This window comes from Electrophorus electricus, chromosome 11 (assembly GCF_041902795.1).
Source record: "Electrophorus electricus isolate QZ-2024a chromosome 11, ASM4190279v1, whole genome shotgun sequence".
NCBI classification, from domain to species: Eukaryota; Metazoa; Chordata; class Actinopteri; order Gymnotiformes; family Gymnotidae; genus Electrophorus; species Electrophorus electricus.
The window spans coordinates 4,352,207-4,423,525 of record NC_137507.1 but is presented as its reverse complement, the minus strand read 5'-3'; the positions used below and the strand labels follow the sequence as shown (position 1 = coordinate 4,423,525).

Here is a 71,319-nt window from a genome sequence, read left to right as displayed (position 1 = left end):
AGTCCCGAGAGGTGTTCGACCTGCCGGTTGTGAAGGTAAACATTAGTGATGTGTGGCGCCTTCTGCAATGTGTGTCACTGAATTTCACAAGCAAATCTCAAAGCTGGCAGCCCAGACATATGTATCTTAAGTGATGCTTTACCACATCGTCTTATCATTTGTATTTGTTTGTGTGTATGTGTAGCAATATCTGGAATCGTTTCATATATGTTTGTCTTTCAGCCCAGTTGGGTGATACTTTCTGTAAGATGTGGAGACTTGCTACCGTATCCTTCTTAAATTCCTACATTTGTTCATGGGAGAGAAAGCTGAACTGACAGATAAAGCTGTTCACATAGACAGATCCTTATCATTTATTGTAACCTTGACCAGTAGCAAACCAGAGTTACAGGTTTTTCACCGGAGTCGGGGCAGCTGTTCTTTGGTGTCCGAGCATGTTTACCTCACGTAAGCCATTACTCCCTAGTTGCTTATTGGCCTGGAGGCCGTCCTCTTTTTTCTATTGCATTTCCCTCACCTCTCTATTTCTTTTACAGCTGGCTGAAGATCTCAGTGCCCTCTGGGCGTTCGTTACATTTTACGGGGGCGACTGTCAGCTGAATTTCAACAAGAAGTGCACGCATCTTGTTGTTCCTGAACCGAAGGGGGTAAATAATCAGCCGTCTTACCTTTCTGTAGTGAAGCTTTCCCCATTTGCATTTAGATTTGGCCTGCGCTGGTGACATTGAATGTAAAACACAGGCCTTGGCCTGCCCGTTCTCTCTTGAAGCATTTTTTCAACCAGTTTGTGCGTTTACTGGTAGCATCGGCTGGGTTTAACAGCTAGTCATCTGGTGTCGTCTGCACCCTTTGTGCTAATGGCTGCTATGAGGAATAGACAGGGATTTGGCTGTTTGGCGGCAGTCTCAACGGTGGGGGTGTATTAGTCCTGCATTGGTACTTTTCTGTGGGCTGGCTTGGAGGAAGAGTTCATTTTATGGCGTCTCTTCTGATATTTCCTATATGCAGGGCCAGAACTTTATGGTCTGTTTATGGTTGTGCTGCAGTGTCACAGACAGTGTCACTTGGAACACCTAGAGTAAATGCAGCTTTTTTTCTGTCATGAAGTTAATTATGAACTGAATTGCTGTGCCACATCCAGATGGTCCCATGGCTATTCTCTGAATTCTGTTTTAAACTTTTATTTTTTTGGATCTCTTGAGTGGTATAATAGTATTGAAGAAGCAACGCAGGTGCGGGTTGTCACATTTATAACTTTTAGTTGTTTGTTTGCTTGTTTGTTTTACAGACAAAGTATGAATGTGCATTGAGACACAGTAGTATTAAGATAGTGACCCCTGAGTGGATCTTAGACTCTGTCAAAGAGAAAAACAGGAAAGATGAGGCTCTGTACCACCCACGACTTACCTATCACAAGGAAGAGGAGGAGGAGGAAGAGGGCAGCGAGGACGAGCGCAGCTCACGCTCCGAGGGCAGTTACAGCGACCGCCGCTCTCCTCGCAGCAGGCGATCTAGCCCCGCCTCCTCCCGAGAGACGTCGCCTGCCAGACGCCGCCGCTCGCCCTCCCCTAAGCCGGAGCGGAGACCTGAGCTTATGTTCGATGACTCGGACGACTCTTCCCCCGAGAAGGAGGAGCGGAACCTAAACTGGACTCCAGCCGACGTTCCCCAGCCCAGCACCGCCAAGCTCCGCCTGCAGCCGGCCAAAGACACTGGCCTCATCAACCTCTGCGCCAACGTACCGCCCGTGCCTGGTGGGGGGGGCCCTCCAGATGCCCGGCTGGGTGGAGGAGGCCCAGGTGCACCCCTGGGGGCGGAGCGACCAGAGATGATGGGTGGGTGGAACACGGTGGCCCGCCCACTGCGCAACATCACCAACAGCGGCGAGCCCCAGCAGGTCAACCGGCCACCCAACGTCACTCACGTAAGACAAACATGTAATGATAATTCCCACAAACATGCTGCCATTTTTATACTACCATTTAAAAGTTATTCTAGATACAAGGTATTAGCTAGGTAACATGGGTCAGAGGTCAGAAGAGACGTCCCTCAGCCCTAATTCAAATGGATAGTGGTCATTTCTGATAGCAATTACAGTACATTCTTTGTGGCGCATATGCTGTGTTTTTCCAATTTTGTGTCAGTCAGATATGTTAAGCAATCTGCTTTGATTTTGTTGCAATTGCATTTTATAGAGAGAAGGCAAATATTAAAAGTAATAATAAGTAAATGTAAAAGGTTTGTTAGTTATGAGGAAGCTGACCGATCCTTTGCTAACATGTGAAATAGTACATTTCTGATGTATGACAAAATACATTTCCTTCAAGATATGCCACAGATCGCTAAAATATTTTAATAATAATGATAGTAGTAGTAATAACATCATAATGAATCTTCATTTATAGCCATTATATTATAGCCATGTACCACTTTTAAAGCTATTCCTTCCTGGTAAGTATATGGCCTGCAGAGTTATGAACTAGCTGAAGTTTATTTAAAAGGACAGCAGCCAGCCAGCCACATGTATCAGTAGACTAATGTGGAGTTTGTGAAAACATGCAGTAGTTTCATTGCTTTTGCGTAGCTGTAGTTAAATCCAACTTATGGATTAGTAACTGCATTAAAAAAACGAAAACCCAACATGTTTGCAAATTACGTGTTCAAGAGGCCTTATACAGAGGTTGAGCAATGAGAGAACTAAACTGGAATCGGAGCATGGAATTATGTTGTGATTGTGTGCTGTGCCATTTCTCTCTGTACCTCAGATCCTGCACAGCCTGTCTACCCCTTCTAAAGGTGTGGAGCAGCCGGGTGCTCCGGCCCAGGCTGGCATGCCCAGCCAGCTTCTCTTCAACCCCGTGAAGCCTCCACAGCAGCAGCAGCAGCAGCAGCAGCAGCCGCAGCAGCCGCCGCAGCCGCTCTCTGCTGAAGCACAGCCACAGTTACTCCACCAGCAGCAGCAGCAGCAGCAAGCCCATCCGATCCCACCGCAACCGCCGCCGCAGCAGCAGCCGCCGCAGCAACAACACGCACCGCAGATGCTGCAGCAGCACCCCATGATGCACCTGCAGCCCCAGGGCATGCAAATGCACCATCAGCAGCAGCAGCAGCAGCAACAGCAAGGCTTCTCCCAAATGCCCCAGCAGTCGCATCAGTTCCTCTCTCAGCACATGCCCCAGCAAATGTACCCACAGCAGCCGCAGCAGCAGCAGCCACCGCCGCACCCGCCATTCCTGCAGCAGCCGCTGCGGCCGCAGCAGATCCTGCGGTCCCCACTGCAGCAGCATGCATTACAGCAGCAACTTCTGCAGCAGCACAGGTTGCAGCTGCAAATGCAGAATCAGCAGCAGCTCCACCAGCAACATTTGCAGCAACAGCAGCATTTCCTGCAGCAGCAGATGCAGGGCCAGCAGCACATGCAGCAGCTGCAGGTGCAGCAACAGCAGCCGCAGCAGATGCAGGGCCAGCAGCCACTGCAGCACCCGAATCCACAGCACCCGCCACAGACGCTCCTGCAGGCCCCAGTGCAGCCGCCACAGCTGCAGCAGCAGCAGCTGTTTGGCCACGAGCCGAGCCAGGAGAGTAAGTACAGCAGCTGGGCTGCGGTTTGTGGGCCGCAACACCGCTCAACCGGCCACAGCCAAGTCCGGCTTTTCCGCCAACACAGAAGATTCTGGTTGTGGGGGGCGGGAAGGGTATAGCTCCCGTACAATTCAAAAGTTTGGATGCACTTAACGGTGTATGTTTTTACATTGGTTTCCAAGACAAACAAGCATGTGTTTACATAGGGATTGTTGGTAGCCTTTATATGAATTTCCAAAAAACAAGTAAATAACATTTAAATAAGTTTTAAACATCCTCTCATGAAATAGTTTTCATTCACAATTTTCAGTAAAACTTCAGTAAAGGGAATACCAAGAACATGCAAAATCATTATCAAAATAAAGGGTGGCTACTTTGAAGAATCTTCTATCAATTTTTAACACAGTAAAATCATGTTTTCATTGTTTTAATAATGTCACTGTTTTTTAATACTGTTAATATGGTAAATATGAACATTTTAAAAGTAGGTGCATCCAGACCTTTGACTGGTACTGTATGATTTTGTTTGATTTAAAGTTAGGCAGTATTAAGAGATTGCTGCTGTTCCCTATCAGCTATTTCAAATCCTCTCCAGTTCAAACCCTCTCCAGTTTTTTTTATAGTATTATTTTCTGTGTTAATTATAGCTTTCTAACATGTTTTTTCCACATTACCTGCTATTATTTTGGACCATAGAGGGCAAAGGGATGTCTGTGATTGTTCATATTGTAATGTTCTCTATTCAGTACCAGACGATGGCTTTTTGGTTGGCTGTGTCTTCGCAATCGCCGACTATCCAGAACAAATGGCCGATAAGCAGTTACTGGCCACGTGGAAAAGGGTAAGTGTCCATGCAGATTGGAAAAGGTAAGAAGGCAGGCTTGACATAGACACGAATACGGTTCCTCGGAGAATCGGCGGGGAAGTTTCATCCCCGGACTGGAAGTGGGCTGCCCATGGCCGTGTCTTCGGGAAGTGTCATACCGCCTCCCTTTCTGGACGCGGCACCTTCTGATTGCCGTCTTTTTCCTCAGATCATTCAGACGTACGGAGGGTCAGTGGACTCAGCCTTGAATCGTTGCACTCACCTGCTCTGTGAGAGTCAAGTGAGCAGCATGTACCTGCAGGTGAACATGGCCTCTGCTTTTTGGGACTCCTCTCATTACTGTGGTGACATGTCATTATGCCCTCGGTAGCATGTTTTGAGGACATCTGGACATGGTGTAGTTTCATGTTGGGATCGGGTGATGTTGACCGTGTAACCCTGACCAGGGTTTGCCTAAAAAGAGAATGTAGTGTTGGGGAGAGGTGGGGTGGACTGGTGGGTTGCAGTGTGGTTGTATTTCACGACTTCTCAACCCCTGACCCACCGTGTCCCGATGCTCTCTGGTTTGGTGTGTCCCTCCAGGCCCTGAGAGAGGGAAAGCGCTGTGTTACGGCTCACTGGCTCAACACCGTCCTGAAGAAGAAGAAGATGGTCCCTCCGCACCGCACCCTTCACCTGCCGTTCAGCTTCCCGCCGGGAGCCAAGCCATGCTCGCAGCATGTACGGACTGCCCTGGTCTCCGCTAAGAGCCCCGTTTGCCTGCGGCCTTACTGGCCTCTTTCCCACTGTAGGGCTAAACAGTAACTAAGGCTATGTCAGGCTGTTCCACGCTGTTCGAGGCTCGTAAGAGCGGTTGTTTTCTTTCTCCAAAACTGTTGTGCTGGAAATCAGGGCCAGGATGTATTTCTGGTAGCGCTAGCGTCTCGTTCTGATTATGCGACAGCAGTTGTCACTAAACAACTCCGGTTGCTGTATGTGTTTGATGAAACCAACCAGCGATTCCCTGGTGGTTGTTAAGCACCTGAAAGATTCTACAGCTCTGGGCACGGCTAGCTAAGCATGCCGAGAAAACCGTGCCGAGCACAGTCGGTAAGAGCTCTGCGCCGACACTGAGACTATGGAAATGCGACTGGACCGGTTACTGTCCGTACTCAGAACTGCTCAGCCGTACAGTGTAAAAGAAGCTGTTGTCTACACTGTAGGCATGGTTTGCTGCTACATGCTGCTTGAGTTCCGTGATACGAAGATATTGTATCACACACAGCACCCTTAATGTGACATGATGAAGATTGGCTTGTGTTGGTGTGTCTTCAACCAAAATTTGTTGGCCTTAATTTTTTAGTTCACTCTTTTGGTGAGCACTGGAGATTGGTCAGGATGCTTACAGCAAGCCAACATTTTTTGACTTATTAAACAGCTCGGTTGCATTTACAGCCTTATGCGATCTTAACATTGCAAATGCCCGCATTAAAACACTTCACAGCATCGTGTGTTTTATTGGTTTGTTTTGTTGGTTTTGTTAATATATAAATGTTATGAATCAGGTAATCTCTTAACACCCTTGTGCACTACAGTTAATACCTCCTTTATGTTTTGTATGGGAGCATTGGTATTAATTGTGTGGGAATATCATTCAGATGTATGGCTGACAGGTGGATTTTGTATGTATTTTTATCTAATCCTCAGATTATTTCGGTGACGGGATTTTTGGACAGCGATCGAGACGACTTGAAGCTCATGGCCTATTTGGCAGGAGCTCGCTACACGGGCTACCTCTGCCGCAGCAACACTGTTCTCATCTGCAAAGAGTAAGCCTTCATTTATTCAACCCTCCTTTTTCATTTCTACGTTCCCACGTTAGTGACTAGTTTTGGTCTTGCCTTAACTGACCAGTTTCGTGTAGAGCAGCAGATGTGTTGGCCCTTTCTCTGCTCCATGGTGAGGTTTGATGAGAAATCAGCATTTAATGAGGAATCTTGTTCGTGGCCTGAGGGAGAATGCTAACATTTTTGTGAGCTTTCTAAACTCTTTAACTTAAGAAAATTACTTTCTTTACAAAAAAAAAAAAAGCAACCCACAAGAAGTTTAGTACTTTTTAAGTGACCTCTTTTTCCACTCCATTTTGGTTGCATTACAAGTGTACATTCCAAGTCATGTTAACACAAAGACAAGCAGAGTGAAGGATCCTGTACATACTGGACTCTGGTGGATTATACATCTTGGATAAAAGGTGGAAGAATCGGATAGGCAGTATAAATTGCGTATCGCTATAACTCCAAGCATGTGATATATTGGCCCACCGTCTTCGTTGGCCTTGTACTATGAAGCGGTGTTTGACAAAACCTGTGCAAGGACATGCAAGAATGAAACTGCGAGAGAGCGTGGAAATGCGCACGCGAGAGTGGAAATATGTACATGAGAGTGGAAGCGAGTGCGAGCGACTGGAAATGCACACGAGAGTGAGTGAAACTGCGTGCGAGCAAATGAAACTCTTGTATGCGAGAAGATGAATTTGAGGTAGGAGCTTTTTTATCTCTGCAAGTCTGCTGGTAATATGTGAAGATGGATGATGCATTTAAAAATACATTTACTTACTATATACAATCAGTTTTTATTTATTTGTACTTTTCTGGGTATACCTTATCATTGTCAAGTAATAATATCCTCTATTTTCTAATCTCTAATCTCCTGTTTTTATAGAAATTCCACTTTTTAATAGCTGCATAGAAACCTAGTGGCCACCACTGACCATCCCAGAACTCCCCTGAGCTTTTAAATCTTTTGCATGAAAGCCGAACAGCTGCTAATCAAACAACAGTGATATAGATGTTAGATGTTCCATGACCAGACAAACTTCACAGCCCTCAGTCATGGAGTTATAGTTTATCCTATCTTATTCTAGTTTAAATATTGCTGCCATTTTTCAACATGCGTTGTGATTAAACCAAGAGAACAAAGTGGTGACCAAAACAGTTTACTTTATTACCCACAAACACACTCAGATAAAAATCAGGCATGTCATCATTCTTACAAGACACGAATGAATGAATAACGGGTAAAGTTGGAAACCAGTTGGACAAGAACACTTGAGTTAAAGCTGTTGAACACAGTGCTTTCTTTTTGATTAGTATAAGATTTTTTTTAGTTTGTTAAAGGTTAAATAATGTGTGTGTGTGTGTGTTTCTCTAGCACCTGACTGGTGGATGATTTGGGTGCTAAAGTCTGGGTGCAACGTTTACAAAACTACTTTTTTTTTTATAGTGCATTAAAGGTTGAATCATTTGTGTGTGTGTGTGTGTTTGTCTATTGTCTGATAAAAGTAAACCTCGGGTGTTTAGCTCTCAAATATCTTCAGCACTGCAGTAAATTATATAAAAAACACTAATTGAGAAAAAGCCTAAAAAGTTTTGCATTTCCACATTGACAACAGTGTATACTGACAATGATTGACATGGAGCGCCTCCCTATGCCACACCCTCTCACACACAGTTTCACAGTTTCACTTGCTCGTGTGCAGTTTAATTCACTCGATTTCTAACTCTCCATCGCACAGTTTCACTCTTGCGTAGCTTTTGTCATAAACGGCGCCCCACACTGTCTGTTCCTGCTGCTGGCAGGCCGAGCGGGCTGAAGTTTGAGAAGGCGAAGGAGTGGAGGATACCATGCGTGAACGCCCAATGGCTGTGTGACATCCTGCTGGGCAACTTTGAGGCTCTGAGGCAGGTCCAGCACAGCCGATACTCCCAGTTCAACCTGACCGAACCTCTGGCACCAAACCCGCACCTCGTCCAGAACCTGCTACGTAAGATCCTTCGCAAGCATTCTTAGGATTCCTCAAGTTGCATAATTTCAGGTTGCCAGAGTAGTTGTCTTAATTTCATATCATCTAATTGGTTTTGCTAATCTATTTAATCTGCTATCTTGAGTAAATAGGGAAGCAGATGGTTGGCATAAAACTCTGTATAGTTCAGTTTTTTAAAGTTAAAACCCTTTGCCAGAGACCAGTTTGGTGATGAAATAGTATTCTGGAGTTTTGCGTGCCTGTTGCCCTGTGCTGCAGTTGCTGAAGGAGCTGTAGCAATTTGTCCTTTTGTCATTCCTCATTTGTTTGACTGAGGGGGTGTCTGTTTTCCTGGACAGTTGCCTGGCGGACTCCAGTGAAGGTCTCCCCGGAGGCGTTGGTGGTGAGGAACTGTGCTTTCTCCATCAAACTTTCTTATCGCTATAACGAGTCGCACAGGAGATTTGGTTTTGCTGTCCTGCGCAGGCCTTTCCTCTTAATTGGAATGGGATGCTCTAACAAGAATAAGTAGTGTGTTTGTGAGTGGCGAGTGTGTCTGAGTGCTGTCTCCCTGCGCAGAGCCTACGGCTGCAGCAGAAGCAGAAGCAGGCTGAGGGGGCCTCCCAGCCGCCTGCCAAGAAGCCCAAGTGAGTTGAGGCACATGCACAGGCCCCGTCCTCGTCATCCAGTCCTAGTGGACCCGTCCCGACCCCCCCACCCCCATCCCACCCCCGCGAGCGCCTCGGAATGCTACAGCCCCCCGGGGCATGTTGGGAACTGAAGTAGACCAAAACTGCCAAGTGGCTGGAGGTGTTTTGAGGGCAGCAGACAGCACGATGGCTCAGAACAGATCGGCAGTCTTGCCCTGATGTGTACAACGCTGTTCTTGGAGTAACACAAATCTCGCCGGCCCAAATCAAACCTGCAGTTTTCACTGCGTGCGCTGAAGGGGGTTTTTCCTCCCAGAACAGTGGTTTATCAACCAGTAATGCTTCTCACTAGCGCCTTTTCCAGCACTTGCAGATTTCACGAGCCGTCCTTTCAGCGTTCGAACACTGGGCTGATTAATTAAAGGATGCCCTAAAAACAGCCAGTTAATCGCTTCTGAAAAAGCAGTGCTGTTAGAACACAGATATACCAAATGTTCTAGTTGTCGTGGAAGCACGTTAAATGTAAAACTGTGTACCAAGGGCTTTGCACACTGCAGTTTAGACACCCCCCTTTGTGGTGTATGAAGGAGGCTTCAGGTGGAAGTCTCGCCGCACGCACCACGTGCAGCGGAGTCAAAGCTTTGGGACACCGCTGGCTCAGAACACGACCGTGTTCTCTGTTCCTCCTGCAGGACGGAGGAGCTTCCGCAGCCCACCAAAAAGCTGCCGGCGGAGTTGACGCCGTACGTGTTCTTCACGGGCTTTGAGCCCCTGCAGACCCAGCAGCACACAAAGGTGAGTGCAGCACGTCTTGTGACCTCACACCGTCGAGCCTCTAATCACTTCAGCTCCCCGCCCCTTCTCGAGTGCCCGAGAGGGTGGAACTGGCCGTTTGTTAGACAGCCGCGGCTCTTCCGCGTGGAAATGAACACGGTGAGGAGAGGATGAACACCCGTGGACTTCCTGTGGCTCAAGAGCTGAGGGAGATTGGTTTTTCATCTGAAATGACGCTTGAGCGAGCAGTCCCCATGAGCCTGCGTGCCTGGTTGGTTGTCTGGATTTAAATTTTTGATCTCTCTCTCCTTCCCACTGCTGCAGAAATTGTACGAGCTGGGTGGTGAAGTGGCGGACAGCGCCCAGAAGTGCACTCATCTTGTGGCTAGCAAAGTCACTCGCACGGTCAAGTTCCTCACGGCGATATCTGTGGTCAAGCACATCGTCACTCCCGAGTGGCTGCAGGAGAGCTGGAAGAGCCAGAAGTTTGTGGGTGAGCGGCGCTGCGGTCAGCGGGCAGGGAGGGCGCGCGCACTGGGTGCCTCTCCTCTGGAATGGAGGGAGGACAGGAGCGGAGCTCTAGTTCACACGGGGGGAAATGTCCAGATGACAAGTGAACTTTTGGTGAACTGGGGTAGAAAGTGCTGTTAAAAAAAGTGTGTGTGTTTGTGTGTGTGTAGATGAACAGAACTACATGCTGCATGATGCAGAGGCAGAGGTCCTGTTCGATTTCAGCCTGGAGGAATCGCTAAAGAGAGCCCACGCGACGCCGCTCTTCAAGGTGAGGAGCCTGGAGGAGATTCGCCCCGCCTCTCCCCTCTCTTCCCTCCCTTCTCAGCCCAGTCTTGGCTGAGTGCCGAGCTGTGGTCTCGTCTTCAGCCTTCCCTGCGTTCTACCACTGACATGCGGTTTAATTAGATGTCACGGAGAGCTCTCTCCAACAGAGACGTGTATATATATATTTAAAAGACATGCCTGTCTCCCTCTCCGCGCCTCTGCAGGGAAAGTACTTCTACATAACGCCGGGGATCTGTCCAGGCCTTGGCACCATGAAGGCCATCGTGGAGAGCGCTGGAGGGAAGCTACTGCCCAAACAGCCCTCCTTCCGCAAGATCATGGAGCACAAGCAAAACAAGGTAATACCCTCCTCTACCGTGCTCATACTCGGTGATAGAGGCCCAAAGCAGTCGCAGTGCCACGCTGGACGTAGGAAGCAGTGGTTCTGCATTGCTGCTGCTTTTTAGCTTGGCTGTGTGGACTGTAAGTATTTGTAATACTTGAAGTGTCTTGACACCGGTGCGCAGAAAAGCAGTCACTTATCAACTGTATAATTTGTAGACGGAAAACTAGGATTTGTTGCAAAAACCTAAACAAGCTCATTTTTTTTTCCATCTCGTTTCACTGGCTGATATGTTAGCTGGGCATTAGATGTGCATGTGGTGCTTGTTGCTGAGCGTGTTGGCTCTTCTCTGTAACAGAACCTACCGGAGATCGTCCTGATTTCATGCGACAACGACCTGCATCTCTGCCGTGAATACTTCCTGAAGAGCATCGGTAAGCACGCCCACGTGGCGAACCCCATGCCCCCACATTCCTTCTGTTGCTGGTTGCCAGCATAAACCTTACTGAGCAAAGGCATTTTTTTTGTTCGTTTGCTGGAACTTGCATTTGGTTTCAGTTCGGGACTGTTTTTGGATCTGTCTTCCTAATCCATGTCCTGCTTTCTTTGGCCCTTTACACGTTTAGATGTGCACAATGCCGAGTTCATTCTCACCGGAGTGCTCACTCAGACACTGGACTATGAATCATATCCTTTACACTGACCGGTAGCTAGAAGCACCACGTACCACTGTTGTCTGCTATATCACCATTCCTTGTACTGTGGATTTAAAATAATTTAAATGTTAAAAATGTTTTCCCCATCAGCTGCTGTCCTTAACAGTCACACATATAAATTCACATGAGTCGTGCCAACACCCTTTGAAGATGAGGTGAAGTTAACACTAAACTCTGACATTGCCTCTGCTGCGCTGGTGATGAAAGGATTTTTAAGTAATTGAAAGAAAAAAAAAAAAAGAATTTACAATATACAGGTATTTCTTTGCAACATTTTTTATGATGATTCAACAGTAATTTGACTTTTTTTGTAGACATTACTGATAAAGTGAACAAATGGCTGTTATTTTTAAATGATTGTTTAAATTATGGCATATCTTCTAGGTTGTTTTTACTGTGATGTTGTCTTTCGCTTTTGGAATAAAATTCTTGAATTGTGAAAATATTTGCATGTTTCTTCTGCAGTGAAAACATCCTCCACTATTACATAAACATATTTATGTAGGCTAGATTATGTCCAACAGTCTTTTAGGCACACAGTCAGGGCTAATTTCTGCAGGCTACATTTTTGCGACTGGCTTTTGATCATCTCCATCTCCTTGCCTTGATGGGGCTTCTGTTGATGATTGCTGTAGAGTGGGGGGGGGGGAGACTTCTCTTTAAAAGTGTTATTCCTGATAGACAGAATTCAATTAATTGTTAATGAAGTGTTACGGGTACTTACCGGTAGAATGCAATTGCGTGCTGTCAGCCAGTTAGCCTGGGGTGCTCCCCATGCCCCTGTACTGGGGTGTGGGGATGAGCCCCTGTTAGTGCCCTCCAAAAACAGAGAAATTAAAACTTGCCCAGCCAAGGTCATGGTCTAGAAATCCTATTGGGTAAGAGATCGTCTTAACGGGGGCATTAAGAGCGCGCCCTCTGAACATATACATAATGTCCTTTTGAGAGATGTGCAAGCTCTCCTTTGTTGGGGCATGATGTCTGTCCAGTTGTTTTCTTGGATAGTTTGATTCTTGTGAAGTAGTAGTAGCAGTAGCAGTAATTAAAAAATAGCACTGCCTTTTCTGTCAGGGATTTGGAAATGACATTCAAGTTCCAATGGATCCTACAGCAAAATTCATTTTGCACATAATAAAAAATTATATATATATATAATTACAATTTACAGTGTAGGTATTTATATTTAAGACTGCAGAGATATGCATATTTATGAGGCAGAGATATTCATATTTGTTGCTTTTGTTTTGATGTTTTGGAAACATGGAAGAAAGGGTTTTCCGTTGCTTGACAGTCACCTAATTGACACAGCTTAATTGCAATTAAAAATGCAAATTATGAACTAGATCTTTGATTAACATGCATAAGTTCCTTGTTGGTTTGTGGATGTCCTCAAAGATTTGTGCTGTTGATGGTCTTCTGCAATAAAACATCAGGAGACACCATAATTAAGCTTAAACACTAAAAGGGTATATATTTTAATTACCGCGTTTCCCCCTCCTCCTCGCTGTAGCATTGCAGCATTGGACTGTTCTTAGTGGTAAATGTATTATAATATACAAATTACATGCTAATTAGAAAAATGCTTTGGGATTCACTGATTCTTAAATTTGCATATGAGCTAATTAGCTTTCATTAAAGAGCCAGCTAATTAGTAATGTCAGGAAGACAAAACTGATAATGTCATAGCAGTGCTTTGTATGGACAGAGCTGAGTTGTTCTGTCTTATTTCATAAAGACCATGAGACAGTCAAAAACACTTAATAACTGTGATAGATAACTGCCAGCTTTGACAAGTACGTGGACGTATCCAGTAAATTAACATATATTGGGAAACAATCTTCAAAATCAGAATCTGACTTTTTATTTAGCCAAATAACAGTGACTAACATTGTTTTGTAATGCCGTGTATCTAAATGGCACTCAAACACAGTTTCTTCATGTAATTTATATCTTCAGAACATTTAGACCAATGATAAAGTATGCACATATGACCAATTAAATAAATTATGTAAAACTAAATTGAGCTTGTCAAAGGAAAAAAAGTAAAAGCTAACATGGGAAAATGAAAAATCCAAATTAATAGATGTGCCAATCATTTCTCTCAAAGGAATTTTGCTGTCCACATACATTTAAAAGGTATATGACTCTTACATCAATCAGATGATAATTGCTTTTGTGTCTCCTAAGATGAAGGGACTGCTAACGGGCATAGGCATATTTGTTAAACGGCTTTCCTAAACCCATTTTTAAAGACTTTTGCTTAAGACACTTATCAGAAGACACCGACTGCAGTGTATTTCTGATATCTCAATAAAGTTGCTCTGAATTGTTAGTTAAAATGTCTGAAAGGGGTAATGGGGCTCTTAGCAAGCCTCTGGCATATGGCAGCAATGGGGGGATAGCGCTTTGATGCTTTCCCAGGGTTAAATATGTGAATTTGTCACAGTATCTTAAAGCTGTGTGAGGAAGGTTTTGTATGTTAAACTAACAGTGGGCCATGTGGCAGCTGTTCACACACTCACTGAAATTGTCACAATATCCCAGTTTTTCCTAAGCCATGCGTTAAACCAAGAGCTGCTCCCATAATATATAGTTTGTCAAATTTATGAAGATAAAAGAAAGGTCAAACTGCCATGTTGTGATCCCAATAGTACCTACATGCCATTTGGATGTAATATTAGTATACTACACCTTTGGAATGTTACTCTTACTTCATTCAAATTCAGAGTTCAGAAAATTAGAAGCGCAAAATATTCATTTGGGTAAAAATCCCAGATATACAGACTGCATCATATTTTATTAAATCTAGTTTACCTATGAAGGTGGATTTTTACTATTCAGTCTGGGGGTGAATACCTTCATCTGCTCAAGTATTCACCGCAAGTCTTGTAGTCTGGTGCTGCCCTCTGTTGTACCGTTTTAGAATCTCGCTTGCCTTAATAGTTATTTACTGGAGCGGTACCAGACTTGGCAGGGAATATTTGTTCTCATACATCAGTTTGTTCACGATTGATATAATGTTCTGGAAGGTTCTCTGAGACACAGTGGACTTGTGCTCATTCCTCTGAGGAATTTATTAATTAAGCCTTTTCGTCTCCTACATCAAGTGTTTCAAAAGATGTTTTGCAATATAAATGCAAAAAATGCCACTTCCCAGATCAAAAGTCCTTAGCAGACAGCCCTTTATTCCACACACACCTTCCATAAGCTTTCCTCCACAGCTTTTATACATGTCATACAGTTGTACAAAAACAGACACAAATGTACATGATTTACTTGTGCAAACAATATTTCTATTTATGATGAGACATCTAATTGGCATGCATAGGTGTAAACTTTGGCCAGGTGAATCAAAACACGTTTTCTTTCAAACATGTAACTCTTCTTACACAAACAGTTTTAGGGATTTTGACAAGCTATCACAGACAATGTTTCAACACAACAGCTATTGGAGACACCTTATCATTATGTTGATCAAACATCACACACTCCCTCCATAGAATTGTTTCTGTTAAGTATAGTTTTCAATGAACAAAATCACTTTGGTATTATAGTGAAACATTGCTCAGGGCAACCTGTGTGTATGCGTTGTCAGTTAAAGCTGTGTACTGTGTACTTGGCAGTGTACAAAAACCAGACAAATCTAACCAGATTAAGCGCTGTTAACTTCTTTATAAACAAGCAGTTCATGTATTTTAAGTAATTTCTATGGTTGATATCTACTTGGCAAATGAAAACAAAACATGAAAAATATACTATATTCATATATTTTCCATTGTCAAAATATATATTTTGTACACATGTATACAGTCAATGTTTTTAAATGATATAACTTTCATACCACTAAGAAATATAGATCCAGTACTATAAATTTAGACTCACCTTAAATCAAAACTATTCAGAAGCACCATATCTACCACTAGACTTAGTCAAGGTATAGAATTACACCTTGTGATTAAGCTTTAAGCAATTCAATCCAAACTACTGCGTGGCAGCGGTATTTGTGTGTGCATAAATGTGACACAGATGGAGAGACCACAGCCCCGACACACTGTACTCAGAGATGGAGAGCGAGAGGGGGATGGAAGGCTCATGCCACGTTGCTTCCGGCCCGCGCTGGTGGGACGGTGGGTAGGCTGCTGGGGGGGTGGGGGGTGGGGGTTTGAACGCAGGGACAGGGAAGAGGAGGACGGCGAGGGACACGCTGAGGAAGGAGACAAATGAGATGAAGGCAGAGATAAGGGGCAGGAGGAAGAACCGGACTGGCTGGGATGGCAGTGAGCTTGGAAGGAAGGGCCGCAACCTTTGACACAGCACGATGGGCCAGGGACTCGTGCAGGGATTTAGGAGGAAGAGGCATGGCTGCAGCTCAGGAACAGGGCAGAGCAAGAAGGGCGCTTAGCAGGCTTAGACGTGTTCAACACAGGGCTGCTTTTCCTAGGGCTAGGATGAAAGGTTGAGATCTTCGAAGCAGGTAAAGCAAGGAAATCATGTTTACTAACCCCGTGAGCTGCCATAGCGTGCCCGTTAGCCTGCAGACAAAGACGCGGCAAGATGCAATGTGGAATGAGGTTGGAAACACAACTACTTTAATCTGTAAATATGTATAATCTATATAAATAGTTATATAGTAATACACCCAGAGAAATACTTGAGAAATTAAGATGTAATATAAAACAGGATTGCATATTTGGGCTAGACATGTATAAAAACAACACTTAACAATGGCAAAGGGAAAAAAAACAAAACTTTTGCCTAGCACGGAAGTACAAAGTTGGCATTATACCTCCAAACTAGCACATTTTAGTGTGTGGGCCTGTAAGCCTCCACAACTACCCCCTCTAGTTTACAAAGATCAGTGCCCTTTAACGTGAATGTGGGTGTGCTCATTTTGATGGTGTCCCAGTTAGATGGTACATGGGGTAGGAGTTGGGTGGTGCCAGCTTTAGGTGAGATGTAGCCAGAGATATGGAGGATGACAGGCTGTCACAGCAGTTCCACACAGGTCCAAAGCACCAAAGTACAAAGTACTCCCAACTTCACAGCCTAAACCCTGGGACAGTTGTGCACCTGCGGGCCATGAGACGGGATGTCCCTCAAAAAAGAGGCCCAAAAGAGGCCCTACAGTAAAACTACCTGTCGATACTGCCTCTGGGAGTCCTGGAGCTTTGGGGGTTTTCCAGCTTTTTCCACGCTCCCGGCTTGGGGGCGAGCTTTGGGCGAGGTGATTCGACTCGAGGAAGGGGAACTTGCGATGTTCTGGAAAAAAAGAAGGAAAATTCACAAGAGTCAAAGGTGAGCTGGAGGTGAGTGACAGAACTGTGATAGTGTGAGAACGACATGTAGATTTGTGATTCAGAGAGAATTGGAGCAACAGACAGGGAGCATGCTTCAGGAAACCAACATTGTCCCACCCACATGGCATGCACAATCAAGTCGTTACACACAGATCAAAGGCAGCCATTTGGATAGATAACACCATCACTGCATCACACCCAGAATTCACACAGCAAAAGCGAAGTGGAAAGACAAGGACCGCGACCATGTCGAGAGACACCCGACTCTGCAAATCACAGCAACCGAAACTCGCGAACAGGATGGAAAGCAGAGAGCGCCCTGCTGCAGTTTCCCCAGCAGACACCTATGATGCGCTCACGAGTGATTAAAGGCCGTGTATAGAACGACGAACCCTCAGAGCCAAGCCCCAACCACTGGTGGGAGGGGAGAAGCACGGGAGGTAGAGACCTGTTTAGGGTCAGCAGAGCCGGGGGAGTTAGGGGTAGGGGGGTGAGGCACACTCAGGGCTTTGGAGTTCTTCCTCTGCGGGGGCTTCTGGGGCTTTGGCCCCAGGGGGGCCGGCCTCTTCGAGGGGCTGCCCTTGCCCTCTGCCGTTTGCACTGCCGTCCTCTTGCTCTTCGGATCTTTGCGGGACGTTTCGGGAGACAGCCCAGGCTCCATGTTACTGATGGTGGTTTCTAGCTGTTTAATGGTCTCCTCGAGGCTGTCCAGAGTTTTGTATGTGCTTTTGCATATCTCGTTAGTGCTCCTTGTCGGGGACTGTGAGCTGACGGTGTGATTTTGTGACATAGCGTCAGCAGAAGGAGTGTCAGCAGCAGGGGCGGTGTTGGCAGAAGGGGCGGCGCCGGCTGAGTCTGTCGTTGATGTGATCTCAAACCTCTTGGCTTCTTTCGCTTTTTTCAGTGTGCCATCGTCCTCCTCCTCGTCCTCATAAACAACCACCTGCAGTGTCTTTTTGCCCGCTTTTGTCCCGGTGCGGAGGGCTTGTCCAATGGCCGCCAGCTGCTTCTTGGGAAACGGGAACTTAAATTTCTTTTTACCTTCTTGCTTCGTGTCATTGGGCTCCACTTTGGACCCATCCTCCAACTGTGGGGTAGAGTCCTCTGTGTTCTTATTCTGTTCACCAGGCACTGGGAGATGATTAACATTCCCATTGGCATCTGGGTTTCTCTCAGGCCTGAGTTGACCTGCCACCTCAGCAATAGGCATAATCTCCCTAGTCATTTGCGAGCGTGCATCCTCTTCCTCAGCATCCTCGACCTCCTCGTCAATGCGCTCTTTTGATAGCATCCTGTCCAGCTCCTCTTCACACTCGAAGATGGTGGAGAGGCGCTTGTAGGCCTGCTGGATGTCCATGGGCTCGTCGAACACGATGATGACAGGTTTCTTGCCGGACCCACTGTCCTCAGGGGCGGAGTCAGTTGTGTCTGCTCCAACTTGAACTGTCTCCACGTCTTGGCCTTTGGAGCTCACCAGTTGCCGATACTCTCCGGTGGACAGAGCCTGCACTTTTGTTTTGGTGATCACAAAGGCGAATCTGTCTGGCGAATCTGTCTCTCTGGGAACGTCAGGGATCAAGTTGTCCTGCTCCGTGCGCCTGTCCTGCTCTGTGTGCCTGTCCTGCTCCCTGGATGAGCTCCACACCACCTCCTGCAACCCATTCTCCAATGACAGTGCCGGGGGTCCAGGCAGCACTTGAGAGTCGGTCTGATCCTCCCCCACAACACAGGTTTTCACAGGTTCCTCAGTAACAGTAATCGGGAGTTCAGAAGCATGGCTTGACACTTGCTCCTCTAGCCTATCTGTGACAGCCTCAGGTAGCTCTTCTTTTGGAGCCAAAACGTGTGTGTCATCCTCAGCTTTGCAGCTGTCCTTCAGAGCCTCAACAAAACATGCAGACATCTGCTCTGTATCGGATGTCTCTTTCTGGTTCTCCTTCTCTTGTTTGGAGGAATCTAAAGTTAGGTCATGTGATGTTAGTATGTTTGGCCATGGGGAAGGGTCAGAAGGATTCAGAACTGCCACCTTCAAGGAAGAAATGATTCCTTCACTGGATTGATTTTGCTCTCCGGGTCCACTAGGGGCGTTGTCACTGGGTGGCCTTGATTTGCCAGTGATGTAATATATCACCTGGTAAGGAGAAAGATTTGCTTTAATTACATACAAGTCAACCTAAATAGATCAAAAATGGGTAAATATAGATAAAAATGTTTTACCCCAGAGCCAGACTTTGCAGTCTTTGGAGATTGTTGTCCATCATTGCTGTGTTGAGCTATGTTCTAATGTTTTTGAGGGAAAGAATGAATATGGGCAATGTCTCAATCAGCGCAGATGTCGGAGTTTAAAACAGATAGATTACCCCATCTAGAGTTGTTTCCTCTGGGTATTTCTTTAATTAACAGGTTTAAAAACCAATGTCACAAGGCATGCATCTCATAAAACAGTAAATCCCAAATTTTAAGCTTTGGCAAGTCTCATGCAAAAAGGTCAGCAGTAAAAATGGACTGAAGAGAAGACATGAAAGTATTTGAATTTAGGGGTTAACAAATATTTTCCAGCAGACAATATAATAAGTCCTAGCTGAAAGATGTTAGCAAAAAGAGTGAATTGCATCCAGCATTCCCGGAGGATGTATTAGGTATGTGTTACAGATAAAAACCTATGAACAGAACAAGACAGCAAGACTTGAAGCAACAACAATTCTACATACATTCAGCATCATCAGCAAGCTCAAAACTGATATTCCCATATTTATGCTGTTTAAAAACCTTGCAAAACTGTCTAAAACACAGCAGACTGAAGTCATCCTTGATCTAATCGGTCATCAACATGACTCCTTCTCTCCGTAACTTATCCGTCTAGGCTCCGCCCATGTTACCCTGCCTAGCCGCAGGTCTGTGAGGGTGAGAGCAGGGTTACACACTTGGCTCTTGGTGGGGCATTGCAGTCACTCAAGCATGCTTGAAGTCAAACAGAGGCTGAGCGTTAGTAACAGTGGTTAAAGGGACGCGTGCGTTATGGCACCGAGAGGCCAGGTGGCGGCACTGCGCGCCTGTTACCTTTGGGTCGTATGAGGAGAGGGAGAAGGTTGCCTCCAGATCTTTATCCGGGAGCTCATGGGTGGTCAGATCAACAACATATCTGGGCTCTACATTTTTAACAGGGGACTTCTCAAACACCTGGATTGGAGTGCGTGTGGATGAGACCGTAAACACGTTTGGGTCAGAAGCAGAATCTCATTTTTGCAAACCTATCAGATGAGGAGTCCACATTCTGAGAGATGATTACTCTGAACTGAAAAATGAGCCGAAGTGGAATTTTGTTTCCAACACTAACTGCCTCAGCTAATTAAGCATCCTCTTCCAACAGACTAGCCATTAAACTAGATATGCTACCTCTGAGCTGGAATAAAACCTTGGATGTCCAAGAACAAAAACAGAACAACAAAAGAGCTATGCAATTACTAAATGGTTCACCACAAATGACAAAGAAAATCAGTTCTCGTGAGACAGAGATATGGTCAGAAGTTGATATGGTCAGAACTGCTTTTTGTCACCTCTAGAGGGCAGACCAACCCAAAATACTGCAAAAACTGAGTGGCAGATGTCCCCAGCAGTGTTTGTGTTTAAGTGTCAGAAAGGGTGTGACTGATACTGACGTAGAATGAGTGTGATTGTTCCAAAACACCTTTGACTCAACTGTTGTTCTATACTTGTGTTTTTGCTGCAGGAGTGTTTATTAACTTGTTTATATATATAAACTTCACCCTCCATTTAGGTACATTCTGAACGTTTTATCTCACCAGGTGAAAGTCTTCGTGTGTGTGTGTGTGTGTGTGTGTGTTTGTGTGTGTCTGTGCATGTGTGTGGGGGTGAGTCTGTGTCTGTGCATGTGTGTGGGGGTCAAAGCACTCATGCATGCACATGTGCTTTGCACAGCAGACGGCTGGGGTTTACTCACCTGCAGCTCCGCTACGATCTTATCTTTGTCACCTTCCCCCTCATCATGAGCAGCAGAAGCGTGAATGGGGGTAGAGATGTGGGGTTTGGGTTTGACCTCTGGGGGAACCCGTTGCAGTTTGGCTTGGGGAGTTGCCTCCTCACCGTCCTGCTGCTAAAAGAACCAGCCAAGCATAACTGCCCCTCACCCACCACTACGAACCCCTTCAGAAACAGGCAGCTAGAATCCCATATATGGGACAGTATTTGTCATCACACTTTTTATGTACGGGGACAGAATTCATTAGTACAGTTCATGAACAAAAGGAGCGCAGAGACACACCCTTGCGTATTCAGTACTGACACGTTCCATTACTGAGCTTGTTCATTGTATTGATAATATGTTATTCCAGAAGAGAAATGTTGAATAACAACAAGAGAAAGGTGTCTGGGAATGCTGCTCAACTAGGTCTGCACAAACTCAAACACATGCAAACCCACACACACATGCGCGCGCACAGACACACTCACAAGCACGCAGTGTGTACCTGAACGAAGATAGATTCCTTGTGAGTGGTGTAGATGACCTCCCCGGAACGTCCGGTTGTGAGCCCGGTGGCAGGAGGGTGGAACCTGCGTGGTGGGGGTGGAGGCGGGGACTTGCTGGCTGTCTCTGGGCTGGGCTTCACTCGCAGAGGCTTCTCTATAGCTGGTTTTTGTCCTCCCTCTACACTAATCTTGACTGGTTTGTCTGCTGGTTCTGCTAGTGTGGCGGCCTCTGTTTGAAGTCACAAACAGAAACAAATAAGGCGTGTGTATGAGTGCATGTAAAAGCTGTCAGGAAGCTGTTATGGAATATAAGACATGAATACACGGTCTGGAAGTGGCCAGTACTCAGGGGATGTGCCAGACTGTTGAGAGTCTTAGCAAAGGTATGACAACTTAGAAATTGAAAACGAACTTTATGGTCAACTCTATATCTCTAATGGTCAAATTGATTCTTGCGATAACTAAAAATGTTTCCTGTAATCCAGGCCTCATTGTAAAATGGTGAATTATTTTCCCTTAAAGGAATATTCCAGAATTTTTCAACTTCATCTGTACTGACTGTATCTGTAGTACATGGCTGATAATAATTTTGAATGTTGATGTATTTTCCTCTATTCATAATGGAAACTTATGGGCAAAAAAGATCAGCTTCTCTTAGGATTCAAGTCTCACATAAGTTTGAAAAATGCTGAAAAATTCCTTTAATACTGACTTTTTCATAGGTTGTAGTAAATGCGTAAGACGAACAAAACCACCATGCAAAACTAAAACAAACCAAAAAGAAAAAAACCCAAAAGATAATCTGAACAGAAAGAAAAACTCAAGCAACATTAGTTTAGCAGTAGGTGTGTCCCATGGGTGGATGTACCTGGGAGTGGAGGCGGAGGACAAGAGGAGTCCGCCTTGTCAGGAAGGCAGGTGGCTGGGCTTGGAGAACTGCTCTCCTCCTGGGTCACCTCCAGGTTAGGTATGGACTCCATCAGACTGTCCTGGGCCTGGCGTAGCTTCCTCTCCATCTCTGTCCCTACAGCCTCCTCCATCTGCTCTGCCTGCTCCTTCTCTGCCACCTGCAACTGCAGCCCCACAGATAACATGTTCAAGCTGTTGCTCTATGCAAGGAGTTGCTCAGTCAGACGGTTGAACAGAGGGAAGCAGAAAAGGTTTATAGAAGAAGGTAAAATCTAAATGTAAATAACTAAAGTTAGCAATCTTGTTGCCTGAGAACCTAGGACCTGATGGTAGACTGTCATGGTAGGGGTAGATGGTAGAGGCCGTATCTCACTGTGACTTACTTTATCTTTGCCTGTGCCAGTCTCCTCATGCTGTGGTGGGCATGACGTGACAGAGCTGCAGTCCATTGGCCTCTCCTGGCCTGCAGAGGCCTCTTTCTTTTGTAGAGCGGTGCTGTCCTCCCTGCTCCTGGGGCTCACCTTGGCCACGGTGGGTGAGTCCCTGCCCGACACGGGTGTGAGTGGGGGGCTCGGCTGGTGGCTCAGGCTGACAGAGTGTTGGCAAGGCTGCAGGTTGACGGGGGAACTGCAGGCCTGATGCACGACCACAGGTGAGGAGGGCGTGAGCTCGGAGCGGGCGGGTGAGAGGGGTTGGGGGCCGGGTGAACTCCGGCTGGTGTCTGGGGAGTCCGACTCCTTGGTTGTCGTAAGGCTCACGGGGGCAACCGGGTCAACGAGGGCATGGCTTTCTGTAGCACAACTGCACATCACACAGGGTCCTGCTGTGAGCTGCACATAGTCACTTTACTTATAACTTCTGAAAGAACAGTTTTAACATAATACTCACAGCTTCAGCAAATGTAAACACCTCAGAGCTATTATGTACTTTTAAATCTTTTTGAATCATGTAGGTACCTGGAGATTGGTAAGTGCCTGGAGTACCTCCAATAGCACTGGCAATGAGATGTACCATGAAACACGGGTGGCTCTTTTTCAGTAATTGCGTGCAGTGTTTGTGGTAGTGTACATTCACAGTGCTCTACCTCTGGAGGTCACTCAGGGTCTCAGTCAGGCCTTTGACCCTCTTCAGCATGCTGTCCATCTTGTGAGGCTCCTCCTTGAGGAAGCGCACAGCCTCCACCTCCACCCGCAACACGGAGCGCATCTTCAGCTGCAGGGCTGGGAACTCCCCTGAGCAGTGCACACACACACATGGCCACATTCAAGCTGACTGCACAGGCTTGTTTAAGCTCTCCTATCTTCAAATCTACAATTTCTATTGTGAGGGAAGTCCAGACAGGAAAATATGAATTTGCATTTACTTTGTTTTGCATCTGGTACTTGTGTACAAAAGTTATCATTATCATTAGATGCAAGCTACAATGATTAATTAAACACCTAACTAACCAACTAACTTTAATCCCCAACTTTTTTGAAGTAATTCCTGAAGTACAGACTTCAGATGACCACTCTGATTTAAGGTTTAGATTAATCATGCTCTCTACAAAAGATGTAGCTCACCCTTCAGTGCAGCAAGGCACTCTCCCACTGTCCGCAGATTGACTGCCCCCTCCTCCACATCCCGCAAGGTGATTGGTTGCTGAGCTGAGTCCTTCTTCAGTCTCTCCACATGATTCTCCAACTCCCTGTGACATCACAATAGAGTGGGCAGGGCTTAATTCTAGCTTCTGATCGACCTCTGTGTGAATTCATTTTCTGACCTGGCACATTTTGCCAAACAGACCACTAAGAACAGAGACCGACTGCAAACCCAAGATTTTGGGGGCCGACTTCTTCCTCATGGCTTTGCTTACCAAGGCAGTCAGACACAAATCCACTCACACCCACAGGGTAAGAGGCCTTCATCGCACAAGGACGGGGAAAATAACCTCAGTAAAAAGCTGCATGCATCATGGAGTGACTTCACCCACCATTGCAATACTTTTTGAGGCAGTGTAGCTCTCAGGCTGGGGATGGACTGCAGACTATGCTGAGCATATGTGAAAAGTTCAACTTAGCCTGCGCTGCCGAAATATCACCTTCTGCACAGGCTTTTCAGTAAGCCGAGACTTAGTGCGTAGAGACTGGCCAAGCTGCGGATATTGAAATGCTCTGAGCTGAAACCTGTTTGACACGCTCAGTGAATGTTTGTTGATGGTCTCCAGAGAGAGAGAGAGAGAGAGAGAGAGAGAGAGAGAGAGAGAGAGAGAGAGAGAGAGAGAGAGAGAGAGAGAGAGAGAGAGACACTCAGGGTGTGGGGTGAACTTAGGAGGGCGAACGACTGGAAGAGAAGCCAACCCTCACTGAAATGCCTTCCCAGAAACATGACCTCCACACGGCTCCGCACAGGCTGCTCATTTCCTGCTGTAACGGTAGACGGGTAAAGGCCAGAGCTCTGGCTAATGGGCCCGACCTGCATATGAATGCAGGCTAAGAGCTTGCACACAAGCAAGCACTGCAAGAAGCTGCTTGCCTGTGCATACACTGAGTTCATGTCTCAGTAGTGTGCGTGTGTGTGTGTTCTTGTGAGAGAGAAAACGATACTTGTTGCACCTGATTTAGCTTGGGATCTAGAGGCCTGAGGGATGTCCACAGGGCACTCCCAGGCAGAACAACAAATCCTTCTTATTTGATTTTCAAACACACATAGCTTAGTTGCACAATCGGCCCTGTGTGTTGTGAATACTGGAACAGGAGTTCTTCATACCTACTAGCAACTTGGTATTTTATTAATGACTAAACATTCATTTGTTTTTACAAAATTGTTATTTAAAACTACTACATTATTGAAGTAAGTCATAAAGAGATTATTTGATGGGTAATTCATGGAGAACAGAAAAACCTGATTCAGTAGTTCTTTCCAATCCAAATGAAGTCGAGGATTAGGGACAGCCAGCTAACTTGATTTTTTTTTTTTTTATATGACCTAGGATTGTATACAGTACATTGCTCCACTGCAGGCACAGGGCTGTCATTATAATGCCTGCACACCAGAGATGGAGCTTTGATTTGAGATTAAGTTTGGCCCCTTTTTTTGCAGTCAATAATTTTCTTTTCCACATCAGAGGCATTCTTATACAGCTGTCTCCAGCAAGGTAACCTAATCTCAACAGCTCTGTGTGTCCATAGCATACAGAAACTAAACATCTTTTGGTACCCAAGGCGTCAGTGGTAGTCAGCTCATCTGAACATCCCCAATCCAGCCCTGAGGGACACCCAGTCAGCACAGGTTTCCAGAATGTTGATAGTATCAAGCCATGCCCACTCTAGGAGCCCTGCAGGACTGGCTGGGGAAGCCCTGAGCTAGCGGTCGCTCTGCTGTGGGCTGCTTTACCCCAGCTGGAGCAGCAGGTTCTCCTCCATGGACACGTATCTGTGCCTTTCCTGCTCCACCTGCTTCCTCTGCTTCTGCATGGGGTCATCCAGAAGCCGGAGCTGCTCACACACCCTGTCCGTCAGCTCCTCTTCGGCCTGCTGCAGCATCACCCTCACAACCTCCTGGTTTTGCACCTGAGGACAGCAGATCAAATATGTCTGATACACAGCACGTGTTTCTTACTGTACACAAAGGGGGAAAAAGGGGATAATCCAGGGTTTTCAGAACTCGCTTTCTGGATGCCTTCCGTCAGAGTTAACTTTCTATTACAATGTAATGCTCTTGGCTGTTGCACATATTCTGGAAGACCTTGATTAGCTAGAACAAGCACACCCATTCTGACCTGCCTGTTTATTTTGTCCTTTTTCTTCTCTTGAGTATTCTAATGCTTGTTCTACAGTGTTGACCTTGCACCAGCTCTCACACTCCCCACCCACTTAATTGTTACTCACTACCTTGTACCAAGTACACCTATCTTATAGGTTCGTGTGTAAAGTTTCAGAATGCAGCCCATTTGTTACCATGCTCAAACAGGTTTCTCCATGTTTTGCTGTTATAGCTGGGTTGAGAGTAGGCCCCCAGCCAAAAATATCCAGCCACCAGTAATCCTGTGGTCAGAAACTGACTGCTGATCAAGGGCTAAAGTGTGGCAGTAGAAGGTCTACAGTCTACAACTGTACACTTTCAGGTGTTTATTATGAAGTGGTTTTCCAAATAAAGTGTCTGGTGGGTATATTTGTTGTAAAATGAAAGCCACCATCTGATTCCCAATCGGATGTGTTAAGCTGGCGGGGAGAAGGTCTGAACAGCGAGTGGCTTGCCTGTGTCTGTCTGAGTTGATGCAGGTGCATGCGAAGGCTGGAGACGTTCCTCTGGAAGGTGTCCAGGAGAGGGCCGAGGGCCAGGCCCCTGGCCTGAGGAGGCAAGGCCTGGAGTACGGGGCTCTTAGATCCAGCAATAGGGGACACTCCTGCAGAGCAAGCAAACGGTCAAAGAGTGCCTCAGAGCTGTCCATCTGGCCTAGTACTACGTGAACTGTGACCTAAGTCAGTAAGACCTGAAAAAGCACAACCTGTTTGTTGGGACACTTTACATTTGATGACCACATCAAATGAATGACTCTGAAATCTAAAGCTGATTAGAAATACTTGAGGGAACATTCTGAGTGCCTTCTAATTAATTATATTGTTAGTTAATTAATGCTCTTCTTAATTACTCCCTACTTGGGTGTCTGAATGGAAGATATACTAACCACCGCTGGTTGTGCCATGAGCCAGGGGTTCAGAGGATTTTTCACTGAAATCAGAGTTATTTTAGCATTGGTTAGATACACACCTGACACAGGTTCACGCAGCTTGTTATTGGCTGAAGTTTAGTTCACATGTTTAAGCTTGTATTAGGAAAATGAACAAATCCACGATTCATGCTGTATAATTCAGTGTTACTCAACTGCCAACAATTTTATAAGCTCTGTATTATTTGCTCAGTGCTGGCAATAACTCTCATGGCTTTTCTTTCTGAGACCTAAACAGTTGGGTATCTGGATGATCTACTCTAATCTGTGTTTTACAGTGCATACTACATTGGCCCCCTGCTAAAGCTTACCTGGCATTCTCTTTGATGCCACTGGTATTTGTCCCTTTTAAAAGTGCATGCTGAAGAAGACCAGTCAGACTAGCTATCTGCTGCTCCATAGCCTTCATACGCTCACTAAAGACAAGAGACAAAAGGATTCATTTTGGCAGTACACGGAGATTAGGGCTACATAATTTCTGCCACTAAAAATAGGCAAGTTTGCTTGAGGGACGAAAGCAATAATAGTCATTTAAGATGACCTTACAATAGTAGGGTGGTATACTGTTCTTGAAGGTATGGCTTTATGACTAAGTATGATGTGGCTGCCAAAAACAGCAGTGGATCGCAGTGCTGAGCTCAGCTCTGCGGAGCTGCCATGACACCGGCCTTACCTCCGTCACTCTGGAGGAAGAGGCAAGATGATGGTACGCTTTAGCACGAAGCCATCTGCCACATGATTGTAAATATCCCTGCACCCCACTAGAGCTAGGGCCTCAGTGAGAGGTGTGTGATGGTTCATAACGGCTTTATCCAAGCCATATTTGGATAATGACTCTGGATGTGGTTAAGCACTTTTAAATCACTGAGAAAGCCCAAAAGAAGAGGCAAAATAATGCACACACAGTAGCTCTGTTCCTTACACTGCTGTTTTGAAACAACCAACCAACCAACCAAACAAACAAATGCGTAAATATATAAATGTACTTCAGCCCCACCTCTGAGGACCTTCTGTTGATATTGGCCCTTGAAACGGCCTGTCTCCATGACCATGGGGAAGATCAACAAACACAGGGGAGGCTACGGTCCCCCTCACCCTCGCCACTGCCTCCATGGTTCCATTGCTGTCCTTCCGGAAGGATCTTCGTGCATGCACTGTCCTCTCTGCTCCCTGTAGTAGCATGTGGGCATTCTGCCCTGGGTGGATGTCAATCATTCGGACCTCGCCAACCCTCTGAGGTGAAGAGGGCGGGCTTTTGGAGCCAAGTGGCATGTGCGGGCTCTCGGAGTATTTGCGGGACCTCTGCCTGTAGAGGGAGTGTTGGGGGTCAGCGACCTCAGCGTACGAACCAACGGACTTGGCCTGTGAGCGGCGCTGGAGGAACACCTGCCCGTCGAGCATGTCGCCGATTTGGGTGCCATGAGAGGATGCCACACTCAGCCGAGCCTCAGGCAGTGTGTAGGGGTCAGCGTACAGTGGTGCGCCCCTGCCGCTCACATCTTCATCGGGCTTCACGTCACGTCGTTCCAGGATGGCGCTGGAGCATGGCGGAGCAGAGCGGGTGATGGGCACACTAGACAGGCGGTCGCGGGGCAAGGTGGCACTGGCAGGCATTGCCATGCCGTATGGGAACCGAGAGGGTGATGGAGGCATAGAGCGTCCACTCGGGGGAGACATGGAGCCCTGGACAGTGTGGATGGGACTGTGGGGTGGAGGCAGTGTGTGGAGCATACTCTGTCCGCCAGCCTGCTGTCTACCGCTATAACGGGAGAGCTGTAAAAAGACAGTGAACCTTTAATTATGTTTCTCAAAAATCAACAAAATTTTGATACTTGCCTATTTTTTAAAAGCAATTTAGATATTTAACATTGGTTCTTTTAGAGACATTTAGGTGTTTAGAAATTAGTGTCAGCCCTGTAACAGCATTATTTCAGTTTTGTGATTTAACTTTAAAAAGGATATAGTTTTTCTTTTTAGCCTAAAATGAGCATTTTGGGGCAAGGTAATGATTTAAGTAGGCAGTGTCTGAGAGGTCTAGGCAGAGTCCAGGACAGTTCCGGGGCCACTCCTCACAGCCTAATTCACAGCTATGAATGAACTCTACAGTCTGTCCAGCTGGACTTGGATGAAAGCAGAAGGTGTTGATTTTGCATTGGGAAATCTGCATATGCAGCCTTGTAGCATAGCCACCATAGTTTGAAAGCCTCTTTTGTTGCAGCATTATTAATACTATAAATATTCATGATTTGAGTCATAAAATGTAGCAGCTTAGCCATGTCAGTAATATGTCACTGCTTACAGGTAACTGCTACAATATTTTTTCATGCTTCTTGTAACAGCTTTGATATGGCTGTCAACATTAGGGAGTCTAGAGTGTCAGGTTTTGACCGAGGGGTCTTCCTTCTGTTTTGCTAATGGCAAAGGTGGTGACAGATTGAGAGCCGATTCACCTGCGGGCGCTCTCCGATGCTCTGCCCTGCTCCTGCGTGCTGGAGCGCACATCACTCCGTGCAGGCAGGTCCGGGCAGGGCTGCCGCCGGTGCCAGCTGCGCCACTTTCAGCCCTTTGTTCCACTCTTACACTGTCATTATTTAGAGCCTTAATAACACCAACAGAGACAGAAGCTTCTGTTTCCTGCATTCAGAGCTAGTTATTTATTTCAATAGGGAGTGTTCATTTCGTTTTGTTTTTCTTGATGAGAAAATGAGAACAGCGCCATCCTTTTTTTTCTGTCTTAACAGAATTCTTGTGAAGAGGTTTCACTATTTTGGGAGTATTTCCTTGATAAAGCCAGCAAAATTAGTTTATTGGATGCTTGATCTTTGCAACGCTAATGTTTATTCTCCTGTTAGGAATTAATAAATGAAAGGAAAACAAATGGATTCAAATAATTAAAACAGTTTAATTGCTTTAAAGTCCTATAACTAGCACAGGGAAGTTAGCATTATGCAAATTAAATCATGGAAGCAAGCTAACGCTGGTGCTTATATATTGTTCACGTTTCTGGATGGAGTATACCTTTAATCTGCTTTCTGAAGATTGGGAGGGGGGTGGGAGGTGAGTTTGGGTAGACAAGACTCCTTTAGCATAATTACCCATCCCTCTTGGTAGGGGAGGCGTGTTTCAACAGGTGTAGTTACACACTTGTTTAAACTCCAGTGCAAAATAGATGTCCCCTTCCTAAGGGCGTATAAAGCCTCATTTAAAGGCGAGACCGCGGCATTTAGACGTGGGTTTATACACCGTGTGCATGAACAGTAGTGAAGCGATTAACTCCCCAGCATTCTGGACGAGGACTAAAGCTCCTGTGAACATTACTGCCAATAATCTGACTGTTGTAATGGCCCATTAAACTCTTTAACCCACAGATAAAGTGTGAAAAGACCACAAAACACAAATGCAATACGCAGTGGGTGGTTCTGTAGCCAAGCAAACAGGTGCATTACATTAGCAAGCTTGTTGGCACACGCTTCACATAGTGATTGACAAATACGCTTGTTTTCATGTCCCTATCAGGGCACTGATTTCACTCTTACTTCAAGCATGTAAATAGCTTATGACACCTTGCTACAGGAACGGCGCAAGGCCACTACGGGTGGTGACAACATGTCACGCTGCTCTCTAAGCTTCCGTAACGCGGCTCAGGCATTTACACTCTCCGGCGGCGCCTTTGAACAGTTTAAAAAAACAAACCACAGAAAATACAGTAGAAAATACAGGTTGCTGTTTGTGAGCAGCAGAATTGGAAACACGTGGAGGAGACAAGAGTTCCTGGAGAAAGCAATTTGAAGATCAAAGCACCTCAGCATCATCTCATGTCTGTTGCCAGTGCTGTTATCCAGAGCTTTGCAAGAGGACTGCGGCCTGGCCCTCACTGATAACATCAAACCACACCAGCTCCAGTCTCTGGAGACCATGCGCAAGTCAAAACCTCATTCAAGCCCAGCCATATTGCAGAGCAACCTGCTCATCTGGACTACACCATTTCAAATATTTCTTGCTATTTTCCCCCGAATCGGGAAATTAAGGTTCTATAGCTCTAGAACTGCCAAGTATAGCACTGTCCACCACAGCAGAACTTGGGACTCGCACCCCAGTCAACAGCAATGGCAAAAGTTCTGAAATCTAGTTGATCCATTTCTCACCATTATCCTAGGGTGTTTAATAATGTTTGCATTATTGTGTAAACAATGTGTTAAATGAGATGATGAGAGCCAGGTAGCGTTAAATAAGAAGATAATGTTAAACAGAGGCACGAGTATGAAGGTTGGCTTTCTTGGGCAGCGCACACCTTTAATGGTGGGATTGGGAGCATCAGAATGTAGCAGTCCTGAGTCTGTGCTCTCTTTATCAGTTGAGGTGACCAAGTATAAGCATGTTACATGCTCCCAGCACACGGTCTGCTCCAGTTGGCAGGCCCAGTTCCTGCCCTGCCCTTCACAGACATATGCAAGCCCCATGCAAGGCTCCAGCCTGAGGCTGGATCCCCCCTGGCTCTCTGGGCCAGCCACGCAGCTGAGAGAGAACAAACATCACCGCGCCCTGGACACACATCACATCCAAAACAGATACCTGCTGCTCTCCCAGGTGCTTATATATCCAATGGGACAGACAGCCACTCACTGTTATTAACTCCAATTTGTGATGACGACATGGCTTCAAAAGATATGCACTGGCATCTTTTGTAAATGGCACCTGCAATTTCGGAAGTGGAGTGACTCCATGGTGAATCCACGGCCAGCATGCATTAATGGAACATGAGGAGGCTTTACACATGGGTTTGCTGAGAAGGCTTCACACATGGGTTTCATTAGAACACAAAGCACAGTCAGTCTGGTTACAATTATGGCTACTGCTTCACTCCAGTTGCTAATAGGAATTTAATGGAGTCAAAACAATGCTGATGTCTGAACTACTGATTTCAGCCTGCATTAGGAGTTGAACCTACATTACAAACAAGTTCTTGCACTCTCTCTCTCTCTCTCTCTCTCTCTCTGTATATATATATATATATATATATATATATATATATATATATATATATATATATATATATATATAAAAAATATCTTGTCATATTTAAATAAGGATGAACAGTATTATTATCTGAGTTGTAAACCCAACCAACAAGAGTAGCTATATATGCACACTCATGCTGACAAAAACAAAGGAAGGTCCACAAACCACACATGCACGCGCACACGCACGCACGCACGCAGAACATTACCAGCATGCTCAGTCCATGCTGGTGTTTGGACTAAAACACACCTGTGCAGGCTTCTACAGTGAGACTCTCAGGTTCAACCTGCAGTAATGGGCTATAAACACCAAAGGCAAAAGAGGGAGCATCCCAACTCACCCTGGCGTCTCCGTTGCTGTTTAGGGGGCTGTGATTGAAGGCCTGGGCGGGGTCCTTGTGGTAGACCTTCAGACAGGAGTGTGCCGTGATGTTTCTGTAAACATGACAGAGGCCTTGGGTCAGCATGTGCATTAGGTCAACACAGAGTGGGGCAACTCGTATACAGTGGCTTATTGACAGGATCAAATGATCTAACTATTAATAGTAAAGTTATTTAAACAATTGAGGAACTTACTACTTATAAACCTTTTTATAGCATAGGGATCTTGCTGTGAATCTGTAAATGAAGCTTGGGGTGTAAAACTGACATTAATGTTAAAATGGCTGTTGAACAAAAATAAATAAAAAATTAAAAGTGATTTGTTTTGACAGATGGGTCAGGAACGTGTTGACACAGGTCTGTTCCCCACGGCTCTCTAAGCTGATAACAAGCCAAGCCCAGCTCATGTGCACAATAACACACACACACACACACACACACACACACACACACACACACGTGTACACACTCGCACGCACGCATGTTGCCGTGATGGGTCACCCTCCCTTTCCTGTTGACTTGTGTATGAGAGGTGCAGGAGCGGTGGGTGGGGACCCAGCCCTCTACAGTCACAGAACAGGCACCTCCCAACACCACCACTCTTACATCAACATTTTGGCATTAACACGACATGCTACTGGTACTAATTAATAATGAAAGTAATGGGCTGCAGCTAGCTACTTTATTTGGTGAAACTGTGACAAATTAGTACCCTGGTGTTTACTGTTCCATACTAACCAACTGCTACAAACTCTGTCTACAATAATGGAGAAAAGTCAGCATATGCGAATGCTAAGACACTTCCATTTTTGTACTGAGAGAAAGTTGTCTGATTGGGAGTGTAGCACCATGTGAAATTAGGCTTGATTAGCACCAGCAAGTTCTGCCTTGTGAAATTTTTGTGGTCATATAATTGACTTGTATAAAGTAAAAGTATTTATTTGTGTTTATTTGCATTGCATGTGCTCTTCCTTCCCAGTTGCAAGGTGGTCTCACACAGCCAGGTGTGAACTCACCCTGGTCACAACTGTAATTGGTCTTAAATGCGAGTGGGGAAATAAGGCTTATTAGGGTGGGAAGGAACGGAGTTTAAAATTTCTAACCCAATCCAGTGACTCATAAAGCAGCATGAGGGATTGAAACAAAGTATTTGAAGTGGTTTTAATTGATTTTGTGTAACAAACACACCTCCAGTGAAACTCGATTAAACACCTGAAACATTCTGAAGACACTATTAAAAATACCTAACTATTAAGCAAGGTTTGCTTGCGTTATTGATTATACTGTGGATGTTAAAACTGCAGTGACTATAGGAAATCCATTAACTAATTTTTTAAACACTGTCTGCAGACATGTACTCTCATTACGAGACAGTGTTTGGCTCCATGAGACTAGTAAGATGGGCTAACATTATCAGACCATGCTGTCTGGAAACCAAGGCTAATCTCTACCTCTAACTGACGCAAAACGAAACGAGTGGGGCGGCACACCCACCGGATGTCGGTGAGCTCATAGTAGACGTTGCGTACATGGTCCTTGATGTAGATGGCCACGTTTGGTGACTCTAGCATCTTCAGGGTCAGCTGCTGGGGGAAGGCGCTGACAAACAGCGCTCTCACCGTGTCTGCACTCGTCACCTCATTGGGCATGAGGGCCTGCCTGGTCTCTTCTCCATACTGCAGGTACAGGACGCCTGGAGAGACAGGACTTCGTTATTATCCTCCTGGCATGTTCTTATTTGTATGACAGAGAGTCATACTCTAGCCCTGGATGAGTGCAGCGTTCGACAGTTCTTTGCCAATGCAGTGACCAGTTGCCAAGCCCCTCATGAGCTGAATGAGAAACACTGAAGAAGGATAAACCCCTGTCAACACATAAAAAGGAATGGAACCTCAAAGCAAAGGTTGAGTCACATGTACTGAACGACTATATAGCATTTTTGTGTGTGAAAAACTGCTTAGAGTGGCTTCAAATTTTATGGTGCGACCTGAAGCATGTTTCAGATCTACTTCATGTTGTATTTCAAAAGAAAAGTTCATAAACTACCAAACAGATAAAATATTGAGAGAAAAATGCTTTTGACATACAGCTCCACAGTAAGAGCTACAAGCTGAGGCTCAGAGACAGAGGCTTATGGAATGCACAACGTTGTGGATAAGGAGACCAGAGCAAGCAAAAAATTAAATTGAGAGCGAGTAATATTTGTGTTCCTTTTTTTTAGTCTGAGATTTAGCAAGGGCTAAGCTTGGGGTTTACCATCTGTATTTATTGGCTTAAACCAAGATTTTACTTGCTGCAATATAAACTAAGTGGACAGTGTGGGATGTGAGTGTGTGTATGTACGTTTGTGTGTTTATGTGTGTGTGTGTGTGTGTGTGTGTGTGTGCGCGCATGTATGAAAACAACTGCTGTAATGCTGCCAGGCCGTTAGAGGAACTTCAGCAGAAACACACTGATGGAGCAACTCACAGCTCGCATGCTGATAAATCTCAAATCTCAGATTTTTTTAAAGTACAATTGCAGCAATGCCATGCCTCTACCTAAAATGAGTAACATATGTGGCATTTGTATACTGGGCAGCAGCTTGAAGATTGCTAAAATAACACAGATCATTTAACATGGAAGGCTCCAAATAATTGTCTTGCTCTGAAACATGAGCTTATTTGTTGGGATATATTACACACTACCTCGGGTCTCTTCTGGTCTTAAAAAGTTTCTGATGAAGGGAAGAAACCAGATTGTTCATCCAAAATACTGTTCTGTTGAAACATTTTGTATATACCTAAGGACCTGTCCTTGGTCTGGTTGCTGGACTTGACCACAGGGAGGCTTGCCCGGGTGCGGCTGCCTCGAGTAAAGGTGCTGGGAACTTCTTCCGACATGGCCTGCAAAGACTCCAGCGAGGCTAGTGACTGCTGGTCACCCTGCTTCCCCCCAAAGTGCTGGGGGTTTCCACTGATCTGGAACACATGACCACGAACACAAACAGCCTGAGCACAGGTTTTGTGGTTTGCATTTTTGTGAGAACAGGCCTGGATAAGACTGCTTACTAAGAGTAGAGGACAGGATTTTGGATGGGTTAAACGCAAAACAACCATTTTAAGTCCAGTAAGCAAAGGACTGATGAGAAGGCTGTGAGATACATTACAGGCAACTCAATGTTTTCCCAAAATAGCCACTCTGAGATTTATAAAACTATAAACTATAAGAGAAAGGGTAGAGAACATAACATCTCCACACACACACACACACACACACACAGTCACATTACACAAAAGACTTTCCATTGATAAAATGTGGTGCCCTGTGAAGACTGAAATGTAGTCTATAACACATGAAGTTTTGTGAAAAGGTTTGTTATTATATGTTAAAAAGACAAAATTCTGTCCATGTAGATGAAATCTAAGGTGTTTTCCCTCCTTTTCTATTTCTGCCTAGGTGCAAAAGCAGATTTCATGATGGTCCAAATGTCTACTGGGACCATGTCATGCCAATCTGTCATCCAAATTACCATCACTTGAATTAGCCAGTCCACACTGTATCAGGGCCTGAGTGAACACCATCATAAACACCAATCTCATAAAACACAGCAGAGGTTTTCCTGCTGGACTCTAAAAGTTGTCTGCTGAAAGAAAGCCACTACAACTCTGTGCAGGAGACCCCACGTTTTTGATTATAGTCAAAATATACAGTGACTGTCAACACATTTTCAAGTCAATTATAGATAATGCATTTTGCAAACAACAACAAAAAATCAAGTGATTTATGTTTAGTGACAGAGAAGTGACACACACATACACACACAAACACATACAAAAGCATCACAAGTTAATGTACTTTGGAGCAGGCCCTGAGTTATTCTCATTCTGCATTTTGCTTGTATACATAAGCAAACGTATGCATTTGCTGATCTGCTCCTCATAATAGGTGTGTGGAAAATGGAACATGGGAAGCAATGTAAATCAGATGTGTGAGCAACAGAGCATCATGCGTGAAGGCTGGAAGAGGCAGGAAAATGCTGCTCCACCTAGAGGTCGGGGGTCATCGTTCCTACAATAGAGGAAAGCAATGGCAGGGACAAGCCCACACACACAAAATTAGAGTATGTCTCATCAGAATGTGATACACACACACACAGCTCAATCTGAAAGGTCCTTCCCTCCTAATTCTCAGTGCTTATTTGCTATGGTCATGCTGCCAGTTTGTGTTCAGCTTTCAATTACACACCTCTTGGTCTGAGTTTGTTGCATTATATCATTAAACAACTTCAACAAGTTAAAACAGTTCCTGGAGTGACAACAAAGACTTAGTCGAAGTTCTTAACATCACCGACATCATCATAAGCAGCATAAGGGAAGCCACTGTCAAGCTTTTGCAAGCAACGTCAGCTTATTATTTCTTTATGCAATTAACATTATGTGGCTGAAACCCTTAATCTTCATTGTATTAGACATACTGTGCAAGAACATGAAGGTTGGCATCTTTAATCCGAAGAGTTGTGTCTTAAAAAGCCCTGTAATAGGCCCTCATCTATTGAGGAGGAGTGGGATATCAGATATGGGAAGCACTCAAACGCAGCAACATCCATGCCTGGTTTGCTAAACCCATGGCTGTTCTTGGGGGTGAAGGCATGCTGAGTAAAGCACATGTTTGCCTAGCTCGTGACCTCAACTAACCCCAAATAACCCCACTCCTCTCTGCCTTACACAATGAGCAGGAACCCATCTTGAGTGTGCTCAGATAGTCCAAACCTTCAGCGAAATGCGATGAGGAAATAGTAGCTGCTTAAAGTCACATGTACATGCAAGCACAAACGCACAAACTTTCTCCCTACTTGTGTTCATCCACCACAATGCTACAAATTAAATCACATTCCACTTTCCCATACCCACACAAAGTAAAACCCAGTCAAAACACATTTTGTTGTTCAGCACAGCTGAAAAACACTCTCCTGTTCTCCTCCAAGTTCTCTCAACCTGCCTGCAGCTTCCCTCTAACGTACTATGGGTGGGGCTGCATGCCCACAAGCAGTGTGGCTTTACAACCACCAGAGGCTTCATGTGCTGCTCTCTTCTGCTGCTCTCTTCTGCAGTGGAACCACCGCCTGTCTAAGTGAAACAGAACAGAAAGGGGAGAGAGCCTTAAAGGCTCTGAGACCGAATGTGTTTACTGTTACGAATGTAATGAGAATGTGCGAGGCAGTGAACTGGAAACCACAGCCAGGGCTTTGACAGAAGCCAAGGGGCAGCCCCAGGACAGAGGTGGGGGGGGGTGTTAGTTCTGGCCTGTGGAGGGAACACGAGAATCTACATTCTCGATCATGAAGTGCCACATTCAACAGCTCGAGACGAATGTCTGTGCAGTTCATAGAACTAAAAATAAATAAATAAATAAATAAATAAATAAATAATCATCTTCACGTTGGGACGTGGAGTACATTGGTTATATTCCAAGTACAGGCTTTCAAAACATTTCCCCTTTTGGGAATTGACAGGAGTTCATCTCAAATGTAGCATAAAAAACAACTTTGTCTGAAAATGGCCTTGAACTGCTCACTCTGCTTAAAATCTTTTAAGATTTGAATGCACTGGAAGAGCCTGCTGACTGACAACCAGCCAGAGGTAATCTGCCACCTGCTAAATATTTTTCCTCCCACTGAACGAAGAGGCATGTCCAGCCATTACCATTTCAAAGTACAACCCTGGACTTGCAGTAGCTAATTAACTAGGCTTGTACACCCGTGTACTGCAAGTTATTTGGCAGAGCAGGATAGCCCTGTCAGTGATATCCAGAGGGAGGGGATGGCATGGAGCGAGGTGGGTGTGTTTATCAGAGGCTGTGGGGAGGGGTACTAGGTGACTGCGGATTAGTTTTATGGCACTATTTAATCTGAAGCCCCCAGAAGCGTCCAGGTGTGTTACCTTGGAGAATGCTGAATGGTACTTGGGAGGTGTTATAACTTGGCCCAGTATGGCAATAAAACATGCACTTGTCAAATTAAATGCCACCCACCCACCCACACACACACACACACACAGATAAATGCTCACACGTGTGCACGCACACAAAGAAAACTTGTCAAATCTAAACACCATTTTCATTAAGTGTTTTGTCAGCTGTGGGCAGAGGTGACAGTAGGGGCCTGCCTGTGGTGACCCAAGCAGCACTGACTTGCAGCTCTTTACTCCAAGCCCTCCACAGGTAAACCCCTATAGGTGGAAGGTGCTAATTGTGCGGAGATTGTATCTCTGCACAGGTGCTGGTTCAGTGTGGGTTACTTCAGCAGCTCATGCGCTATGACACATTGCAGAATGAAATAATAGACTTGATTGTATTCGCCCGGCCAAACTTCACAACAGCCTGTTCCAAGATTTATACAGCATGACAGATGATTCTGTTCAGCACATGCATAATTCCTTCCCCTTAATAAACCAAGGCATTAGCAAGTATACCCTGTAACCTGAAGCCATTTTCTCTGTACAAGGGGCACGTGCGAGGCTAACAAGCAAACTGAGAAACTAGCATTTTTTGAATTTCAAAACAACAATCGGCACCAGGTGTGCATAAAAATGCTGGAAGCATTTCCTCAGGACTGGGAAGATTGGAACCAATTTGGTAACATGTTCCATATACATTCAAATCTTAGCAACTTCATTGTTAACTCTGATACTGTCATCATAAGTTATCTACAGTATGAGAGGGCAAGAAGATTTATGTAAAACGATCTTCACAAATTAAAAACATTGTCTGACCAAAAATGCTAACACTGTTAAAAATCGTGAAAGATAATTTTCATCACTTAGCATTAAGTAAATGTGATTATGGCAGTTGGGTGGCTACTGGCTTTCATCACTAGACAATATGTGGCATTTTTTTGGTCAGACTAGCGCTTTAAAGTGTGTGTGTGTGAGGGGGTGTTCTGCGGAGAGCAGCCCACATGGTTCGCTGCACTCTCTAATCATGGGTGAAGGAATGGTCGGAGACTATGCTTCATCTCGGCTAGTCTAGTGCCAGGAGCATTGAAAGCTTGGGCAGACTCGAATAAATCACGCGTCCCCAGGAGCAGTCTCCTTGGCTCTGGAGAATATTGGAAGGCTGGGAGAAAAATGAAGGGCTACACTGATGTAGGACAAGTGAACTCTGAGATTGCTCGGTCCCAGGGACACAGGGGTGGGTGACACTCCACGCTCCCAGAGCGAGCACACATGAGAAACAGCACTGGCACCACAAGGTCTGAGGGAGGGTGCAAGGGTGGGCGGTACGAACGTAGTTATTATTCTTGCTATTACGTCCCATTAATGTTTTGAGTAACAAACCTCACCGTCTTCACAAAATTGGAGGTTACAGAAATGCTAAAAGCTTAATGAGACTTTCTTACAGCCTTTTCTCACAAACTTGAATGAATGATAATACAGCAATAAAGAGCAGCAACTTGGTCTGGAGCTAAACCCGAATATTAGGGAGGCTTGACAGAATGTTTATGAGTCTTCATCCAGATTATAAATATTATAAATAAATACATAAATACTATATAAATAAATAAACAAATACTGCTTATAACTAGACCAGTATAGCTTATTGCTAGGCATGTCACCAACACTTTAGAGACGGATAATAATGTCAGATAACTTCTATTTAAGGATAACACGGATTCATATACAACGGGCATAGTACAACAATATATTAATTAGAAAAACGATCACGCTAACAGATGAGTCTTATATGTATTCACCATAAACGTATGCATTCATTCTATATCAAAGTTCAAGCAGCATTCATGCAAATTTCCCCCGTGCAATACTGAGACAAAACATCAGGCTCGTCTTGAAAAAAATCACTGCAGAAAACCCAAAACAAGCCAAAAGAAGCAACGCTGATACTTACACTGAAAAATGTTACAGCTAATCACCACTGTACTGTAAATCGAGAGCGGCGCGCAGCGATCCCCGCGCTTCTTCAGACTGGATGGCCAAAAGCATTCCAGCCCGACCCATAGGAAACGGCGGACGAAGTCAGGAACCACGTCCGACTCTCCATAGATCCTGCAGCATCTGAAACTTAGTTGATGCTACCCGTGTAAACTGATCTCTCGTGACACCGAGATGTTTTTTTTAAGTCAACCTACTCGAACCCCCACCTACTCGAACGTCAGAACTTACCTGTAAAACCTGTTCGTCTAGTAAAAATCTTGAGGTCGAACTCGCTAAGTCCGTGTGAATGTTTCTGCACCGATTCTAGTTGCAAGTTGTAGAAGTCACGGAGGACTGAAGGTGCGTTGTCAGGTGAAAGACGTCAAGTTTTGTTTAAAAATGTGTGTTTGTTAGTCGCTTTTATTGAAATAACTGCAACAAGGCTTGACTAAGTATAACTCCATTATTTTAAAAGATATATTAGGTTAGTTTTATTGTAACATCGCGCCGTCATCTGGAGAGAGTACGTCATTACGCTGTTCTCAGTGCTCTTGCGCTAACGTAACAATAATTTATGCTACGTTTTCGCAATTACGAAAACCATTATTTCCAGCTAATTTTAGGTCTTAATTGTAACTACACTGTAACTATGCTTGTTACACACACAAACGACACATAAACAAAACAAAAAGCAAACACACAAGCAAACAAAAAGACACTGGAAGTTTTGTTTTTTTGCACAATGAAACACTATATTCCGAGAACATAACTATACCAGTCAGGGTGATTCATACACAAACGAGTCACTCGAAATGTCAAGTGGAAACGAACAGATATAAAAATGTCATTCGCACTACTGCACCAGTAAGAGCCTGTTAATACTGTATCACAGTGTACAATATTATATCACAAACGCATCACAGTCGGACATTTAGAGATTTTAAACAGACAGACCTGTACAACTGTTAATACACTACTTTGCACGGTACACTGCAAGACACACGTGAATAATGCAGAACTACGCACTAAGCCCACTATTGTTAACTCTTACAGTTCAGTCAGTTTCAGTAGGATTTAAGACCAAAGCATTTGATGCTTACTTGTTCTTTGATCCTGTCCGCAAGGCTCATGATGGTGGATGCGTGATGGGGGTACTTCTGCTTCAGGTGCTCCAGAAAGGCCTCCCTCCTGCGCTCCGCGTTATGCGGCTGCATGACGAGCCTGTCCTGGCTGTTATGCTCCCCTCCTATTGCGTGTCTCCAGGGCAGCGTGCACAGTGACCAAGGATCTGATCGGATGCTCTCGGTTGTGTTGCTCGGCTTCTTCTCGAGGTGTTCAACATCCTCAGGAGAACACAGCCACTGGCCACTTTTCACTGTATCTTTGATCCCAATAATATACAAAACAAACAAACAAAGCCATACAGGAAAAGAGTTAGGATACAGACATGCACCAGGTGGCTGCTCAGGGTCCAAGACCTGCAATTAATTAGTATGATAAGCAACATAGTAACAGTAATGACCATCTGAAAGGTCAGCTGGCTGCTGGCCAACAGAGCAATTAAGGAGCCCATGACCAGGAGGCATTTGTGTCTCATAAACTACTTGTGCACTGAAGGAGCCAATCTGTGAGAGCCCCGTGTGATGGTTCCTTATTAGCACATGGCATGTTGCATACCGAGGTCCGAAATAAAGACTGAAGCGAATCGGATGTAATTATCACAAAGCTGCGTGCGTCACATGTGAAAATCAGAGGTCGCAGGGGTAGAGGCAGAAGGAACATACATATTTGTTTTGATGTGGCTAATGAGCCATTCCAGAACAATTCCCACTGCTTTTAGATTCCCCGCTGATGCAATATGCTCCACAGCATTCAAACACAAAAAGGCTGAAATAAACTTTGTATTAAAGTTTCGAGAACCAGCTTTTAACTGTGCATTGACAGGAGCAGTAAAATCAATAGATGTTTTTTCTGGCTTGACCAGTAATGCATAAATACCCTCATTAATACTCTCAAATACTCTCTGTTGTAGGTAATGGTCCATAAACAAAGCCTCCCATATTAACTTTGCCATTAAAATAATAATACTAAAACAACAAAAACTGTTTCCAGGTGTGAAATTCTACTCTCTTTTTCTACAGGGGCTGTGTGAGAGGTGCAGGCAGGGAGTGAGACCCAAGTGCTAGTTTGGAGTGTCTATATTCTCCAATGTAAACAAACAAAAGCACAGTGGCAAGCTAGCTAAATGAAAATGAAAAGTAAATTGCACTGGCAATAACACTCAAGGTGCTGGGACGCAGCAGAGCAGCAGTAACACTTTGGGTGTCATGAACATAGGCAGCGGGGAAACAATGTGCAACATTGGGCGAGAATTCCTGTGGGCTTACATAGAAGAGAAACAAAAAGGCAAACAAGGGACAGGTGAAAGCAATCAGTAACCAGGGGATTGGAAATGGGGAAGGTGTAGTGTGAACATACGGTTTGCTTCTTAATGTCTAGACATGATTTAACCCACTTTAAGAAGTGAGCCAGATGCATGCAATTGTTAGGCAAGGTGTGATATTGTTTCATTACTCCAAAAGGACATTCTGACAAACAGATAACATTTTGCAAATGTCTTTAAAATAACAGTATAAGACTTCAAAAGGTTTGCTATTAAATTCCTTTCAGAGACAGCAAGCAATAAGCCAGACTAGCCGTGGCATGTAGTCACTCCTTTGAGACAGTCAAGTACATGAAAGCTAAAGGACAACAGCACTAATCTCATCAATACTTGATCTGCCCTTAGACCTGAATGAGAGGCCAGTGACAATCACCTTATATGGTTTCTCATAAGGGGCAGTTTAGAAGGAAAATATCACTGTCTGCTTGTTCCTCATCAGCAGATAGAACTATAGGAGTGTTTAGTTCACCATCTGATAAAACCATTGGCACTTTTCTCCTCTTTTAGGAATACTTTAATATAGTTTTTTTTTTAGCATTGCTAACATTGAAAGGTTAATTGGAATCAGTTAGCATTATACTCCCTAAAATATTTTCAACATATTCTTTTAACTTGGTGTCAAGGGTGGGATGTGGGCTAGAAAAGAAGGGAGCTTGGTCTGCAATCATGTTTTTTTTTTTTTTTTCCCGTGGGTGTCATGAGATCCGAAAGTCTCCCTAAGCCTGTTTTTCACAAAAGACTTGAGTGCGCAGACCCAACGTGGTATGACAGATCCCATGTGAGACAGACAGTCGTGGGGTGGTAAGGACTTCTGGATGGCTTGTGTAAAGGATTACATTTTATGGCCTTCATCTCAATCCACAGCATAAGCTCTGATGATCTCTGTCTGAGGTCAGTGCCTGCTTGGATCCTGCAGGAGTCCTCTGATACTCTCTGATTTGAAGTCTGACAGACATAGCAGTCATAATTGGAGTAATGACAGGACATGTGTTTTAGATAGAGCAAGACAGTTCCTCTCCAGATATGTAAATCAGGACAGTGTGAGAAATACACAGTCTGAGAAAGGGCGAAAATAACAGTGAGAACGTGATCAGGCCGGAGGAATAGATAGAAAAAAAAGTTCCCAGTTCTTCAAAATGTGCTCTATTCTGGTGTTTCATTTTTCTCACATTCATTTAAAATATTCACTGGGAGAATGCATAATTCATCCAATACATTTATATTGTATTGCTTAATAAGGAACCTTGCCATACCATCAGCCCACTCTCACTGCTAACCTGATGGAGGAATGCCTCTGTGGTTTTACAGACTTGTGTAAAAGATGCCAATGGTTGTCTTGGTCATAGATAACTGATAATGGACTATCTGTTTGTCCACTGATTATGAATGCATGTGTGACTGTGGCCTCTAATGTGCCAGCTTCTATTGTCAGTCCAACAGAAATCATTATAAACAAACACACAGAGAGAAAATGGCACAGATGATAATAACCTAAACTATTTTGAGCCTCTGAAGGAACAGAGGCAGACAATGTGAAATGTGATGACAGTATAATTAACTATCTTTGTACTAAAGCAGACTGAGTGATAAAGTGCTAGCTTTCCTCCTGTCAGACTTGCGAACCAGGTGTGCTAAGAGAACGATCTTTTGATGGCAATATATCTCTGCTGTGCAGGTTGATGTAAAACTTCAAATTGATTTAAAGGCTAACCAAGTCTATTTATTTGCTTTTGATTTAAAGGCTAACCATGCCTCTTTTGCATTCTGCGTTCTGTATAGATGGTAATAGGTTTCCATTCTTTATGCTGATTAAGCAGGGGAAGAATTTTGGCTTTAGTGAATGTTAGAGCAAGCAAGTAGAGATGTCTGACTCATGTTCTCAGCGATGCATTTACCATTTGTTGATGCTAAATGATTTCACCAGAAATGCATGAGATTATGAAGGTGCAGATACAATTACTACGATACAGCTCTTTGCCTTTCACAGGCGCACAGCAGAAACCCCTTCCCCAATATTGCCCGATGGTAAAAAGGTGACTCTTTACAGCCTGGAATTAAAATGTATGTGTACTGTATGCATGTACATTGGTGATGCCTGTTTATTTGCTGCTGGGAAAAAAAAGCTTGCCTTTGGTCCTTATCGCTTTCCTTCTCTGGAAAAATCATGTTCTGGCAAGCCCTGTAGAGAAAACCCAGGCATTGTCCCCACAACTTATTTTCCATGAGCATGAGGTCAAGGAATGGGAAGGATATCCTCTGAGCTCCACACGGATATCATTAATGGACCCTTGGATGTCACTGACAAATGCAGATTATTTCCTTGAAACACAAGTTGCCTGTGTCACTGCACCCCATGATTTATATTAACAGAGCTAGGCTTACATGTAGTAAGATACAGTTTAATTAGTAGTAGTAGAAATAGTAATAATTATAAGTTTGGCTGTTTGTAGCTCAGAGTGCAGTGTGTGTGATCAATGCAGAATGCACACATTTCAGTTTTCACCAAGCTGAGAGGCGAAGAATGATTTCAAGCACCTGTATGCAACCAGTCTGAATATTGCTTATTGACTGGATGGCAAATGGTCACATGCCCTTCAGATGGGGCTCTAATCTCACCGCTTGTGCATCAGTAGAGAGGCAGATGAGAGCTTGATTGTCTCAGTGTCTGTCTTAGGCAGGATCATTAGTCGCAGATGAACGGAGTTCACTGCTGTATCTCCAGAGCTGAGGCACAGCAAAGGTAATCCTCTCATATAATGGGGATGAACTGCCCTGCCAGAGGCACCAGAGGGGGTACATAGCAGAGTGAGGCACCATAGTCTGGTGTGCTCCCCTCACAAAACACAAAAGCCAGCTTCTCCATCTTCCCTCTACCCCCCACTCACCCCCCACCCACAACCCTGACCACTCCCTGCCAACACGGGGCTGCTACAAATAGCTGTAATCATCTCATATCCACCATGACACTTGCCAAGCTGCTACATTTGAACATTAATACTTGATCATACTCCAGGAAATGAGGGGGTGTAGCCATGCTTTCTAATGAGAAACTGAAAGAAAGAGAAGGGGGAAAGAGAAAGGGTAAGAGAGAGAGAGAGAGAGAGAGAGAGAGAGAGAGAGAGAGAGAGAAGGAGAAAAACTATACAGTGAAACTATATGGCCATGGTCTCAATTAAAACAATTTTAATTCATTCTAATATAATTTGCATAGTGGGAAAATAATTCCACTTTGTAAAAGATTACCTAGCAAAAAATAAACTGGTTGGTTATACTTGCTATATGACATATATATTTGATATATCTGTTGTTAAAATGTAGCTGTTTTACTAACTACTCATGTTTTCTCTGGTCCTCTTACATATCAGCACCCTCTAGTGTTCAACAAATCCAAGATACTCTTACTTGTCCCTGAAAAAAGTTGAGCAGTACAAAACTCTACATGTAGCCAAATCTGCTGTTCCAAATCGGCCCTCTTCATTTTGGACTTAATTAGAAAATGGTCTGAAAATGCAGAGCCACAGCTTTCAGTATACATAGCCCCTGCCTGCATTGGCAGTGTTTATTAATATGCTGGGAGGGTTTGTAATGGTAGTATTTCTGTTGGCCCACACCAGCTTTGAGCACAGACAGGAATGTGCTTGCTTAGTGGGGTTTATTCATGACCTTGCCTTTCTTTTGTTAGCCATGGCACATTGTTGAAAGTGGCCATAAAAGCCACAGAAGGGCTTTATTAGCCAAAGACATCTATCGATGAACAGTACAAATTGGCCTCTATATTTAAACTTTTATAAGCATGCAGTTAACTGGAACCACACTGAATTGCTTTAATAAGGAAAGTGTTCATGGCTAAATTATGTGTGCAAAAGATCAGATCTTTATAACCTGCATCTCATGCTCCAATAAAATGGCCATTGGAGGGAAAAAGGACCCTATAAAAAACGCACTGAACATTATTGAACTGACAAGTCAAAGATGGCACTAGAGAGTGACAGTACCCCTTCTGAACGTGTGACTCCCGAACAGTAATGGAAGCAGATCCCAGACCGGCACCATTTGGCAGGATCTGGGGCACAGACAGTGATAGGTGAGGGAGGAGCCAGAATAGGAGTGTCCCTATGGAGTGGGGGAGAAGAGCCAGAAATAGTGCCCCCATCTGGGATGGGACGGTGGATAGGATAGGGCTGGACAGGACTTGGGGCTCTGCTATGGGACAGGCCATGGACCAGACTGGGGACCTGTCAGGGGACTGGGAGACAGGCTGGCAGCAGTTGGGCTCCCTAATGCAGGGTCCGGTGATGGAGGTGATGTCCTGGGAGCTGGGCGCAGCGTCTTTCTAAGAGCTGAGTGCAGGGGAGTCCTGGGAACTGGGTGCAGTGGAGAAGGCAGGGCCTTTCTGTGAGCTGGAGGAGGAGCCATTATAGAGCGCCATAGAGAGGACAGTGCCCTCTGGTGCGCAGAGTGTGCAGGACGCAGCTGGCCTGCATCCACAGAAGAAGTGCCTGCTGGTGAGCAGGGCATACAGGACACAGCTGGGCCTGCATGTGAAGGAGGAGCACCCTCTGGTGAGCAGCGTGCACAGTGGTCGTCCTCTGGCTCATCAGGTACACCAACCTCAGCGCACACAGTTGGAACAACTCCTGGGCACCTCCCTGGGCCAACAAGGGTGGTGGTCTAGAGGGAATTGGAGTGGACCCAGGAAGTCCTGACCCAGGAGCCCATAGCTCCCTGCCAAGAAATTCCAGGGGGGCCTCCCTCTTTTGGGCACAGGGAGAGCTGTGCCACCAGGACAGGAATGGCAGGAGGTTCTGGCCTGGGAGCAGGCTCGGGCTTGTTCTTCTTCTGGCATTAATCGTTTTGCTGGCTGGATGCGCTGGGAACCTCCACCTTGGGCCCACCGGACAGCCCACAGGAGGTGGGCAGTTCAGGCTGGGGACAGTCTCCACTCCAGGCTGTCCCCTCTTCTCCTGGAGAAGTAGATCCTGCCTTGAGCAGACCTTTCCATTAACGCAGACAGGTGTGCTGCAAGGTATGCCAACCAGCGATCTCCCCAGCTGCTGGTGTCCCTCCTGATGAGCTTGTCAAACAAATCTGCCAGACGATGAGCCAAGCACCGTTTAGCCTCGTGAGCCTGCTCGGTGTCATCAGGCAAGTCCATCCAGTACCAAGTCCCTTTAATAAGTCCCCTCAGCACTGCCTTCTCCTGGCAGTCATTGCAAGACTGGTTATTCTCAGAGGACGAGGTAGGATTCAAACACGAGTTGAGGCGTCAAGAAAACAAAACCGTTCAATGAAAAATAAATTAAAAAGATGTAAAAAAAAAAATTAAAAACCCACATGGAAAATTTGTCACAGGGACGTGTGAGTTGAGGAGGGGAGTGTGAAACCCTCAGGCTCTAAAGCTCATCTGCTTCACTGAGACTGTGAAAAGTTATGAAAGTTACAGATAGTTCATTGGTCACTACAGCACAGTTATTGGAAATGCAATGCCCATGAACCTAAAACATAGAAAACTACTTAATGATGATTTGTTTATGTTAACAAAACAATAGTCCAATACCTGCACTGCTTAAATGGTATATATATGTAATGTTTTCATGTGACCTGAATGAGGAGGTCAAAAAACAATAGTGAAAGATGAATAGACAATAATCAATAGGTTACACTATATACTCACTTGAGTGTGTGGAGGGCTCCAGGATGTTCCCTTAGCCTGGCAACTCAGAGCAGGCCAGGAGACAACAGTTAACAGCAGCCAAGAGGAAACCTCTACAAGCATAGATCCCTTCTGGCCACAGCCTCCTAGATTTAGCCTAGCTTCACTATAGTCTCCCACTTGTGTGACCTATATGTACAATACACTCCTGTAGGAAAATAACCCAAACTAATGTCTTAGGTCAAAGTGCAGCCTTGATGTTTTGTTGTGCTTAATGATTTTTATTACTCTAGGTGTTTGAAAGTACTTGGGCAGAAAAAGGTCTTGGAAGACATTTGGTGACATTTGTACTGACACAGACCATGTTACAGATCACTCACATCACATCACATCACATCACATCACATCACATCTACAGTGCAGGACAAAAAAAAAAGATTCAATGTTCCTAACAACAAATAATTGGTCAGAAAACCAACAAGAACAAAAAAAAAAAGCACCCCTGAAACCTATGCCACCATTTGCTCAACACTGCAGTGAACTGATGGGGGGAAGCTGGAAATAGGGAAATTCATTTACATAGTCCTCTTGTAAAATAAAGATAAAATCATGAAAAATGTAAATATTTTTCCATAACATTCAATTATTGGATGTTCAAAATCAAGTGATAAAAATAAGGCATCCTCACACACACACAATCACACACACACACACAATCTCACACACACACACACACACACACACACACGCACACACACACACACACGCACACACACACATGCTACATGAGGTACATTCTTCAGAATTAACACAGGTTCATTTCTTGTACACATCACTGGTGAAAAACTATAGTCTATACTCACTTTGTTTGAAGTGAATTAAAAATATCATTCTAACTTTTGGAACTCATTTGAGTTTCTTGATGGAGTTTGTTCTTGAAATATACTAGATTCACTAAGAGTCATTAATTGACTGTAGTGACAGTTTAATGAAATTAAGTATTATGGGCCTGTATGTTTGTGTGCGTGCGTATGTGTGTATGTATGTATTCAGCTTAAGTACCAGTATTTTTAATTAATTAATTGATTATTATTGATTATTCAGTAACTACTGTGAATCGATCAGTAACTGCATTGAAAGTAATGTTAGGTAATGAGTGAGGAATGAGTCTGGACTCATTTTCAAGAATTTCCAGGCTTCCTTTTTCTGACTTTACTGTTGAAAACAAAACCAAGTATGACCAATGTTTTTCTCACATGCAGCAATATTGCCTTAATATTTTCAAGGAATTGTTAGAACATGACTTGCTAAATTTTGTGTTACCTGAATGAATAAAATGCAGTGAATTCTGACTTGGCCAGATTTAAGTATGGTTGTGGTATGTTTCAAGTATTTCAGTGATTGTGCCATGTCAAAAACTCTGCTCACCCGCAAATACAAAATTCCAAATCATAATACACTCCACAATCCAGTATCAGTTGATGCCAACTCATATACACATGCTCTAAGTATATCCAAGCAGTCATGAAATGTAATTATTATAAATGACCGATTTCTATGCATAGAAAAATATCAGGATTAATTGGAATGTAGACTCCTCCACAACAGTTGCTGATGAATTATCTTCATGAAAGGTAATTAACAAAAAGGATGACTTTTCAGTGTACGATTCCCAGCCTTCCCGCACCCATGTTCAGTACTAATAACACCCAGGCTCATGGGAGGTTTGGACAGCCCCTTGCCAGCACCAATTTAGCAGACCCCCAGCAGGACAATCAAGACCCATCAGGCAGCAATATTTTACAGCCCGTCTAGCAGGCCCATCTACAATACCGGAATTCTTAATGCAGACAACAAAAGAGAGGCTTAGATCAAGGGATGGAAAAAGTATTTTAACACTATACTCTTACTGTAGAATGAGACTACCTCATTGCAGTATATATGCAGATACTTGCTTAAAAAATTATGAGTTAGCATACAGATTGTATGCCCATTGCAAACTGATTCTGGATCGCCACCTGTGCAAAAGTTTAGTTATAAATAACAATATCGTGCAGAACCGATGAATAAAACATGCATATTGGGTATGTATAACTATGCATAACTTTTAACCACTGTCAAAATCACTGTCATGGTGTCCCGATCATAATGCACAGCATCAGTTATTTCTCGAAAGCAGGCTGTCTGTCTTATATGCTATGGAGGTGAATGCTGTATTTTTGTGTTCCAGCTGTGGCAGGGTATTTAGGCAACAGAGCTAGACTCCAAGTTGGCGAGCCATACTGCTACAACTGTAGTCCCGTCATGTCCAATCAGAGCCTTCGTGTGCATTGGGAAAAGCATGTAAAGGTCTGCTGAGCTGTCCTGGAACATAAACATTATTTTACAGATACCGGATCCACGCAAGTAAGCACAGAAGGGCGGGAATGCAAGGCTCGAACTCCAGATCTCGTCAACAAAAGTCATACAAGCTGGAAAACAAACATTGTTCTGGGAAACTACATCCTCGGGAGTGCTCTGAAAATCCACAAAGCTAGATCTTTCCGAGAGTTATTTCCTTTTACAGGATGCAGCACATGACCTTAATGGCGATGCCTGTGTTTTATTGCTAATACTGGACCAGTCTGCTTGGTGGTTTGTACATAGCTCAAATGAGACAGTGAACATATACAGAAACAGAAGATGGTGTCTATAAACTGCAAATAAAGTGGCACATTTTATTCTACTGTTGTTTGAATGACAAACCAAATGTATACAAAGGTTTGAGGTGTGGTTTAGTTATTCAGTCATATGGGCCCCCAAGTCTGCTGAAATATGCCACTTTCCCAAATGCAGTGAGCTCAGGCATTTCCGGAATTTATTGGCAAATAATGTGGTAACTGCACAGAAAATCCTGTAATCCAAAACCGGAGCGCTCAACTATGGCTTTAGTTGCCCACTTCGGAAAAAAGATATTTAAACATTAGATACTTACAGTGGGGTGTATTTTTATTCTAAAAACATTCTAAGTTAATCAAAGAACAAGATCATTATCCATTATTTTTCAATCCTATTCTATGAAGAGCTCTTTGTGTGATGCAAACCAACTTCATAAAGTTGCATTAAATCTCTCTAAAGTTACTGTTTTCTTTTAAAATGTATCTTATTTCTGATTACGTGAGGTCATGTCTATGGTCTTAAGCAAAGTTCAAGCTTACATCCTAACAGTGCTCCTCAAAATAATTTAATCTGTAACACATATCTCATGTGTCCTACCGTGCTCTGCTTACTTCTAATGCAAAATGTGGTCATGCTAAAAGAAAAGGCTGCAATACAAAGATTTTTCAGTGTAAAAATGACATTCACTTTGCTATGAAAGCAGAGAACCTTGTAAAAGCAGATCAAACAAGCACAAAGTCTAAATAAATCTAAATAATTAGTCATTGTAACTGCCAAATCGCTAAAATCTTTACAAGAACAGATTCACAGCTTCAGTGCAACAAAACATAACTAATCTGTGCAAAATACATGGGGCTAAAATGAAAACCATTCACTTTGCAGCTGTTTTTCCCTCCTACTCAGATCCAATTTGCACCAATTTATTCTTCCAAAGAAAAAGACTCACCGTTTTGCACTTTCCTTTTTTACTTGCAGGATCGTCCTATCCTTTTACCCAGTCCTACTAATCCTACTAAAGAGCTGTTTGAGATAGAACCTGTCGTCTATCCAGAACTCACACTACTATTAGTGCCCATTATACAAACCACTCCCTAGCAGAGCAAATGTTTATATGTTAGCGTGAAGGTCTGTTGGTGTGAGAGCCTTTCATTTAGAGGAAGCTCTATTGTATGGCTAATGGTGTTCTCTTTTCAGAAGCATGACCTCAACACTGTAAAAGCTAGGAAGGGAAAAGGTGAGTAAGATCACTGACTGTCTGTGTGTGTGTGTTTGTATGTGTGTGTGTGTTTGTTTGGGAAATACGTTGCTATGTAGGTGACTTCCTGCTCAAGCCACAGGAGACTGCAAAGGATGAGTGACCTTCTCTCCAAAGTTGACCTCACTCAACTTTTAAGCAGTGGGGGTCAGATTTTCATCAACAGACACTGCTTGTGATCTGGGACACCCAACACCCTAGCCTCAACACGCAGATGACACAAAGAGCTTGGAGTGGTGATGTTTATGCCTTCTTGCTCTTTTCAGCTCACTGGAATGGATATGTATCCTTAAATATGGATTTTGAATTTATTTTACTTATTTTGACAAAACAGGATGGTGAAATATGAAACACCATGGTATGCCACACATTCACTAAATTTATCCTCCATTATTTATTTACTTAGGTAATGTTTCTAGCACCTGCCCATTGTTTGGGGGAACTGCTGTGTGCTCTGTGGAAGGATTAATGGCTCTTTTCCTACACCTCCCTCTTCCTTCTCTGCTTAAAAAACAGCAGATTTCCACATCCATCCACATGAGCGACATAACTATTATTATTGTTGTTGTTTTATTTTGTTAGCAGTTTAGAACTCTTGACACCAATATATACATATTTAAAAGGCATGGGGAATGCAAATTGGAATGCAAAATGAACACAGCATTAATGTGGTACCCTGTTTATATCATGTGGTACCCTGGTGTTCCAGAGGTTCTGATGTTTGATTTATGAGCCACCGCCAGGAGACACGAACCCCATCCTCATGCACCTCATGAAACGTCTAACTCGTTAAAGGTGCAGCGGGAATCGCGTGTCACCTCAGATTTTTCCACCTCTGCAGGCACACTCTTAAATGCATAATACACCATAATACACAAGAAAAACTGATGCCTGCATTGCTACTGCTACACAAGAAATATAACTCTCTCTAACATACAGCTTAACTGAAGACCGTAACGAAACAAAATGTTTTCAAAAGACTATGTAAAATGTGTATAACCTTGAATTTAGCTGGGAGCAGGTCCCACCCTGCGTCCCAACCATGGAAGGCATTTAGAAGAGACTGAGGGGTGTGCGATAGTGAAAGTTGCAATGAACATCCCATTGGGCAAAGCTGACATTTTGTATGAAAAAATCCCCGAAAGAAGTGTTATTTTTAGTGAATTCCTTTGCATCACCTTCAGTAATGTCATGGTAGGCCAGTCGTCAAGCAGAAGGGACACACCCACTCATTCACTCACACACACACACCGCCTGCCACGGTCCCAATCACCGACCATTTTGAATGAGAACACCTGTTCCTCATTTCTTTCCCTTTTGTTTTCTCTTATATAAGCCCACAGGTTCCTACCGCCTGCCAGTCTGCACTGAACCGCCTTTGGTATCTGGATCCTATGCAAGTTGTTTTACTTCACTGTACTTCTCTTTGTTTGTATTTTCTTACTGCTGCCTTGCAGCTCACTTATTTTTGCGACTCTTTAAATTTTCTCTCGCCTCTCCCTCTCTCTCACAAGTAACACATACAAGTTCTTTATTATCATCTTGCCAATATCAAACAAAGACATTAGCGGAGTAATGCATAAAGTATAAGAAAAAAATCACCTCAGGCTATGCTGTAATCACAGCATGGTTACTGTTTACTTTTTTTTTCAAAATATATTTGTAAATGTGATGAAACACAGGAAGCCAGCTTCTGAAAAGCCAGTTTATACACAATGACAAGATCTGTAATCCCTAAGTCAAAATCTTTTTACAGACCAGTTGTACAATTTATGTCTTTTCTTTACCTCTACGACTGTAAACTCCTGATGAGAAGAGATTTAAGAAATTTAGAAGCAAGAATGAAATAAACACAGGTCAAAGAAGTAGTCCACATCTGGTCTCTGTGAAACTCAACGTAACTAGCTACATCACCAATCACTAGCTCTGCATTTATAAGACTGAAAAGAGCTACTGTACTTCGTGCACAGCCCTGCCTATGAAGTATTGTCTTTCAGTCACCTGCAGTAGCCGTAGCATGCAGACAGTAAAACTGCCACTGTTTAATATCAACCATTCACAAGTCATATAAACCTAGTTTCCAAAGTACCCTGTAGTAATTTACCACTAGTGATTTTACCACAGGTGCAAACGTTTACTTCCCCAAACCACTTTTTTAAATCCACATTTCACATTTAAGGTCTCTGAGGTGGCAGTGGACATGGGAGGGGCTGAATACAGTGCAGGGGCACACAGCTGTGAGGTAAACTGTGCAGAATGGCCTGACAAAGTTGAGCTGATGGATCTGGTTCACTCGCGCCCTGGAGCAAGGGTCTCGGGTCTGTTATGCTGCGATGGTTAACTATGTAAAACGTGAAAGCGGAATGCAAAAAACTCATTACAGTAGGTAAGTACTCCTACCTTTCACAGTGGTTTTATTAGTGTTTTATTGTGTTCTATGGTTTGAGAAGAGCCATATGGTTTGGTTGGACAAGCCTACGGATCCAGGGGCCCTAAAACCTGGATGTTTTTGCCATTTTCCCCTATTCTCCAGTATGCCTAATCTGCTAATGGCCAAGCTCTTTGTGAGTTAAAACAGGTGTGTGAGGAAAGCACAAGAAAACACAAACAAGGATTGTACTGTAGGAGCCACAACTGGGACGGAATACATCTGGCCCAGAATGGAAAGTGGCAAGTGAATGATGTGCTGAGCTTGCAGGCAAGCAACACCATCGCCAAATGTGTAGTTTATGTCATATTTACCTACTATAAGTCAAAATAAAGTGACAATTTTTTCTTTGCCTGCTTCTCCTAACTGGGGATGGGAAATGATCATTAAACTTGGAGCTGTCCTTGCAAGGAGAACATTCATGAATATTTATGATAGATTCACATAAATATAGAAATAGTTATGTCTTATGTGTTTTTTTGCTTTTCAAGCTCTCAGTGTTGAGTGCACAGTTTGAGGAACAATGTTTAAATGCATTGTGACATGTCTGAAAGACAAGAGTCATAAGGGGTGTCCTTCATGACAATAGGTTTATGAGCATGTTGGAGTTTTGATTTAGACAAAATCTGAGAAACATTTGATTTTTTATAGGTGTATGGTCAGACCCATCTAACCCCTCAGAGAAGGGGTAAAAAAAAGTGGGTGGAAAAAATATGAAAATATTGCATAAATAAGACAAAACAAAAACATCAATCTATTCACGTAGGCTACTTTACATATTCTTGGTTACTATAGGACGCATTTCTGTTGGAGAGAGGAGCAATTCAGAACTGCTCATTGGTATGTCTTCTGCAGAGACATGCAGCTGTGTACATGCTTACCTGCCCCTTCTGGGGATAGTTTGAAGGGCTCTGTAATGTACCCTCTGTTATTAGAAAAAACACAGGAATTCTGACCAATGAAATTTATGATTTTCCTTGAGGTTTCTTTAGGATTTGAAAGACAGAAACATCACGGTAGTATGCTTTCCCAACGAGTAAATCAGAACAGTAAATCGGTCCAAAAGGCAAGTCCATTAAGCAAGATCACAAATACATTGCACAAATTAACATTCAAAAAAACATGGAAACAAACTTGAGCTACCCCCTTTGTGAGTGACCTCAAATGCAGCATTTTTGAAAATGCTAATGTTAATAATTACTTAGTGTTTCTGTGCTGTGAGTACTCACTGCTGTGAGCAGTTTTTACAAATGTAGTGTTTTTTCAGTGCTTTGTTTTCTGAAATGTGTTTTTTAATGTATTTGTGTGGTCGGCCTTAATGCAGTTGTGCTCTCGCTTAATGCACTTGTGTTCTCAGCTTTTGTTTGCTTTGTAGATGGCTTTGTGATTCGAATCTCCAGGCCTCTATCACACTGCTGCTCAGCTGGAGACAGATGTAGGCAAATTACACAGACATAAGAAAACAGAAACAGCGCCAAAGTGTAACATTTAGAGTATGTGAGTACTTTCAATTTAAAACTCAAAATACATGACATAGCACTGTTTTCTGGTCTATCAAGCTGATGCAATGAATATGACACAAAGCTGCAAATGCTTTAGTTTATGCAGTAATGATGAGCACACATTATACAGACTGCTGCCCTTTGCACACCCTGGAGGGCTGTAGTTTCCCCAGCTCAAACCACTCATGCTCTGCAGCAGGATTTCAGCAGGACAGCACTTAAGACAGTTGATGACAAATCACAAATGCTACTTTGATGTAGAAAAACAAAAATGGAAAACAACAAAAAAAGGACTGCTCAGTCATTTTTTCATATACTACATGGCATTGTAAGGAGACTGAAGGTCTGAATTTAAACGTTCTATATGTGTTTACAGCATTTCAAATCTGACTTATTGCCTTCTTCACTATCCAACGGTAAAATCACGCCAGCAGTGTGGTCACTGTGGCTGCCTATCGGCCTTGGACTGTGGCGCAGATAGTAGACTGTGGTTGTCTCGCTTCATAGCAGAGGTTCTAATTAGCCAGCTATAGGCCTGTGTGCTAGACATGCGAACCGCACAGTCACCCCAGCAGGGCTAGGTATGTAAGCTTGGTATTGGGCTGCGACTTCGACCCACAGCTGCACACATATGCACATGCTCCTGGAACATCCTCACTCCAGTCCTCCCTCCTTCCCTCCCTCCATCTCTCCTTATGTCTACTCAGTAATGGTGCAATATTTCTGTGTAATGAGAACAGATAAGAAAGCTGTCTCTGTCTGTCTCTGGCAATGATTAGATCACCACACCACATCTCCTCTGCCAGTAGCAACACTTGAAGTGCATGCATGAGACATTCCTGAAGATGACACCATCTGGAACTGGAGATACTGCTTTATACACTGGAGTCATCCAAACCAAATTTGCTGTCAGTGCACCAAAAGCATAGAATGTAATATTATTCTAGCTAAAGATGATGACATGCTGCATTTTTAACATCACACTAATTTATTTATGTTTTTTCCATAGTAGGTTCTTCTTTGGTACTGATCTTTATGGTCTTTATGCCAGTTTGAATAAACAAAAGAAATATTAATAATTAAATATTAATACTAAACCTGAAATATACAATGAATCTAACAACCATTAGCACATTAGCCATTAGCTCAAGAATTATATTGTTCCAAGTTCTGACCTCTAGAGATACCACCTACATGCAATACTGCATTCCTCCTGAATTGCCTGCGTGGAGCTCCATGGGCACAGCAAAGAGAAGATGGTGATCGCTCTGCCTAATCTCCACCTGCTTGTTACACACTCTAACTGCTAAGGTCAAGATGCCAGGGCAAAAAGGTTTTGCTGTGTGAACCCATTCCTGAGGATTAGGGTCCTTGTTTTAATGGCAATGGAGTTAAGCCAGTACTTTATTGGCTAATGACAAACAAAAGCTAGCAGGGATCAATTATCATGACTTAGCTCATATAAGAGAAGTGGTATTATTATCACTTTTAGCATTTTCTGGGTGATGCAGTCCTCTAAAGCAGTTTTTTTTTAAATCAGTGCTCAGGACCCACCAGGTGGTCCACATGTTTGTGCTAATCTTGCTCCCAGTACATTTTCAGTGTTTTTGTTTCAAGAGTGTTGATAGCTAGGAAAGAGCAATAATGTGGACTGAGTGGTGAATCCTGAGGAATGCATTGAAAAACACCTCTCAAAATGAGCATGAACACATGGCTAGAACGATTATCTGAATATCAGATCAGTAGTAGCTTTAGTGGTTCCAGAGAACAAAGCTTCTTTGTGATATACAGGGAAGTCTTATGAGTGCTTACCTGGGATCAGTTTGTTCCTTTCAAGTCCTAATGTATATAATTATTTGTACACAGTGAGCTGATCATAGGTCAATAATGTTCCTCTAAGATGTGAAATTTTCCACTGGTCCAGCTTTTTGCTTTCTCTACTGACCCATGTCACCATATTATTAAAACTATAGGGAGCAGGGCTCTGGTGATTCTCTTAGACAAGGCTCTGGTCACTGCTCGCAACAACCAGGCTGAGGGAACTGTATCAGACAAGGACACGATCTGGAGATCTGCTGTCTGTACAGGTTTGCTATGTTCACTACTGAACTATTCCTGACTTGAAGACATGGCCCTGCGTTTGTCAGGGTTGCTCGCGGCAACCCAGGCTCGGAACTGGGATGGAAGATGCTTTACATCTTTACAGAGAGGAGGGAGTGTGAACTTTGGCAGCTGTTGGAAGGAAGATGTGTCTGCTGCTGTTGATGCTCTGAGCACACGTGTGGCATGGAACGTGGGGAACAGGAAGGCAAGCAAATGTGAGAGCCTGGGTGGCTTAGGGGGCAGCGGGTTGAAGGGACTGGAACAGAGCAGGCATACGCGTCCTGCATGAAATCACGCAGCTGACAGACTAAATCATTGCTTTTGGATCTTAATTGTGAGACTGGGACACTGCCTTGCGGGTTACTGTGGGGGAAAATTTACACAAGCCACGAAAGAAAAAATGACCCAATGTATAAAAAATTTGAGATTTAGAGGCCAGAAGAAGTCTGGACCTTTATTAACAGTGCAGACTTAAATAATTGGACAGTGACAATTTATGTTGTTTTGCCTCTGTGTTCCAGCATATTTAAATAAAACAAGGAATAACGTGCATATGATTATTTTTTATTAGAGGATACGTATTGCTATCATGGTGAACCACATAGGCACAATTATCTTATACTATCTTAGCACTTTTTATAGATAGTCCTCCCATTTCAAGGAACCAAGTAGTTGTATCATTTAGCATTAAATGACATAATATTCAATAAAACTGTCAGGTTTAGGCAACTGTTGGTTTCCTGAAGTCTGTGGCTATTAATATAACTAGACACTGGAGGTGTTTTTCCAGGCCTTTAATGCAGCAATTATCAGTTTCTGATTATTTCTGGAGCTTTTCATCTTCAGTGCTGTCTTAGGTAAGTGAATTCCAAATGCATAAAACAATCTCAAACAAACTAGACATTTTATTTGGTATCTTGTGCATAAAGTCATTATGCAAGGACACATAGCCACCCAAAAAACATCTGCGCAGCCACAGTGACGTCCAAGTCCCCTGAAATTAGGGACCAAATAAAAGGTCTCTTATTCGTTCTTGGTTCAACCAACATACAGACAAATAATATCAAATGAAAACTGACATTCTTTACTTTAACCACAGAGTCATTGTTTAATGTCACTCTCCAATTACTTATAGACTACAAATAAAAGGTTTTTAAAAATGCATTACGCATATTCTGACCTTGAAATCTTATGCTTTGGCTGTTTTTTCCCTTCTTGCTCCATAGCAGACTTCCCCAGAGGGCTTAACAGAGGTCATTTTCTCTGCATGCAGGCAGTGAGGGACAGAGTGGACCAGTCGGGGTGCTGAACGGATAAAGAGGTAAATTATCTCCAGCACAGCAGACCGATCGCCGCCTCCATCCAGCCCCTACCTCGTTACGATTAACATCACCTGCGTTTGAAACATATTTCTCATTCCTCTCCCCAAAATAGCATGTGGCCAAGGGCCGCAGTTTGACGGATGATTCATTTGATTTTATCAGCAGCACCAGTGCAGCAAAGTGTAGTGGCGCATGACTCTGATGCAACTGCCTTTGCAGGGACCCCCACACGGCCCACATCCCACACAGCTGCCCACGGCCATTCAGTCCTGTAGAGGGAGTGGGCCTGCTCTGTCTTGCACACACAGTGAAACACAACATCCAGCTGACAGGAGGACAAGAAGAGCAAAAAGGTGGAAGGCACAGTGTATAGGAGCAGTAAGAAGCAGGTTACTACTACAAGGCTAATGCCATGGGATGATTATAAGGTTCATTACCTTCCTGATATGACCTGTTAAGAAGTGGCAGAAGGTATAGCCTATCAGTGCGCAGTGAGAAAAGTAAAATCACATGAACTACATTTACAATAACAATAACACCAAAACTGTCCTGTGCTTGTGGTTACTTATTCCTACCTCTCTTTCAAAAGAAAGAGTTAATTTTTCATATAAACTTCTTTCATGTTCACTGAATTGGAAAAAGATGACTAATATACTGCAACAGGAACTATCCTGCATATGTGTCTGCTTGTGTGTGTATTTTATGCAGTCTGGACTTTGTTGCATGTTGTATATGCATTAATAGCATCAGCAGAGTGCTGGTTTGGAGATAAAAAAATGCAAAGGTAATGTCTGCTTTCAAAAAAGACATAGGAGTCGGGTTTTATAAATAGGCAGCCTTGGGTGTAGCTCATCAAGGCAGCTGAAGGCTCAAGCAGACCACGCAGGACTTTCTGAAAGCTCCCTCTCAGGGCGCCACTCAGAGAGTCGCAGGCTGAGGACAGCTCAAAAAGCCTTGGATCCTTTGTTGGTGGAAATGTCACTTATCAGCGCACAGCGTGGCGGGACTTGGTGACGTGTCTGGGTTGAAGCTCTGCCTCTACAGAAATGCCACATGAGGGGTGGCCCACGACTGCCGCTTTAAGTCAGTGCTTCGGGCCGAGTCCACTTCATGTCTGGCACCCGGCTAACAGAGTGTGAAGTCACCCAGGAAAAATTACCTTCGTGAGAGCTACTTAACCACAAAGAAAATGGACCTACATTATCTTAGAAAAGGGCATCTGTACAAGTTATTGCTATCTAGTATTCACATTTGATTTTGTTTTCCTTTTTTATAATGCTTTCAGTGTTTGCCAGCTTAACTGTCTTTAACATTTAAACATTTAAAATATTTTGAGTTACCGCTTAGTTTTACAGTTTGTGTTATGTGAGTAATATGGTAGCTCACACATGGATTCAGGAGAGAGGAGAGGACCTTGCGGCTTCTAAACTGACATCATTCGAGCAGGGACACACTTTTCAAGCTTGTTTAAATAAACCGACTGTCAAAGATTTAAGTGAGCCTCAATATCAGCTGCCATCCATCATACTCTCAATAACTCCCTTCCACACATCACTTCCCAGAGCCTTTTTATGCTGAGTATGGATAGTGAAACAAATGGGTCATGTGTACTGGCATCTTTCTAAGTGAGTCACATTAGATGGGAATATTTGTTAAATCTATAAATATGGTCATATTTTACATTTATAGAATTTGGCAGATGCTGATATCCTGAGCAGCTTGCAGAAGTTTGGAACATACAGAATAAATATAAACATAAATGAAGAAGTCCCCAAAGTCACAGTTCACAGACTAATCAAGATGACTTGTCACCTGCAATACACTGCCCCCTTGTGTTGCTTCTACTTAGATAGCTAAAGTACCCATAAAATCAGATCAGACAATGAAACAAACACCTTTACTCACCCACTGGGAGTGATTGGGGATGCGGCAGCTAATAAGTATTTCTCTGCACTCTGTGTTTATCAGGTCTGATCGCCTCTGAGGATCAGGGCATGGTGGGTGGATACAAATGCAGGGGAAGAGAATGCATCTGATCAGCAAAAAGAGACACAGCCCCACTGATCCGCTCCATACAGATCTGGCATCAGTGGAACAGTGTGGGAGCATGTACATGTGCCAGTGTCAGGATTGCCACACAATAGCCTGGCCAACGTGCCCTGGATGGCATCATCTAAGTCCGCGGTAATGCTGAGAGAATGCAGGACTTTGTGAGGGAAAACACTTTTGTACCAGGCCAGAGATTTTGAACGCAGCCGAAAAGCGCTGTTAGTAGTAGCTGTTAGTCGCAATTATCCAGCCAAACAGCAGAATGACCTCCACTGAATAAAGACCCAAGACATTTGTATAACTACAAAAAATGCAGAGAAGACCAATTCACATAGTCCTTCATTTATGAACGACATGAGGGAGGATGGACCACTTAAAAGTTTATTACAATTTTCAGTGGTAAACTGTATTTAGACTGCAGAAGGGTGCCCACCTACCTTGGATGGTGAGCATGTTCAAGGCATGCTCCTGGGCATTTGAGGGTGGTGGCCTGTGCTCTTGGTGTGGCCTGGGTCTCACCAGGTTGCCTTCGCTGCCGGCCCTCATGAGCCTCTCCCCAACGATGAGCATCCGGGAGCGGTCACCAGGGGACTCCTTCTGCTTCGAGGGCCTGACCAGCCGCGACGGCTTGGACATCGTTCCGAGTCTTCCAGAAAGTGTGCACTTGTTTGGGTCTCTTCTTTCTAGGGATGCCTACAACCGCAAAAACCGCTCGGCCCTTCTGCCTCAGCGAGCAGCCTAAAGCAAGAGCTGCTGCCTTCCCAGAAGGAATTGCATCACACTTGGGGTTTGAGGGTGGCCACCATGCACCATGCGAGGTTTGCCAGCTACGCAGGCTTGTATGTATCTGCCCAGCAAGTCACAGAAGTGAAGCTGCAGCAGAAAGCAGTATTCCTCACTCCCACACCTTTCACAAGGAGGGACAAACAGAGCCGGACACTCAGGTTTTGAGCTGCAAGGTAACCTCCCAATTCCCTGCACAGAACTACATGCAACTCTGTTCAGCAGAAATGCTGCAATTTCCCTCTGCCACACAGAGAGAGGTCACAAACACACAAACACACACACACACACACACAGTGCTGAGTTTGCTCTCCATTACTCTGTACTATTGGCTCCCATACCCTACCTTTCTGTCTCTCCCCAATCACCTGCCACGCTGGGCAGAAACAATGCTCCTAACGATCCGGAGAGAGTTGGGGATCAGAGCCCTGACCCACTCGCTTCAGCGACGCGCTGCAACTAAAACACGGCGCTAATCTCCGGGTTGAGGCTGCCCACAAATTTACCACCGCAAGATGCCAAAGTCAACTGCTGCGATCGGGCTCCGGAGGTGATGCGGTGCTGAGCCTCGTGCACAGTCAGAGAAAGCGAGGTGCAAGCAAGAGCAAGAGAGAGAGCGAGTTAGGTGAGAGAAAGTGGGAGATTTACTCCCATGTGCTGTACTGTGATAGGCTGCCTGCGGTTAAGCTTGCACCCCAAGCCGTAGTACGTCATCCCGAGGAGAGAGTACAGTGCTTCGGAGTTGAGCATCGCAAATAGTGAGGCGCTCACACAAGGTGCATCGTCCACAGAAGCGCGGTGAGTGACAAAGTGCAAAGTGCTGTACCGCTGGGCGACAGCTAGTGCAGCAAGCTGATCCATGCGTCAGGTTTACACACAGAGGCACGAAGACTCTGCTCCTCTGGGAAAAAACATTATCTGGGAAATATTAATGCCAAAGAGAATGCACATGAAGACAATGATTATGCCACCTTACTCAGAAGAAAAGACTAATCAGAAGAAAATACTATATTGTATTGTAGACTAGTGTATTGGCTTTTGGGGTGGGGGGTGGGGATTTGAAATCATGCTGACACCATAAGGTCCGCATGAAGACAGAAGATTGACAGAAGTGTTTACATCTGACAGAGTACAAGACACAAAAGGAGAGAAGGCAGAAGCAGGAGCAAAGAAACACAAGAAAAGCCTGTGTGTGATCCAGTAATTCATTAGCAATTTATCTATTCATTTATTTATATTGTTGTGCATCTCTCCATTTTAGTGCACAATCTATTGTGCAATTCCCTGTACTTGTGTGCACAAGTGACAAAGGTGCTAAAAATAGTGAACAGCCACAGCTTGCAACGAACTGCATGGCAGTGAAACACTGTGTATATTCTCCTATATATGCTTAGACAGACATTATATGCATGTGTTTGTATTAGCATACCTTATAAAATTCACATCAGCTATATAGAAATTCTGTGTAATACTTTCAGACATAATGTCTCTTTGAAAATTAGTACATTGTGGACGAAAAGTATACACTTGCATAAATTCTTCTGTTTACAAAATGTAGGGAGAGGACGAGGGGCCTCTCCCTATATCCCATAGAATTTTTGGTTACTTGCTAGGGAAGATCAGGGTTTTTCTTTTCTTTTCTTTTTCTAATGGGTATATTGGCCTCAGATTAGGGTAGCATGCTTGTTTTGCTTCATTTTTTGTTTAGCATTGTTTAGTTTGTCTCTGCTACAGTGATCTGAGGACAATAGAACAGCACAACTCTAGTGTATATTTACGAACAGTTTAAATACCTTGCTGTTGTGTTTTTGTGTGATTGGTATTATTAAAATAGCCAAAGGCTCCTTAGTCTTTTCATTGCCCATTTTCCTTTATCCTTCTTCACTAGTACCTCTCTTTAATGCCATGGTATAGCTCCCACAGCTCTTTAGATAAAAGTGGGGTCCTAACCCATTTTCTTATTGGATATTTTGCAATTTAAAATTATAAACTACATTTTGAACCATGCATATGTAGCCTAACATTGTCAGTGTTCACTGGACCTGTTTAATAAAACAACATAGAGCTCTCGTTACTGCCCAGTGCTTACTCCATAAATCCCACCTAGCCATAAACCACCACAAATACAGCTGCTCTTCTCGAGTCTCTCCGTGCTGCCACTTCTGTTCTACACTCCCATATCCCTCAACACAGCTGCCCACTTCAGAGACAGCCACGAGTATCATATAATATACATGAGCATCTAACTCATCACCTGAGGTGATGCAATGACAGCTCCAGTTCTAGTTCTGGACCTTCTCTTGCTGAACTGGAAGTAACATAAAATATTCTTCCCAAAAGTAGGGTAGATCAATCATTAACTTTGTCCCCTATTAGTGTGGACTGAACCAACTGTCTTTAGCCGTCGAACACCTGTGACTGGGACAATGAGATTAAAGAGTGTCACTAAGGGAACCTGTCTGGGTGAATCTCCACCACTCAGTAATGACTGGCTTCAGCATTTAGTGTCACTAAACGTCAAGAAATCGACTAAAACAGCCTTCAGTCTTCCTCTGTACTGCTGCTACCATTACTGCTGAGCATAAAACCTATCACGCAAAACAATAACTGTGACAGCGAGGAAAATATTGTACCCATAAGCCCTGTTTTAGTCATTAGTCTCTCACACAGCCCTGCAGAATGGCTGCAAACCTAACCACATCAGTCGACAGAAAAGAAAGATGAGACCACTGGTCATAATACACATCCCAGGAGAGCTCATACTTTAATAATACAGAACAAAATCAATCTCTTCTGTGACATGTGAGTGGAAATGTTTACTTTTAGGGAAAAATATTTACAGGGTTTGATTTACACAGTAAATATTTACTTGAACTCTGTGATGGACAGGATAAATGTTTTGTGTTGAAAAGCAGCAGGGTGGCAAAAGTCCTGCTATAAGACCAAACACAGTAAGACTGTTCTCCAAATTACTGGACTAATGATATTACATAAACTGGGTTTGAGGACCAACACAAATGTGTCAGACTGAGGGTGTTAATTGTTTGAGTAGCTGCAGCTGATGGCCATGTATGTTGGTGTAATCCTTTCTCTTCATAGACCACCAGCCTGGTAGATATTCTAAAAAACATTCTAAAAATGTTGGTGGGCCTTTTGCTCTGATGACTCATGTCTCAAAAAGTGTTTGAGAATATTTATTAATTAATTGATCTTCTAAACCAATTAAACTAACTCAGGGTTGTGAGAGGGCCCAAACCAAAATGTTTGCAGTCATGGAGAAAATGTTTTAAAAATCAATCCAACCAATCATCTAATCCAACGCCCCCATCCCACATGAAGAATTCAGTTGGATAATGGCACTAATAGTCTATACATTGTCTATACTATATTTAGCAGATGCTCTTATAAAGCACTAACAAAATGAGCTTACTTAAATATTTCCCCAAAGAAAAAAACTGAGGAGGTAGGTAAACACAGCAGGCATTTTGTTAGGTGGGGGGTGACAATGCACCTCCTCTCTCTTAGGGCCATGCTGCGTTAGCTTTTCTCTAATCCCATCCTTTCAGTAACCACTATACTGCAGCCTGAGCTTATCTACATACTTTATGGCTGAGTAAACTAATGTGATTACTACTAATGGCATACACTTTTTCTGTTGCTGCAGCAACATTCTGGTACTTCTCTCACACACCGGAAGGCTCACTTCCCACAACAAACCTGCTAAATGAGACTGAGTCACATGCACAAGTACAGTTATGCTGTTGTGTGAAGCACTGGAGACAGACGAACAGTTAGCAACCGATGTAAAAACATAGTTATAACTAACTGAAAAAAAACTAGCCTTTATTCATTCATATAATTATTAAGTATTTGTTTTACATATGTACTATAATGGTGTGATGTCTGCATTTTTTTCAGTAGTACCTCGGTTACATATATAAAGAACACAGGATCATGCATTTAAAAGCAAGCATTTTCCCAGGGAAACACTGGGCATTTCCTAATGATCACACTCACACTAAGCATATAGGCAACAGCCTGCTTCTACTGCTTCTGTGCAATAGCTACCGAAACAGTCCAATACTGACTTGCAGACAAATTCCGATGTCTCATTGTTACAACAATAAGGCACTGACCATCTCCATGCTCCACTGAGGCATGTTTTTGGATCAGGCATGGTGATCCAAAAATATCACACTGCCACATGGTGAAGGCGGTTCATGCTGTCGCGATCCTCTGAAGAACAGAGCCAAAAGGGCGTTAATGGGCTCTTATTTCATCCCTTAGCTTGGGAAGGGTACAGGCCTGAACTTTGAAGCGAAATGGACAGACTCGTGGACTCACTGCAGTGCATCCCGATATTGACATGAGAGGCTTTCAGAAACCCATGACAGTGTGATGCGTCAGATGACACATCTTTCGGAATTTAATGTTAAGTCTAAAAATGGCAATTGGCTTTTTTGACAGGACAGAGCAGCCATTAAGTCTCAGCCATCATATGGTGGTCCAGTTCCACAATGTGTTTTAGGGTCAGTGCATTGCTGACAGGCTATAGAGCAAATAACAGGTCAGGTCCCAGTTCAGCTTCGGTTTGCCTCATAAATCTCCATTTGGGCAAAGATGGAAACACCGTCATCCTATATACACAAGACAAAGATGTACATAATGCAGAGATGGGGGAAAAGCAGATGTCCAACAAGATTATTACGCAAGACCAAAGTGCTGTTTTTTTTTCCTGAGAGGGCATGACATGACACAGCTGTTTTGTAGCCATCAATAGAATACTGCACAATGCTTCAGTCACCAGGCCAAAAGACAGCGAAGTTGTCACAATCTCATAGGTCTAGAGAGTTTTAGAAGTCCAGCTCGTATTATTGTTCTGGTGGCTAAATCTGAGGTTACTTATGGGTTAGGGAACGGGGTTCTGACTAGGTAAGCACGCTGCCCACGGCTCTAGAAGCCTGGGTTTATTTCCTGGCTCTGAATGTGAGGCGCACGGCTATTTCAACTAAGAGGTCTTTTGTTTTTCACCCTCAAAGGAGACCAGGCAGTGCTCCATTGCAGCCTGTCTGAGTTGAGTTATCAGGAAATGAGATTTTTCTCCTGCTAATTTAGCTTGCCTTCATTCGAAGCTGAAGGACACGTGCTTGTACACACACAAACCTGACCGATCTTTGCACTTGGAGTGTGCATGTGTGGGGGTGTGTGTCTGAGAGAAGATGAGTAGGTGTGGAATCCTGTGCTGCTTATGGGTTATTGATTTTATCCTCCACTTGGCCACGAGGGCTTGAATGGTCGGGGGTCAGCCGTTGTCTCCTGTCTCGGTCTGATAACTGACCATGGCGTAGGGAGGACACAGAGGAGGAAGAGGCATTAAGTGTCCGCGTAGCCCTCCTGACACTTCTTCTCCATTAGCAGAAGTAATAAAACTGTCACCTACTTACGTATGGAGCCGATAAAATACAGCCTTCATTATATCCGCTGAAGCCAGAAAGGCAATATCCATGTGTCATGGTTGGAAATGGGCCACCCTGACTCCCCTGCATACCGGATGGGTTACAGGTAAGCCTAGAATGCATCTCTGTGCTACACTACATGGTTAGACTTTAAGACTAAAAGGCTACCACCTCACTGTATCAGGAAGGCCTGCAGCACACAGACTGCATAAACATGTTTGAAAGTAAGCATTTGAAAGACGTTGACAACATTGACATTAGCTAGATTACTCACCTTGTTTTTGGAATAACAATACGGCATTCTGTTACAATTACACTTGGTCTACTAAAGTATGGATCTATCTGGAAGAGGGAACAAATGACAAATGACATCGTTCAGCATCAGTAGTCCAAGAACAACTCTCCTAATGCATAACATATGCAATTGTTATGAGTAACCACACCAAAACACCACAAGAACACAAAATAAGTGTTCATACAATATAGCTACCTCACTAAGGACAGACAGCAGCAGGAATCAAGGTAGGACCAGCCAGAAATATGAACCACTTAACTAACCCCAGTGCAATAGGCTGCCAATCTCATATACAAACACAGCCTAAACTAAACTATTATTCATTTCAAATGTTGGAGGAAACATAATAATTTGTAGGACGTATAGTGCTAAAAGCATGTTGAAGAAAGCAGGAATGAGGACTTTTTCAATACATTGTTGTGTAATGTTGACCCGACTATTCCCACTAGCCCAAACCTGCTCTCATGGTCTCCACTGATGTCCACTTCTTCTTGTCTTACATCAAAGCCAGTTTTTGTTCTTCCTCTCCCAATGACCTGTACAGAAGGTACAACATGTCAGGGGTGAGTGACTGACATGATCTTTTTTATTTATTTACTTTATTATGATGAAGTTAAGTAAAAATGATTTCATTATTAGTTTACTGTATCATAAAAAATGGTTTGTCATCTTTGGGAAATTACATTGTTAACAGTGCTGTTGGTCAAGTTAATAATATTATTTACAACACACTCAAACAGATCTGAAAAGACATTAACACAGCACAAGATTACAAATACTGAATATCATATGCAAAACAGAAAGAACAACAGACACAAACGGTTGACTGGTCATTATGGATCCCAGTGTTAGGTCGATCCCTGTGTAACACTGGGATCGGCTAAGAACAGAAGAAGACTAGCAGCAGTGCTCATTAAAATTATGTGCTAGAATGACAAAAGACCACCAGAGATTGTGACTCATGCAGCTCTGCCAGACACTTGCAAAGAAAACACTTCAGGCAGAAGACTCTGAAAGCTTATTAGCTAGTATGAACATTTGGTTTACATCCCACAAGATTGACCATCTTCAAATTAAAACAACACAAATGTTACAGAAGCAAGGTGTGTTTATGATGGGACAGGACAACAGAAACTCAAATCCACCAGGGTGAGATGGACCACAAAGATAAAAATTTTGCAACTGAGAAATCTGTTGTGATCTCCCGCCTAAATCTACATTGATGCTGAGTTTTCAGCCCTAATATGGGCTCATCCCTATAGTTTGGTGAATAGTACTTTAAAATTTTGGTTCAATTAAATTATCCTTTTAACATTATTAAGTGTTTTCTTTTTTTAAAGTTATTTTTAATGTTGCCATGTAATTGCCAAATCAAGACCTACAATTGCATGTTTTCTGACTATTAATTAAACTGGGAAAATCCTTTACTGGAAAGGCATGTCTTTGTGTGGTTTGTGGATTAGATGTTTCATATAACAAATTAAAACATAACATGAAATAGATTACTGATGCTGTTCTCATAAGAGCCAACAGTTATGAGTAATAGGTGTGGAGCTGTAGTGTTCTTTACAGTTCAAAGAGGCTAAAGCAGCTATTTTGAGCAGGTTCATGGTATGCCATGATCAAGATACAATAATAGGTGTAAGAAATTACAAGGTTATAGTGAACACATACAAAAACTAGAGAAGTCTGGTTCAACTTTATAAGATGCTTGTGATGGTAAATGCTGTGAATAACTTTAACCTGTCAATAACTTTAATGATTCAAAACATTAATGAAGTTGGATTTTTGTGTGAAGATTATGAATGATATGACATGAATTACGAATCAGGTGTTTAATCGTGTCTGAAAGCTCGTCAACGTTTATGTTATTTCTAAAAACAGACTTTCTGCATATAGCTCAGGTAATCCACTTCAAACCTTACACATCTGGTCCACTTGCGCCCTCTTGAGAGCACAGTAAAAATAACCAGTGCAGCAGTCTCCACATTTATGTAAACTGCATTAGCGATTTCACATTTGACGACTGATAAGAGTGCCACTAATAAGTGACAAAAACTGTTTGCTGCAAGCTAATTTAATTGTAATTTAATAATCTATATTGCATTTCACACTATTAATAAAAAAATTAACAAAACATCCAATGCAATTGCCATATGCCATTTACCACTTCCAGATACAACTAATTATTTTTATTTGTAGTTGGAATCTTGAGTGTATCTCTGACCAGTTGGCCAAAGCATCGAACTCTTTCACCCCTCCTATTATGGGTATCAAGCAGGGGGGTGGACGTACGCATCTTGTTTTGGTTACTGTGTTCAATCTGGCTCCTGTCTGATCCACGGCATTAATTGCAGATGCAATTTCCCCTTGAGGGATGCCTGTTCTGGTTGAATGGGTCATGGTTAATTCTGTTCGCTTTTATTTTAGTGGGCTGCTCCTGATCTGACCCAGTTCATTACGTTGGACTGCTTGGCTGTTTTATACCCCAGGTAATATTCCACAAACTGTAATAATAAATAAAATTTGTTTCCTGTTTGGTTTGTTGTTGATAGCTTTGTTTAAACATTGACTGTAACTGAGTAATTACTAACTACTGAAATACATATCTAAGCAAATAAATAAATAAGACATATAGGTCCAAAACTAACAAAATTTCATAATTAAAAAGTCCTAGCCTCCAACCACTGGTGCCTGTGTCTGACTGGGCAGTTTGGCTGTTTGCCAATTTCTGATGGCTTACAAAACAGTGTGGCAGCTTGTTGACCTAATTTCCACACTTTGTTAAATACAGGGATTAACGTGAGTGCTACTCTGACCATACTGAAAAAAAAATCAAATATGAAAAGTTTTAAAAGAATGGCTGGAAAGAGTTTCATGAAATTCTTCATTTTAAATCAGTAAAATTCTAGTAGAAAGAGTAATCACGTAATCACGTAAACATAAAATACTTCGTGTATTCGTGTTCAAGGGACTGAATTATACAACTACTTCCCCTTATCCATTTTTTGAAGTACACGCTTCAAAATATGACCACAAGAGGGCAGCAGTTTGCCTAAAGAAATCCTGATCCTTGATGCGTCTGCGTCATTAACTCTACAATATTAAAATACATCAGCAAACAGAACCTTGACTGGTGTATATGAGGGCCTTTAACAGTTATAAATCTCCTTCGCCAAAAATTCTGCTACTTTTTTTTTTGGTCAAGG

At 43.6% G+C, this 71,319-nt stretch overlaps 2 protein-coding genes and 1 long non-coding RNA gene across 10 annotated transcripts in view; 1 reads left to right on the top strand and 2 right to left on the bottom strand.

The window, feature by feature from the left end:
* Nucleotides 1-11,892, top strand: part of paxip1 (PAX interacting (with transcription-activation domain) protein 1) — a 12,998-nt gene extending 1,106 nt beyond the window's left edge. The window contains exons 2-21 of one of the 2 annotated variants that reach the window (XM_081723640.1): nt 1-35; nt 223-266; nt 384-447; nt 537-647; nt 1,289-1,924; nt 2,766-3,582; nt 4,329-4,423; nt 4,617-4,709; nt 4,991-5,128; nt 6,095-6,216; nt 8,026-8,210; nt 8,549-8,592; nt 8,769-8,836; nt 9,532-9,634; nt 9,938-10,106; nt 10,294-10,394; nt 10,615-10,749; nt 11,092-11,167; nt 11,360-11,439; nt 11,540-11,892. The exon at nt 1-35 is cut by the window's left edge and continues 100 nt beyond it. In XM_081723640.1, the coding sequence (XP_081579766.1) occupies nt 1-35; nt 223-266; nt 384-447; nt 537-647; nt 1,289-1,924; nt 2,766-3,582; nt 4,329-4,423; nt 4,617-4,709; nt 4,991-5,128; nt 6,095-6,216; nt 8,026-8,210; nt 8,549-8,592; nt 8,769-8,836; nt 9,532-9,634; nt 9,938-10,106; nt 10,294-10,394; nt 10,615-10,749; nt 11,092-11,167; nt 11,360-11,436 (3,113 nt within the window). In that variant the 3' untranslated portion in view covers nt 11,437-11,439; nt 11,540-11,892. The remainder of the gene's footprint in view (nt 36-222; nt 267-383; nt 448-536; nt 648-1,288; nt 1,925-2,765; nt 3,583-4,328; nt 4,424-4,616; nt 4,710-4,990; nt 5,129-6,094; nt 6,217-8,025; nt 8,211-8,548; nt 8,593-8,768; nt 8,837-9,531; nt 9,635-9,937; nt 10,107-10,293; nt 10,395-10,614; nt 10,750-11,091; nt 11,168-11,359; nt 11,440-11,539) is intronic. The other variant, XM_081723639.1, reaches the window with a different exon arrangement.
* A 2,722-nt stretch (nt 11,893-14,614) lies between these two features.
* Nucleotides 14,615-63,247, bottom strand: si:ch211-207d6.2 (sickle tail protein homolog). 7 transcript variants are annotated; one of them, XM_027001245.3, is made up of 20 exons: nt 62,014-63,247; nt 41,264-41,544; nt 35,036-35,213; nt 33,748-33,946; nt 32,214-32,307; nt 27,852-28,627; nt 27,166-27,270; nt 26,813-26,856; nt 26,382-26,530; nt 25,519-25,694; nt 23,706-23,830; nt 23,228-23,375; nt 22,527-22,944; nt 22,103-22,307; nt 21,234-21,463; nt 20,708-20,857; nt 19,807-19,926; nt 18,964-19,026; nt 17,195-18,877; nt 14,615-16,708 (listed from the first exon to the last, which is right to left on the bottom strand). In XM_027001245.3, exons 1-20 carry the CDS (start codon nt 62,210-62,212, stop codon nt 16,571-16,573), a joined length of 5,481 nt encoding a protein of 1,826 aa, XP_026857046.3. In that variant the 5' UTR covers nt 62,213-63,247; the 3' UTR covers nt 14,615-16,570. The 7 variants fall into 7 exon arrangements, with proteins under 7 accessions (XP_026857046.3, XP_081579153.1, XP_026857050.3 ...); XM_081723027.1 differs by having other exon boundaries at nt 20,708-20,860; nt 62,014-63,246; XM_027001249.3 differs by having other exon boundaries at nt 18,773-18,877; nt 20,708-20,860; nt 62,014-63,226.
* On the bottom strand, nt 58,866-59,806 carry LOC145659796 (uncharacterized). Its single transcript, XR_014125935.1, has 3 exons — nt 59,599-59,806; nt 59,386-59,510; nt 58,866-59,199 (listed from the first exon to the last, which is right to left on the bottom strand). It is a non-coding gene; the product is annotated as an uncharacterized LOC145659796 (long non-coding RNA).
* Nucleotides 63,248-71,319: the final 8,072 nt, after the last annotated feature.

Coding starts and splice junctions, on each gene's coding strand:
- si:ch211-207d6.2 (XM_081723027.1), bottom strand. CDS start 62,212: ATGTCCAAGCCGTCGCGGCTGGTCAGGCCCTCGAAGCAGAAGGAGTCC. Junction 33,947..35,035: donor GACCAAGGACAGGTCCTTAG/GTATATACAAAA, acceptor CTGTCTCTCCAG/GCGTCCTGTACCTGCAGTAT. Junction 26,531..26,812: donor TCATGGCACAACCAGCGGTG/GTTAGTATATCT, acceptor CTTGCTCTGCAG/GAGTGTCCCCTATTGCTGGA.